The sequence below is a fragment of the Cupressus sempervirens genome, chromosome 1 (genome assembly GCF_028749045.1).
Source record: "Cupressus sempervirens isolate cs-2001-9-10 chromosome 1, ASM2874904v1, whole genome shotgun sequence".
NCBI lineage: Eukaryota > Viridiplantae > Streptophyta > Pinopsida > Cupressales > Cupressaceae > Cupressus > Cupressus sempervirens.
Window position 1 is genome coordinate 25,122,829 of NC_143118.1, and position 72,089 is coordinate 25,194,917.

General features: G+C 34.9%; 1 protein-coding gene across 1 annotated transcript; it reads left to right on the forward strand.

The window, feature by feature from the left end:
- Positions 1 to 1,160: 1,160 nt before the first annotated feature.
- On the forward strand, positions 1,161 to 46,846 carry LOC149575986 (U3 snoRNP-associated protein-like EMB2271). The gene is made up of 8 exons (XM_089816113.1): positions 1,161 to 1,743; positions 9,069 to 9,393; positions 9,481 to 9,705; positions 10,298 to 10,556; positions 11,671 to 11,849; positions 19,620 to 19,685; positions 46,080 to 46,223; positions 46,323 to 46,846. The coding sequence occupies exons 1-7, from the start codon at positions 1,286 to 1,288 to the stop codon at positions 46,155 to 46,157; spliced, it is 1,590 nt and encodes a 529-aa protein (XP_089672239.1). The 5' UTR covers positions 1,161 to 1,285; the 3' UTR covers positions 46,158 to 46,223; positions 46,323 to 46,846.
- The last annotated feature ends 25,243 nt before the right edge of the window (positions 46,847 to 72,089 follow it).

Consider the following 72,089-nt stretch of genomic DNA (forward strand, 5'->3'; position numbering starts at 1 on the left):
TTTTGATTAGTGGACAAGAGCTTCACATACGTCTTGTCCTACACAAGAAGCACACATTGATTCCTCCAAGGAATGTAACAAAACAAGAAACCAATTGATCATCCAAATCATTTCCCCCCCCCTTGGCGATGTCTAGACTAGGGTTGAGAGATATAAGGACCCTTGCATTAGTATGGAGGAGAAGATAATTAGTTTTTATCAACCCTTATAACATTTATAATGAGTTAAAGAGCACGAGGTATAATATTGAACAAAAATGGAGGAATGTTTTCATTAGAGAGCCACCAAGGGCAGGATAGGGCAAAAATCTCCTCTTGTATAGGTTATGGAGACCATGAGATGACCCAAAAGTTATAGGCACCTATCCTCCAAAACTGTCTTAATACTTTTCTTTTCGCTATTATTGTTTATTGAAAACCCCAAAACAATCCTTGCTGTAACATACGAAAGCATGAAAAGTGAAAAACTAATATTTTTCCCCACACTTTATGAAGCCACTCATTTTAAAAAGTTTGAGAAGGCAGATTAGTTAGTTCCTGGGTTGCTAGAAATACAATAGAGCTCTTTAATTTAGATTTTTCTACATCAATAGCCATGACCATTTGTTGGTTAGGTTTAAGCGTTGGTAGGTAGTTCCTTACACCCATTGAAGTCCTTGGTAGAGGTGGATGTGGTTGATCACTACTTGTAGAAGCGTGCTCCATCTAGGATTGAGAGGGTTTCTTGTAATGCTTCCTTGAAAGACGCATGTTCGACCACCAACGATTTTTGGAGACATTGAACACTTTGATTATGGTTGGCCATTGGGAAATAAAGACCCTATAGAAAAAAAAGTTGGATAAGGAAATAAATGCTATTAATAGAAAATGACCTTCTACACACAAGGAAGGCCTACTTGAAGATCATACTCAACTTACAACCAATAGATTTCTTATTTATATGTGAAACTATTTTTAAAACTAGTTATCAAAAATTAAATGAAAACAACTTCAAATTAATCTGAAAAGTATTGTAATATGTCTACCAATATTTATATAGTTATGTAAATTTGTAAAATTTATATAGTTATGTAGATTTGTAAAAGTATATGTTAAATAATTTTAAAAAAAAAATATTCCTTCCATCCAATTTAATTCTTTTCGGTCGCATAGGCAAGATTCAGTCCCCCAAAACCTAAAATTTATTTTCAGAGGTTTAAGCCGATGAAAAAATGCAGTGGCAGTCACAGAGTTTCTGAAGGAAGGTGCCGCCATTGTTAGAGCTGAAAGGATCAAGATTTCCGACAATGTTTAATATGAAGAAAAACCAGCAGCGCCATAAGAGCAATGTATCCAGAGGAGGAGGAAGAGGAGGACGAGGAGGAGGAAGTAACAGAAAAAGAAAAACTCCTGCAATTGGCAATGACCCATTTTTCAACGATAAAACCTTTAAACGACAAAGAGGGAAAGGGGAGGAGATTCACAGCAGCGAAGAAGACGACGACGATTTTGTTGACAGAAATGGGGAGGAAGAAGATGAAGACGTCGCCTTGGAAGATACAGAGACTGCTGATGATAAGCGACTTAAGTTGGCCAAAGCTTATCTGGACAAAATTAGGGAAATAACAAAAGATCAGGATGAGGAAAACGAAGAAGATGAAGATGAAGAAGGGCGGAGGGGTAAACGGGATTCGCTTGTTGCCGAGATTCTTCAGCAGGAGCAGCTCGAAGAGAGCGGCCGTGTGCAGCGTCTTCTTGCTTCGAGGTATTTCCCTTCTTCATTTAAATTTATTTATCGGATTGATAAAATTCTCTTTTTGGCTAAGGTAATAATTGGGAGGATGATTTTGAAGGTATCACGTGCGAGAAAACTTTTTCTTGATAAGAACATCGAGCAATGGAGTTCATGAAATCACTTGATTTTTGTTTTGGTTAAGAGACAGTCCTAAAGGTAGAAATTGAGCACGACAGCGTTTTAAAGAAGCAAGATAGACATTGCAAGGAGCAACAGAACTAGTGTCAGTTTACATGGGCAATATTGTGTAGTTTTCTCTTTAGGGACATTTCCTATTTTTGCCCTAGAACAATAGTTCCTATTTAGGTTGAAAACTGTATTGTATCTTAAATATTAAAAAATGATGAAATTTAATTATCATTCAACTCAATAATTCTGAAAAGAAAACTCATCTGAGTTTTCTGCTGTGTCATTGCTGATTGCAGTTCTCTTCCTTAATATTGACTTGTCTTTCACTCCTTAATAGGTCCTCATATATAATCCAAATTGCTGATCTGCTTATTCGATTTCCATTCCAAAAATGTCTTGAATGCTCCCATCTACAAATGCATTTTGCTCACCCTTGTAGCTTCCAGAGTTGGGGGACTCACACCTTTCCATAATGGGGCACTGCTTTTTAATTAGAGAAATGGCAGAAAAGCTTCTGATCTACAGCCATGGGCTGGTTGTCTGTGCAGTACATAGGCTTTTGGGCGGGGATTTTCTCTCATCTGAGCATTGTTGTTGTGTGAATATGGATATTACGACAATGTTTGTTGCAGTCTTGAACAATGTTGGTGAAGCGAAGGATATGGTTGCATTGTGTACGAAGCTTTTCAAGAAAATTTCCTTGATGAATTAGACCATATGCAGGAGAACATTGATGAAAAGAAGATGATCGCTTTGCTAAAAGTCTACTATGTGATATGTCAATGAGGGAAGGAAGTGAAGAGATATCCCCTTTGCTGGGTGGATGGTTCTAGAATTGTGTAGCGGTGGATGGTGGCAAGATGCAATACTTTTCTGAAGAAATTGATGGACCTACTAAAGGAGTGTGGCCTGGTTGGTTGCAGAAGTAATTCGTTTTGGAAGGTCTTGCTAGGGATGAGGAGAGTGTTCAGGTCAAAGATATCAGTGTTGCCTCCTCTAGTTTGGAGCTACTTGTGAAAGAGGATTTGGCCATTCATTCTAAGTGTGGCCCTGGATGCCTAGTCAAGGTTTGTGCTGCCAAGGAAATGCCTGGATGGGTTGTTGTTTAGTAGGATTTATAGAAGATGTTCGGTTGAGGGGTAGATGAATTACAGATAGAAGTAATAATCAGGACATTTTGAATACAGTCTCTTGCCCAATGATGTGATTTTTTAGATATTATTACAAGGGCGCTGCCCCTAGCCGCTATTTAATGATAAAAAATATTCCAGTCAACCCTATTAAAAATTAAATTGCTTTATAATTTCTTCTAACTCTACTTTCCCTTTTAAAATAAATTTCTTCTGTTTAATTCTTGTAGATATGGTTGGCGGTGGCCTATTATAATGAATTGCCATTATATTTTATTGTATATCCTAGGTTTATTTATTAAGAACATGATCTCTAGCATGGGCATGATATATTGCAAACGTAAAGTTGTATCATATGGTTGGTTGTAGTAGTTGTCTAAATTCCTTCAGAAATATAGAAACTTTTTGTTCCTTTGAATCTGTCAAGATGAGTAATACATACAAGCATGCAATTATATAGTCATAGGCATGAAGAGTTTTCATAGTTCAAATCAAAACTGTATTCATTAAAAGGCAACTTTCAAACCTAAAACAATCCTCAAATATAGTCGCATATGATTCTATAGAGGAAAACATGCAGAAATCATACAAGAACTGTGAAATGAGGTAAAAGGGGGTAGATAAATAGTTACAGAAGTCTGTGATAGAAGTCAGCTGTAGTGCTTGATGTATAGGAGCATTGCTTGTGGAGGTAGACTTGGCCATGCTGTAGATGTCAATGTTTCACATCCAAAACATGTTGAGGCTCTCGTTAATACTAGTGGTGAGCTTTTAGCATGTGGGGAATATCTCAGCTGTGCTGTATAACACTTTTTGGTGATTTATATACGTGGGGAAATGGTAGTCATATGGGTTCTAGAAGAGCTAAATGGACATTTGGAAGGAATATCCTCATCTTCAATTTCTTGGGGACCACGACACACTGTTATAGTAATCTCTATAGGCTAGTTCTTTACATTTGGTGATGTAACATGTGTTTTGGGTTGTGGAGAGGGCCTCAAGAAATGAGCCCCCTTGCTCCATCTGATCTTGAACTTTTGGTAGAGGAATTGCCCACTTTTGGCCACACTTAAAGAACAATCCATGGTTCTTACACGAGACCAAATCAAATAGCTGGAAATGATATTTTACAAGAGTTTCAAGAGATTGCCAATTATCACATTCATAGATGTATCTATGCAAAGGGATTGACTTTCAACATTTTCTTCTCACCATGTTGGCAAAAAATGCTCAGATAAATTAATGAAGATTGAAAAGGGTACAAGTGCCTAGGTTTTGAGGTATGTGACAACTAATTGCAAAAGACGAACCTCGTAAGGGATCCATTGAAGCCCATAAGTAATTTGTGGGATGAGGTAGAGGTATCCATATCATGGATGGAATAATGGAAACCTTTAGTTGTTGATCAATCAAAGTCATTGAAGTGACTTGTAAAAGGAAAATGCATCTAATAATAGTGGATTTTAAGGGGGAGATGAAGATGGTGCATGTGTTGATTACATCTTTATCTTGACCATTATCATAATAGACAACACCAATAATTGTAGAGTAGTTGGCTTTTGGTTGAGGAGCATTATTTGTTGGTTTTCACGAAGGATCGCTGCAAATGTACTAAGCGCTGCCAGATTGGTATTTGTGTTCCAAATGCCAGCAACCTCTAATTTATAATGAGCAAAGGCTATGAAGAGACGGGGATGCACCGGGGACTTGGGCTATGAAACTATAATTATTATGCACTATTATCATAGTAACATGGAGACACGTCCCTCCCCTTTTGCCCCACATCTCAAAGAAGGGGATGCACCAGGTACTTGGGGACTTTGTCCCCCTATCCCAAGCGACACCGTCAATTTCTGCCACCTTCACTGAGGATGGGGGGATGTCCAATGTTTACTATGTGCTGATTTGACTATTTATGTTCAATGTTCGATGTTCCAACTCAATGCAATGTTCAAGTATTGACACTTTTACATCTTTATATCTTCTATTGCAATACATCTTTTCATAACTAGCATTTTAAGTATCGTATGTATAGTATATACAACGCCCCGTCCCCTGCCACCGTCTCCCCGTTGTCCCCAAATTGAGGCCCCTCTGTAAGCCCGTCCTAGGAACTTGCCCCCCAATTCTGCCGTCCCCCCGTCCCCGAAGGCGGTGTAACTATGACTATTATAGATTGCCCTTTTACAAGAAGCAACAAACTCTTATAGTTTATAATTAATATTACAAAGTAGTTTCAAAATATTAATTGTTATTGTCTATTAATAAATATTAATAGCATAGAAGCAAAAAATGACAAAAAATCACGATTATGTGTGATTAATCATTAGTTGGCATGTGCAGTGATTCATTCTCCCAAAAATCAAGGATTTTTGGTCAACGACTTTCAACTTTTTTTGCAATTTATTAGATGATTAATTGGCAAAAAGTGACAATTTGATAAGCAAAATAATTACGGGAAACTAGCAAAAACTCTAATAGCAATTGTGATGGGAAAAACTTGCAAAAATATGACGTGTTTCTCTACGAAATTGATGCGTGGCGTTCAAGATGCAATTGGGAAAGTGGGGTTGAAAGTTTTGCGTAGTCGCGAAGTATTGTAGATTCGGGAAGTGGCATGAGAGATAGGCAATTACAAAGAAATTTTTCCTCTCTGCATTGAATATATTGTATAACTTGATTGATAATATTTCTTTTCTAACATTGATTTTGTTTATGTGAATTTCAAATATTTAAATTGTTGCAATATGAAGCAAAAGAAGATCATAACAAAGCTTCCTTATTTGTTGCAATATATCTAAAAGAGCAGGGTAACATTGTTTTTCACTATCTATTTTAGAGAAAACAAAGAACCCGTCGATAATTATATAAATCACTTTAGGCTTGTCAATTATGACATATAAGTTCTTATGATTTATGAAATTGCTCAATATTTATAACTTAAATTAAATTTATAATTCACGCAGCTCAGTCTTTATGTTCAACATATATAGAATTGTTTTGTTATATACACGTGTATGTATCACTTCACATATGTGTATGTCATGCCAACTTTGTATACAATTGTTTGTTGAGTGTATATAATGAAAGGAACTTGAGAGAGTTCTAAATAATGAATTTTCCTTCTTATCAATTGATGAGATTAAGGGGCTTCCTAATGAATGCTTCATAAGGCACAATACTTGTTAAAGGTTTTGCAAACAGGGTTTCAAGCAAAGTAGCCTTAACCTTGGACGAAACTCCATGGTTAAGCATGTCTAAGCTATAATACTAGGATGAATGACCTCTCGAGAAGTCCTAATGCTTCACCTCTACGAGCTTCACCTAGATGCAACGAGTGGTTAGTGCTCCATTCATTTTCATGAGGGATGGGCTCTTGTGAACCACTACTCACAAAACATGGGTCAACGAGTTTAACTCAAAAATTATTAGCAATATCAAAATTTAACTTATGGAAAATATCTCCAACTTATCATTTGATGAGCTTAAGGGGCTTTATAATGAATGTTTCATAGGGCAGAACACTTGCTGAAGGTTTTGTGAATGGGGTTGCAAACAAAGTGGGCCTAACCTTGGAGGCAACTTTGTGGTTAAGTGCACTTTGAGTTGGAATAGTACTAGGATGGGTGATGTTTTGGAAAGTCCCGATGCTTCACCTCTGCTCATCACCTAGATTCAATGAGTGTTAAGTGTTCCATTCATTCTCATGAGAGATGGATTCTTGAGAACCATTACTCAAGAAACTTGGATCAATGAGTTTGACTCAAAAATTACACTGATGAATTTTGATAGAGATGTCATAGTTTGACTTGTTGTGGAAAATATGGCCTACTTATTATTTGATTTGTATAAGGGGCTTTCCAATAAATGGTTCATAAGGCACAACACATATTGAAGGTTATGTAAATGGGGTTGCAAGCCAAGTGGGATTAACTTTGGAGGAAACTTCGTTGTTAAACACACTTGAGCTAGACCGCTATTAGGATGGGTGACGACTTGGGAAGTCTTGGTGCTTCACTCTTTATCACTTAGATGCAATGAATGCTAATTGTTCCATTCAATCTCATAAGAGATGGGTTCTTGCGAACCACTAATGAAACTTAGGTCAATGAGTTTGACTAAAAAACTACATAGATGAATCCTGATAGTAAATATAACGATTAGATTTTCTGTGGAAAACATCTCCCGCTTATCAATTGATGAGTTTAAGAGGCTTTCTAAAGAATGATTCTTAAGGTACAATCATGGTTAATTGCACTTATGCTTGGAGTAGTACTGGGATGGGTGACCTTTTGGGAAGTCCTAGTGGTTCACGTTTGTGAGCACCACTTGGATGTAATGAGTGCATAGTGTTCCATTCATTCTTATGTGAGATGGAATATTGTAAACTACTACTCATGAAACTTGGGTCAATGAGTTTGACTCAAAAACTACACAGACGAATCTTGATAGCAATATCACAAATGAATTCTACTTAAATGAATATGAAGATTTTCGTAGCTTCATTCTGATTTTGAAAAATAAGAAAGGCCACATCATATTTTGTTGTTCAAATCATAGCTTGATTGAATTCTAAACAAACAATATCACGGTTAAAACTTTGAGTACTCCAAGTTTAAAATATATCAGGAGGTTGTGCAAGTGCTTTGAATCATTATGTATGTCCCTTTTCATCCATTCTATGGAAATGTCCTTTAATTAAAAAGAAGCGCAGTTCTTGACTGCTTTTCTTGAGTTTTTCACATTTTTTTGTCTATATCTGATTTTTGTCGATTTTTTCCAAAATTCCACTCCTCTGGTTTGCGGATTTAAAAATCCCACTCCTCTGGTTTGTGGATTTACTCCCCAAACGATTTATGCTTTTATGGGGCTCTAAACCATGAGATACTCTGCTTTGGTTATCAGTAAGTTTATACATTGCAAGTTGAAGTTATGATTTTATAGTACCTAAATTTTTGTTATAGTACTTCGCATTTTTGCAGTACTATACATTTTTTATTTTAGCTATGGCCTTAGTGGAACTTAAATTTAGGGACATTGCAGAAATTATCTTTTTGGGACAAGTTCTGCACGTTTTTCTTTTGGGTGTGGATCCAACTCTAAATGATGCCATGGATATACAGCTTAAGCTTTTGCACCAGAAATAAGTACAGTTGACTGTATGCCGTCAAATTACAATGATCTTTTAGTTATTTTTATTGGTGTCTGGAGTTCTCAACTGTATATTGGTTTAGTTGTGTATTATTGTTGATGCGACAAATAAGAGCAACTTGATGGCCTGGAGATTCAAACCTCTTGTGTTTAAATTTTTTATTATAAGAACTTTTTTTCTTGAGGTGATTCTTTGTGTTTATTTAGACCAGGGCTTTTATTTTAAAGTTTTTGAGTTTCATTCACCAGAGAATGGTTCAAACACTTAAAATTAGTAGTTATGATAATCTGAAATATTAACAGAAGATTGTTAATCTAAAAATACTTGCTTGTTTACTTGATTGTCAATGAAATATTAACAAAATACAATTTAAAGATAATTTTTTCGTAGATGTTATGATAGCTTGCTGGTGCATTTATCTTTTCTCTACTTCCAGAAAAGGCATTGTATTCAACTGAACTGCCTAGTCGTTTGATTCTGTTACATGTGTGCATACTTCATTCAAGGAACAAGTCTATGCGCATGAATGTTTATAGCTGTTTTAGTTTCTTTTTTTGATGTTTATATCATGAATTTTGAATAGCTATCCAGCCTATTGGTAATATTTTTTTTTTGCTAAAGAAATGTTGATAGTGTGGTTGGTGCTGAGTTTTGTAAAAGAGTTCAATGCATAGCCTCGTATGATGGTTTGAAGTAGTAAGTAATTGAGTGGACAATTATTCCAAATTCCAAATTTCTCTAATAAGTGCCACGGGAAATTATTGATTAGCCCTTCAAAATTTTGAAAAGAATTCATTTAGTAAATGGAAATTCAAGACAATATGTTGTGGTATGTTAGTTTGGTTCCGTATAATAAATGAATGCTAAAGGTCAATTCTCAACAGGGTTGTGAAGCCTTCCAATCAGGTAGAGTGGCGAGTTGTTAAAAGACACAAGCAGTCTGTAACAGCTGTAGCTCTAAGAGAAGATGATTCAAAGGGTTTCTCAGCATCAAAAGATGGTACTATTTTTCATTGGGATGTTGAAACAGGTGCAAGTGAGAAATATGACTGGCCTAGCAAGGAAGCCTCTACAAAAAGTTTAAATAGGAAGCAGCGCAGCAAACATATTCTATCAATGGCTATCAGTTCTGATGGCCGGTACATGGCTACTGGAGGATTAGATCGTTTTGTTCATCTATGGGATACCCGCACACGGGAACATATTCAAGTACAAATTTCATAACCTCTAGTGCTTATCCATTATTAATCTGGGCAGAGCAATCATTCAATTTTTAATCTTCTCTATTTACTGCAGGCCTTTCCAGGTCACAGGGGAGCTGTGTCTTGTTTAGCTTTTCGGCAAGGTACACAGCAACTCATATCTGGATCATTTGATCGCACAATCAAATTGTGGAGTGCAGAAGACAGATTGTACATGGATACTCTGTACGGTCATCAAAGTGAAATCCTAATGGTAGATTGCTTGCGAAAAGAACGAGTTCTTTCTGTTGGACGTGATCACACATTGCGTTTATGGAAGGTATCTTTTAATGTATTGGTGGAAGGATTTAGGCACTTAGAGATATCCTGTTTCATATATAATTTTTTATATAGCAGCTCAAGTTTACATTAAAAAATAATGTCACTTCTTTTGAGGTGTTTGATGATAGTATTCTGAAATTTTTGCTATCAGTATGTGTTGTGTGTCATGAAACAAATACCAAGATCTGCTGTAATTTGCTTTGAAACTTCTTGTCTAGAAAATCTGAATGATCTTATGGTGTAGGTGCTTAGCTCATCATATCATTCTCCCAATCTAGTGTCTATATTATGGAGCATTCCCGTGGTTGTGAAAAGTTCGTTTTATCTTTCACAATATTTTACCCCTTTTTTCTAGCTTCCCTGTATAGTTTTAGTATTTTATTTGTTGACATTATATAAAATGATGGATCATTTATTACTAATGATGTTCAAGGCAGATAAACTAGAAATTCCCATCACCATCCATTCAGTGGCTTCAACTTTTATGATGAAATCTATTTATGGCCTTTTTTCTTTAGAGTGCTTGTGTGATGGTTATGGTTTACTGATTATTTAATAGATTCTCCCCAATGACTAACTTTGGTGTGCAGATTCCTGAGGAGACACAGTTAGTGTTTAGAGGACCTGCAGCATCTTTAGAATGTTGTTGTTTTGTCAACAATGAAGAGTTTATATCAGGTTCTGATGATGGAAGCATAGAACTTTGGAGCATGATGCGGAAAAAACCGGTTTTTATTGCAAAAGGTGCACATGGGCATGCGGGTATTCAACATCTCTCAGAGAATCATGGCGCTGAGGAAAAGCCAGAAGAAATGACATCATCACAAGTTAATGATGGCAATGATATTGGTAAGCAATTTGTAAATGATAATTGGAAATTTGGGTTTAATGTCATGCCACTGTTTGATTAAAATGCCAACATTGAACAAAAATAATTGATCTATTGAGAAAGGTTAAAAAAGACAACATTGAACAAAATGAATTAATTTGCATAGGAAGGTGCAATTAGCAATTATGCTAGGCAAAATAAGTGTCACAACTGCAGCTCTTCAAACTTGAAGTCTCTCTCTCTCTCTCTATACTATTCCGGAATCTCTATGGTAGATATTTTTTTAAAAATCAAGGATGAGTGGACTGTAAAGACAACCCCTGTAACTAGCCAAATTTGTTGCAAGAGAAATAATGTCATTTATTCAAAGAGATATAATTAATTGATAAATCATTGGTGCCTTTATTATACTGTTCAGTTGGAGAGAAATTGGGTTGAGAGAGAGTATTGGGTGTTTGATCATTTTGCTGCATAGATATTTACTGGTCTGAAATATGAGTAAATCTTCTGTATCAAGCGCATCTTATGATATTGTATTTGTATGTATGTGATCTGTGATAAACCAGATTTGAGTGAGTTAGTTAATCTCATTTGAAGAACTTTTATATTCTGTATCTGCATAGTTGAAGTGATTGAACTTCGTATACTACTGACTGATCGATTGTTTGGTATTGATAATCAGAAGTTTAAGAGCCCTGTGTATTTGTTTTAGCTTTCTATAAAAGGGTCTATATTTTGTGGGGCTGGATTTTCCACCCCTGAGTAGGAGGGTTTTCTCAGGATAAGTTATTGTGTCATTTGTTATCACATTCCTGTATTCTGGTTCGAAAACATTAACAACCAGAAGTCGTAAATAACATGTGAAAGTACTAATGACTCCTTTAAACCATCTAAGCTCATTGGTAAATTATTCCTCTGATCAGGCTGACACTAACCTGCAAAGTCAACACCAATTGCATTGTAAAAAAAATCCAAAATGGAGACATTACACGACCTGCAAGTTTGGACCTTGTTACTGCTTTTTGGATGTCTATGTTTTTAACACGCTTTTGTTTTGGTTCATTTGTTTCTCTTTCTTTTCTTCTCTAGTTTATGTGTTTAAAACATTGTGTTGAATTTTTTGCTTGGATGCAGGAAATGGTAACGTAACACATAAAATGGGAAGTAGCTCTTCTGTAGAGTCCTGGGTTGGAGCTCTTGCAGTGTGTAGAGGGAGTGATCTTGCTGCATCAGGGGCTGGTGATGGAATTGTGCGATTGTGGGCTATTGAGAACAGCAGTAAAAGCCTTAAAGTTGTGCATGATATACCTTTGGTAAGAAATGAGATCACCTTTTTCTGTTCTGAAGTCAATGTCAGATGAGAAAAGGCCTAATTAAAATTTAAATAGCACCAGTGAGCATATTTTTAGTGGGAAGTTCATATTGCTGAAGTTAAATGCTAAGGTTATCTAATTCGACTCATTAAAAGATGATTGTCTTGCACTATTGCATATTGCAAATATATGTTACATTAAGGGCTTGCTTTTCTGCCTTTTTAACTTCTGATGTAAAACTTTCCTTGCATTTGAGTGCATATTGTTAAGATTATAGCTACAGTCGGATTGATTTAATCATAAGATACAATGTTGATATAATAAAGATTATATATGTATAGTGCATAGAGGATTATCAAACAACAAAAATGGAAGGTATCTGCCGGCAAAACAAACTTCATCTCAGCTATGGGAATGAAAGAAGATAAGGTATCACAATTAACCTACTACCACGTATACTCGAGTCAATGGAATATAAGGATTGACTCATCAAACAAGACTTACATTGATACCTATTATTGAGCATCCACACTATGGAAGAGAATCAGGTCTACTATCATTTGAAGACTTGTTCTACAGACCATATTTTAAATACACAGTGCAGAAACTAGAATTGAACAAAATTCTCTTCACACAAAAACCTACCATTGCTGAATTGTAAAGGAAGATGAATATTAATAGAAGTTATCTCAGAGATTCATTCGAATGCTCCAGCAATATTCTCTATTGGCAGTGTTGGTACTATAAGCATCAATGATTAGACTCAATTCAGACATCAATATATATTATCCAGTTTTCTATAGCTTAGGATGACACCTCAATCAATTAATAAAAATGATTGATAGAAATAATCAAGAAGGAAGGAATCACATAAGTCAGGTCCAGTCAGAATCAGCGACCAGTATAGAACCTCACAATTATATATCATAAAAAATCTCAGTTTCTCTTTCAGCTATCAGACAGAAATTCAACTCGAGGGTAAATTCATTAGTCGCAGATGACTATGATGGAAAAAGAGGGATTGCAATTTATAAATTGAATAATATCCCATATGATTGGAATATAATCAGACAATGAATATCCAACCAGGGAATACACATGGAAGAATACATAGTCAATGGTACGAATGAAGATTCAGACTTTGTGTCTATTCAGCATATGTCAGAAACTACTGATGATCATTATATACAAATAACATGCTAACAAAGCATAAGTATCGACCCAAGGAATAATATTAAATCAACTATTTTGGGTATTTGCTGAAAGGTGAAGACACAGAAGAATTTTGTGATGCTTATTATTGATATAATCACCGAATTGGAGAAAAGGGAATCGATTCATCACTTAGAACATACGGTCAGTATTTTTGCCACATATAAACAAACAATGATGGGGGTCTCATAGGAAGTCGGTCCATTTCTTACTTAGTTGAGGAGTTTAATGAAAAATCCAAACTGATCCAAATTAACACAAGGCACTATTAAAGACTGCAATTGTATCATCCCAATCTATGATAAGTCAATAACCAAGATCGAACTAGACAGCAATCATATTTGAGGACATTGATTATTGTGAAGAAAATGGTTTGGAAATGTCATCATAACAAAAATATGGTCTCCAGTTGTATAAGAAATTGATAGCATAATTTTAGTGATAAGGAAGTATGAAATGGGAATGTTGATTCAATGAGTAAGAGTGTAAGAGTGTAACGTCTATTGTCAAAATAAGATAATTATATTATCACCCTAAACAAATTGAGAGAAAACTTACCAAAAGGAAGGGGTCATCACAGCGGTAGCTGAGATAGGAAATACGTGATCCAGTTGAACAATGTTTTGTTAATAGGGATGGTAACAATCATGTTCATCTTCAGAAGAGACAAATATCATTAAACACTTCTAGAATATATCTAACATAAAGTCAAATTTGGAAAAATCTGCATATTTGGAACAATGTTCACTATCGCACCATATGATAGAGGGGCTACATCAATATTATGGGGGGGATATGACCATTCACCATAATACTTGTATCATGCATGGAGGCTTATGATGGATTTGGGGATGTTTTCAATAGCAGTTACACATTTTCTAGACCTGTCAATCTGAAATGACTTGAACACCTCATAGTGTTACTAGAACTTTTCATGTGATACAGAGTCTCAATCCATTAATGTACCTTGCAATTTTCTCAACATCATCATCCACATGTCCAGATCTGATGTCCAATCTATAGAATTCCTCGGTATATTCTTTCACAGTCATGTCCCTTTGTTTCAAATTTTGCATCTTTCTCAATAAGCTAACTTGGTAATCAGCAGAAAGGGATTTGTTCTTTACCTTGTTCACCATCTTTGGCCAAGTTCTTATCTTCTCCTTTCCTCTCCTTTGTCTATTAGTTTGCAAGTGCTCCCACCATAATGATGCATGACCTTTCAGCCTAGTGACTGCAATCTTCACCTTTCTGTTATCAGGAGTGTTTTCATACCAAAAGAACTTCTCCATATCAGAGATCCAATCTAGCACAGTATTTGTATCCAATTTCCCATCATAAGGGACAACTTCTACAGCAGGCTTTGAATTTGCCCTAGACAATAATTGCAACAATCTTTCCTCATCTCGATCTTCTTCAGATTCTGGATTATGGTCTGGTGTTGCTGCTTCATCATCACTTACATCTTCAAGATGCGCTCCTCTCCTCTGGGCTGTCTTCACATCATCTAATCTGGGTGCAATTTGTCTTAACTGATCCAATATAGCGTTATCAACATTATTTCCTCTACCACGAACCATCTTTACAAATTAGGTTCCTGCAAGATCGTAACCCTCTGCAAGTTATAGGTCAAATCCACAGATCTGCCACCCTACAACCAGATCCAAATCAGGGTTCTACACGATCCAATCTCCACAAGGATGAACTTCGGGCTCTGATACCAACTGATGCAGGCAAGGGATGAATAACTAGGGCCAAAGGCACACCCAGCTATCAAAACCACCCTACAAGAGTTAACACAACGGAAGCAAACACGAGGAACAGCACCAAGGAGAGGGAGAACAAGGATATATTTATTGATTCATCAAATATTCAGCATACATGCCCAGCTGTAAGGCCTTTTGGGTTACGACCAATTACAAATGTACAACTTCCAGATCTTCAAATCAGCTTTTTAAATCCACATATCTCTTTTCTATTGAACTCTCCCCAAAAGTCTACCTTAACCCTAAACCTAAACACCCTACTTATACTTGCCAAAATGGCTTACGGATAATTCTAGAACATGGAGAAACCACAAGTCGGCCCTCATTAAATATAATGACTATACCAAAATTAAATGTGAGCGAAGTCAGCCCAATTGGAACTAGGCAGAATGAACTAATGTGCAGGATTATAAAGAAACCCAGGATGCTCCTGCATCACAAGTTCTCTACAATTGTATTTTTCCACCTCTCCCACTCTATTTCACTTGTTTAGGTTTGTAACTTTATCCTATTTTTCTTATGCTTTCTTATTTTCATCTTGATGATGGATAATTGAGTGTGATTTGGAACATTGATGCAAAATTATTCGACACAATTTAATCCAGAAACTCTTATAGGTAATGTTAAACTATTTTGATAATTTTGTGGATATATTACTTCAAAATAATTAAATTTATATAAGGCGATTGTAATGTTGATTTTGTTTTTTCAAATTTGTACCCTTGCATAATCTTAGTTTTATTATTACAAACCCAAATTAGAACCTTGTGACTTAGCGTCAGCTCGTTGTTATTCCATACTGGAATTGAAATTTGGATCTTTGAGCCACATATTTTCTAATTCAAACGGGCATTGATCTAGGTTTTGATCTTCTTTGTGTAGTAGCTAAATTGAGAAGTGGTCAGATCCAAGAATAACAAGCATACTTTATGCACAAGTGGGAAAGATTTCCAGTTGCTACTGATCTAGTATCTTTAGTTATATTAAAAAAACTCAAATGAAGATTTATCCAAGTTAAGGGTGCGTCTTTTAGTTTAGTGTTTGGTAAACTTGCTCCATTTACAAATAATATAAAGTCCAGTTATGATTGCTTCACCTTCTTAACAACCGCTAAATTATCTCATTAATAATATATTTTTGTTGAATTCTAATGTCCCCTTTTTGAAATAGGACCTAATAATAAGTAATAATAAAATAAAATTATAAGAGAACAAAAAATAATTTATATATAAAAACTTAATAATATTAAAATATAACAATACAAAATTAAGTCAATAAAGGTTCAAAAGGCATTAAATGAAACGTTGTGACTCCTTCAAACATGACATATATAAATAGAGAAGAGAACTTCATTAGAAAGGGGAGAGAAAGGAGTAAAAAGGGAAAGGTATGAAGAAAGGAAGAATTAATAGAAGAAAAAAAAGGAAATTAAAAGATAAGGATGTGACTCCTTCAAAGGGCAAAAGTTTTGAACGGTTGGGACTCTTTGAAAAGGTACTAATTACGAAGGCTTGTGACTCTTTCAAAGAGGCCAATTATGAAGGGTTGTGACTCTTTTAAAGGGCATAAATGATGAAGGGTTGTTATATTAATTGATAGGCTAATGTTCTCTGCAACTTGTGGTGATCTATGATAGGGACATTACAAGATGCATCTAGTCTTGATTGAATATTCTTGCCTCTTGTGGGTTAAAAACTTAAATGATAAATTAATTACCCTAAGGGATGGATTTGGTTCTGGTTGGGCGTCCTTGCCTCCTGTGGGCCAAATGATGAATTGATTACCCCAAGGGATGGTTTTGGTCCCGATTTTATGTTATTGCCTCATGTGGCCTAAGTGGTGAATTGATTACCCTAAGAGATGGTTCTGGTCTTGGTTGGACTTTCCTACCTATTTTGTGGACCAAGTTAACTTTGGCTACATTATATTCATGTGTTCCCTCCATTTTTTTTATGTGTATGTTTTGTGTTTTAATGTTATGCTTTGTGTTTCGATATATTCACTTGTTTTCTTTGTGAATGCTCCATGTTTTCACGCATTCATGTGTATGCATCATGTTTTCAAGTGTACGATCCATGCTTTGCTTTATGTTTTTAGTTGATCTAGAAGAAGAGAATAACTAAGAGTGAACAAAAAGATATGAATTTGTGGTATGCTATCATGCGAACATTGGCATTTGCAAATTCAATTGACACCATTATGAGATGGGCTTGATCTTTTTTCTAGAAGAAGAGAGAAAAAATTCTCTCAAGCTTTGTCAAGTTTCTACTATTGATCATAATTCACTTTCAAAATAAGGGAGAGAACACATATGATAATAATTGTGCAGTGGAAGGTGGATATGGATGAGATTCCATGATCATTTAATCATTGCTTGAGGATGAGCAAATTTGGGAAGGGCATGTAACGTCCCCTTTTTGAAATAGGATTTAACATAATTAAATCAAAATATAAAAGGATAAAAATAAAATATAAAGTAATAAAATAAATATTAATATATAATATAATTAATTTTAGTTAAGTTGGTGAAGGGTCAAAAGGCATGAAATGAAAAGGTGCAGCTCGATCAAACATGTGATATATAGTGGGAAGAGAACTTCATTTGAAAGGGGGAGAGAGTATAAAATGGAAGGTGTGAAGCAAGGAAGATTAATTGAAGAGGATAAATAGAAATAAGAAGAAAATAAGGAAGTGATTCCTTCAAAGGTCAAAAGTCTTGAAGGGTTGTGACTCTTTGAAAACGTGGTGATTTTGGAGGTTTGTTACTCTTTGAAAGAGGGCCAATTTTCAAGGGTTGTGACTCTTTCCAAAGGCATAATTATTAAGGGTTGTCTCATCCAAAGAGGGGTAAACCTTTGCAAAGGGAGCCACGATGAAGAGGTGTGGTTCAAGCTCACATTGCAAGATATGAAGGGGCAAGTGTTTCATTTGAGGACATTTAGGGAGAGCAATTTGGGGAATATTATATTATTCTCAAAGGCAGCATTGATAAGTGTTGACTCAATTCTAATGAAATGTGGTGACCCTTTTACCAATAAAGTATACAAGAGTTATCATTCCAAGCCAAAATGGAGGAATAACAGTAAAAGAGTGTTATGCAGATTTTGAGAGTAGACTGAGTAGAAGAATAACATTTGATAAAGGAGATTGATTTAAGAGATCAAGCTGATATGAAAAATTGGACTTTCGGTATTCATACAACTTATTTCATCTTATTTAAGTAAGAATTGCGACTCTAACTGCTAAGAATTACAACTCTAACTGCATTTTTGCTCTTGCTTCATTTTGGATTTGTGAATTCAGAGCAAACTATAAGTTGTTCTGAAAAAGGACATCACATGAATAGTATCAATAAATATGATAATTATTTTCTTGAATCCTTTTTTAATTGTGGAAAAATATTCGATTTGATATAATATTAGTTCTGAAAGGGGACATTACATGAATGGTATCAATAAAGATGATAATTTGTTCCCGAACTCTTTTTATTAGTGCATATAGTTGGGCCATATACATTTGATCAAGAAAAATATTCAATTTGAGCAAAGATATAGGTAATACTACTAATTTTACTCATCACTAGTGTCGTTCTTTTCAAGTGATTTCATGTTTGATAATTGAGGATCTCTTGTTGCACTTGTTCCTATTCTTCTCCTTGTATTGCATCCGCTTATCTTTCATTTGGAATTGGGTGGGCTGTTTGCTGATCGATTCCTTGTCCTTTTCTCATTTCTCCCTAGGGGTGAATATTCCCCTACTTTTTTTGCACCTCCAAAAAGATTCAAGGTGATATCAAAGGTAGATTGTCCTTATATATCCAAATATCCCCCTAACAAAGTATGATTTGTATGCAATATTATTTGCAAATCTCCATTTCTACCTAATTATTGCCAGGTTTTGGGGTTTGATTTTGTTTCTTATTTCTCGAGAGACTCGGTTCTTCCAAGGCTAGCAGTTGTTTTGAATTCTTTAGCAATTCTCTTTGATTTGACCACATTTTGAGCAGTTAGGGTAGAACTCTGACAACCCTTGACTTCATCCTTTTGTATTCAGCTCCTTTCTTAGGTCCGGATTCCAATTGAATATGGCATTGTGTGGTAGGTTTAGGAAGGCACAAATGTGCACATATAACCAAAATCATTTTATGATTTTATTTTATCAGCCATTATGAAAGTGTATAGGTAATTGTCTAGTCCTACCAGGAGCAAAGAGCTCCAGTTTTAGAGTTTGGTTATACATTCTAATCCACAATTGTGTATTCAAAACATTGTGGTTAGAAGGGTCAAAGTTTGGCTCCTAATCCTTGATGTAGAATCCAGCTCGATCCATTAGCCAAGGTGTCCCTTATTGATTTTTTTTGAATCTTTGATTCACACTCAACTTGGAAGAAGCCTTTTGCAGATTTTGGACTTTCACCTCTTGCCCTTCCTCTTCTTGCCTCCTGAGACTTTCCTTCAATTGATATATTATTCTGCTTTATTGCTCCATTTTTTTGTGCTCCCAATCTTTTTGTCATTTCTCTGCATTTTTCCGCTCTCTCTCTCTCTCTCTCTCTCTCTCTCTCTCTCTCTCTCTCAGATTGATATTTAATTATATTCTTATTTTAAATTTTTGGGTCTTGAGGCTGGTACACAATCACGATTCCATTAGTATTATGTTTTATGCTATATTTCTTGTTTTGTGCATTTCATATGCTCTGAGGCTATACTTTATTTTGTTTCAAATATTAAGCCTATGTTCATGTTATGTCAGTTATCTGAATAGATGCCTTGTTGTGCTATGTGGAAAACAGACCGGATTTGTTAATTCACTTACGTTTGCACAGTCTGGACGATTTCTTATTGCTGGAGTTGGGCAGGTACGCTTTTTATTTTTATACGCAATCTGAGTTCAGTATGATTCAAAACCATTGTATTTTTTATTTTCAGCTTATATTGAAGGTTTTTATTTGTTGTTTCTATGGTGGGCAACAACAGCTCAAGGTTGAATTCTTGTCTGTTTTTGTTCTAACTTCTAATATTCAACAATCTAGAAGAATGCCAAAATTTCTAACATACATGCATTGACATTGCATTTTTTTGGTAGGAGCATTCTTCTTTAATGATAAACGTGGTCTTGCATTTATGTGGTTGCACCTAATACTTCCTATTCTCCTACTGCTGAAACATTGATTTATAAGGGGTAGTCTATTTGTTTAATTGCTAGATTAAATGTGCATCATGCCTCTATCTCCCTAGCTCAAGGTTTCTTTTCTGATAAAGATTCACGTACCCATATACCTTGTATCTTGATTTACCATTTCATTAAGCTCAAGTATTGGACGACCGTGAATGATAAATAACCTTTTTTGTGAACACAAATTCATAATTGTTTGCACAACTTGTTATTTGGTATTTTTATGAACCTTTCTCAATTGATTAAAATTTTGAATGCAATGTTGGACCATTTTTATACCTTTCTTGAGCAACAGCAACACTAGATATCTTATGGACATGCAGATATCCAAGGTAAATGCAAGTCGACCTACACGTTTAGGTGAACATGTGATGTCTGTCCCTTTTGGGATTTACTTGGATTAAGCCCAAAAATAAAAAATCAACTTCAAGATGAGAATGCATAATGCTCAGTGACATAAACTTGTAATAAAGTTGCCCACTCTAAAGATCCTAATTGGAATTATTTTTGGTTTAGGATCTGCACTTGTCAATAGTCACTAGAAACTTATATTACTACAATAAATATTAATAATCCATAATAGCTTTTTAATTACATAAATCCATATTAATATCTAATTCCACATCAATTTCATTTTGAGCAATTATATTCCAATATTTAATCATATTAGGAATGTATTAGGAATAGCTTGCATACTGCAATCCCAAGGATAATTGTTTTTGTATTCTGAGAGCATGCGCGGAGCTCACATCCATCCATCCCAGGTGGCCTACTTGATAAGACTCTCAAGCCCAAGGGCACTCAATGCCCTTGGTCCATATGTATGACAAGCGTAAGGTCTCCTCCATCCCTCAGTCCACCCTGGAGGTTGCTGTCCTTGTTCTGACTTGGGGGCATGCAACTCGCCTCAACCCATGAGAATGGCTCCAACCATCTTAGAGTGGCATACTTGATGGGGCCTCAAACTTAGGGGCACTTAATGCCTCTGGCCTACAAGCATAACAGTCATCTTGGTGGGCATGCTTGGGTCTCATGAACTTCAAAATATGTTCCTAAAGGAAATTTCTTTATCATTGCCAGCAAAATATCTCTTGATGAATTAATAGATTTATTCTCAAACAGATGTAACAAGTACACACACACACACTCACACACCCCTATGCACGCACGCACACACACAAGTTGCTGCTCTCTATTTGTATTTCCAAATTGATGTCTGTGATGATTGATTGAATGAATTCCTTTGATTTGTTGATTTGAGGTATTGGTGGATGATGATCTAAGATTGTTGATTTAGTAAAGTGATGGTTGATTGCTGGATTGTTTTTATCTTATTCACAAGATGAAGTGATGATTGATGATGATTTGATTGACCTAACTGATTGTTTGTTTGCTTGATTTCTTTAGGGATTGTTGATTGATGGATGAATGGAGGATTTGTTTTGTTGGATTTTGGAGTGATGATTGAACATTGAATGCTTGAAACGATTTCTCATTTATACTTCATTGGTGAAAGAGTCACCTCCTTTCATAAGAATTGGGTCACAACCCTTCTTTGTGCCTTTTGATAATAGTACCAAAAGTATCTAATAGAAAACTGACCTAGCTATTTATCCAAGGTTAGAAGATTGTATTTGGGGCTTGGTAAGTGCACTCAACCCTACACCTGTTAACGATGCAATTCAAAAAGAACTTAATGTAGTCATCATGCTTACGAAGGACAAGAACTGTACAAAGACTCAAAATCTCCTAAGCCTTTTAGTTTTTATAAAGACAAATGAAAAAACCATTGATGCCTTACAAAGAAAGGAAAGAGTCTATGAAAAACAAATTGTGTTTTAAGTGCAAGGAAGAAAGGGAATAGGATATATTTGTAAAAGACAATGCGAAGACCAAAATTTGTATTTTAGCTACCAATAACAATTGATACTAGGCACGTGTGGAAAGGAAAGTCGAGCATGCTGTATGGAAGCATTATCTGGCAAAGTAGTATAGAAAGGAGGGAAAGAAAACCCTAGCAAATGAAGATGGGGTGAAGAAGGGAAGATCATGGGAACTTAGCCACCATCTCACAAGCCTCCAGATCTTGGGTAGTGGGGCATTCTACAACTTGATCAACAAAGACTTAGTTGCAAAATTGAAATTGGAGATTAAGGACTTCAATGGTTTTACAATGGGTCAATTTACCAAGATAATTCCCTGAGTAGAAATTACTCCAGGGAAACACCCTAGCGAAGAGGATTTCCGTGTAACATTAGATGCCAGTGAGAGATTGGGTACTCGGATACGCTCCTTGGGATGCTTCATTTTTGACCTTCCAAATTTGGAGATATTTTTCCAACATAATGGAGTAGTAGTCACTTTGAGAGGGTTCCTTGATAGATCACCAAAAGTAGTCTCATCTCAAATGAAGAAGAGTGGTTTTTTAACCACTAGGGTTGTACCAAAAGGTCGACCTGCGAATACCCGATACAACCACTAGACTTATAGAAGACACATGAGTCAGTTAAACCATGTTGCGAATCCAGTGAGGGATGTTGGCCTATTGCTAATTTAGCCGATAGGCAATTTGTAGGAACTTTGTTCCCAGAAATTAAATTTTTGACGAAAAAGTTGTCAGTTTGGCCGAAAAATTGTAAATCTTTCCCATTAATTATTATCGACCAGTTTTTATCTCACTCCACTTTTAACTCTTGTTTTGATATTTATTAGTTGTTATATCCACTTTTAAATATTGTTTTTCTTTTTCTATATATTTAAAAAAAAAAACTATTACTTGTGATCTCATATTAGTTCATGTTGTGATCTCTATTTATTTAATTTTTGATTCTCAAAATTGATTTTGGTTTTAGCTTTTAAATTATTTTATTTTGTTCTAATGATCGAACATTGAATGCTTGAAACAATTTCTCATTTATACTTCATTGGTGAAAGAGTCACCTCCTTTCATAAGAATTGGGTCACAACCCTTCTTTGTGCCTTTTGATAATAGTACCAAAAGTATCTCATAGAAGACTGACCTAGCTATTTGTCCAAAGTTAAAAGATTGTATTCGGAGCTTGGTAAGTGCACTTAAGCCTACACCTGTTAACTATGCTATTCAAAAAGAACTTAATGTAGTCATCATGCTTACAAAGGACAAGAACCATACAAAGACTCAAAATCTCCTAAACCTTTTAGTTTTTATAAAGACAAATGGAAAAAACATTGATGCCTTACAAAGAAAGGAAAGAGTCTATGAAAAACAAATTGTGTTTTAAGTGCAAGGAAGAAAGGGAAGTAGGATACATTTGTAAAAGACAATGAGAAGATCAAAATTTGTGTTTAGCTACCAATAAGAATCGATACTAGGCAATTGTGTGGAAAGGAAAGTCAAGCATACTATATGGAAGCATTATTTGGCAAAGTAACATAGAAAGGAGGGAAAGAAGACCCTAGCAAATGAAGATGGGGTGAAGAAGGGAAGATCATGGGAACTTAGCCACCATCTCACAAGCCTCCAGATCTTGGATAGTGGGGCATTCTACAACCTGATCAATAAAGATTTAGTTGCAAAATTGAAATTGGAGATAAGGACTTCAATGATTTTACAATGGGTCAACTTACCAAGATAATTCCCTGACTAGAAATTACCCCAGGAAAACACCCCATCAAAGAGGATTTCCGTGTAACATTAGATGCCAATGACAAATTAGGTACTCGGATACACTCCTTGGGATGTTTCATTTTTGACCTTCCAAATTTGGAGATTTGTTTCCAACATAATGGAGTAGTAGTTACCAAAAGTAGTCTCATCTCAAAGGAAGAAGAGTGGTTTGTTAACCACTAGGGTTGTACCAAAAGATCGACCTATGTATACCTGATACAACCACTAGACTTATAAAAGACACATAAGTCAGTCAAACCATGTCGCGAATCCAGTGAGGGATGTTGGCCTATTGCTAATTTAGCTGATAGGCTATTTGTGGGAACTTTGTTCCCAGAAATTAAATTTTTGACTAAAAAGTTGTCAGTTTAGCCGAAAAATTGTAGATATTTCCCGTTAATTATTTACCGACCAGTTTTTATCTCACTCCACTTTTTACTCTTGTTTAGATATCTATTAGTTGTTGTATCCACTTTTAAATATCATTTTTCTTTTTCTATATATTTAAAAAAAAAAATTACTTGTGATCTCACATTAGCTCATGTTGTGATCTCTATGTATTTAACTTTTGATTTTCAAAATTGATTTCGGTTTTAGCTTTTAAATTATTTTGTTTTGTTTTTTATATTAGTTTATTTTTTTCTTTAAATATTATTTTTAAGTTTCTATAATTTATTTAGTCAATAAAATATTTGTTAGAGATGTTGCTATTTTTTCATATTATTTTTTTGTATTCCTTTTATTAATTTTTCATAATAGATTTTTTGAAGGGGTTTTTTTAAATGATTTTTTTTCATATTTGATAAATTGAATTTAAATAAATAATATTTATTAATCTATTTAAAAGATTTTTAATAAATATTATGTTATTTAAATTGAAAATTATTAATAATCTAATTTGTTCACAGAAGATTATATTTTAAATCTCCATTTTTAACTATTGTTTTTCTTTTCCTATTTATTTTAAAAATAATTACTTGTGATCTCCACATTAGCTCATGTTGTGATCTCTATTTATTTAGCTTTTGATTTTTAAAATTGATTTTGATTTTAGTTTTTAAATTATATTTATATTAGTGTAGTTTTTTTAGTTTCTATATTTTATTTAGTCAATAGAATATTTGTTAGAGATGTTAGTTTTTCATATTATTATTTTTTTATTTCTCTTATTAATTTTTCATAATAGATTTTTTGATTTTTTTTAATTTTAATTTTTTTTCATATTTGATTACAAAAAATTTATCGGTTAATTATTATTATTTGTGGTTAAAGATTTTTTATTATTAGTTAAGCTTGAGTAGATTTGAACCCAAAACCTCCCAATTAAGAGGCTCACAATTTACCGTTATGTTGTAGGCTCTTGCCTTCATATTTGATAAATTGAATTTAAATAAATAATAATTATTTATCTATTTAAAAGATTTTAGTAAAATGCTATGTTATTTAAATTAAAAATTATTAATAATCTAATTTGTTCACGTAAGATTGTGTTTTAAAAAATAATTTTATTATTGAGCACCTATCAAATTATCGTTGCAAGCACATGTATGCAATTGCTAGTAATCCCCCTCCCAACATTGCTCATTGCGACCTGCAAGGATTCAAACTTGTGACCAAGTTCTGATATCACTTGTTAACTGCTAGGGGTGCCGTTGCACCAAGTGATCGACTTGTCAATGCCTGATACAAACTACTAGACTTATTGAAGACACATGAGGTTGTTAAACCATGTCGCAAATCCAGTGAGGGACTATTAACATGGTTTGTGCAATGTATGACTATTAACAAGACTTTTTCCCAAGGGAAGATAGTTCACATTGATATCCAACCCATGTAAAAAGAACATAGGAAGGTATTTGGTGATATTCCTCTAGGACTACCCCCAAAGAGAGGATTTGAACCTTTTGCATCCATCCTGGTGCTAGTTGAGAAAGTCAATGGCACTATGAAGATGTGCATAAATAAAAGGGTGTTAAAACAAAAAGACAAGAAAAACTCCCCTACTTTATCCCAAGAATTAACAGATTAATTAATGAATTACACAAATCAAAATATTTTTCTAAGATCGATTTAAGGTCTAGGTACCATCAAATAAAAATGAGAAAAGAAGATATTCCCAAGACGACTTTTAGGTTGGACACTTGAATTTTTGGTCCTACCCTTTGGCTTGACCAATGCCCCTGCAACATTTGAATTGTGCACGAATAATATATTGAGGAAACAACTAAGGAGGTTTCTATTGATCTCCGATAATATCCTTCATTACAATAGGACATGCAAAGAACATATGATTTATACTATGTTCCCCCAAGTTTCCTGTACAGGGACGGTGTTCGATGGCAGGATGGGTTTTCAGGACGGCAAATTTTTATGGTGATTTTGGGGATGGGGGGGATGGCAAACGGGGACGGCTATATATATATATATATATATAGAAAAATTAAAAATATATGTTGAAATTTGCAAATATACACATCATTCATATGAGCATGTCATTTAAACATTATAGAACCATAACATACAACATTTGAATGCCATCTAGGAAATAATATCCGATTTTAGTACCCAATTGTCAAAATGCATAACAATATCAGTGAACGCTAAACAATAAACATTAACAATTGTCAATATCAAAATGTCATAATGATAAACATGATAAATCTGAAAATCAAAATCAAAATATGCCCAAAGCTATAGGCCCAAAGGATAGAGGGCTGCCATAAAGTAATAAGTATCAATGTATCATAATCATGTTTTTTTTTAACTTAAAAAACAAAACATAGAAAAATGAAGCAGCTTGGTGCTCCTATTTTGCCTCTATTGCCTTTTAGGGCATTTGGACGGGTGGGGCCAACCTAGCCGACCAAGTTGGAGGCTTTAAAATATTTTTTTATGTTAAAACTTTTTTAATTTTATGTAAACAAAAAAGGGGGACGGCCAGCCATACCTAGTACGGAAAGGGAATGTTCGGAAAGGGAACGTTTGGACGTTCCCTTTTCGTACTGGGTACAGCTAGCCGTCCCCCATTTTTTCCCTCTAGCGTCCCCAAGTTTTCGAGATGTCCCCTGCATTTTTTCACTTTTTGGGGACGGCTAGGGGACGTCCCCTACTTGTCCCCCTCGTCCCTAGGACGTTCCTGTCCTCAAAATGTCGGGTTTTAGGCCGGGTATGCATCCCCGGGGAACATAGGAATTATATTAAGCGAGTTCTAAGCATTTTGTGACAAGAACCACTATACACGAAGACTTGCAGATTTGAATATGGGCTAGAGGAGATTTTGTACCGTAGTCATCAAATCAATGCACGTGGAGTGAGTGTCGATGAGGATAAAATTAAAGCCATCAATAAATGGTCAACTAAGAACCCTAACACATTTATGGGGATTTGTGGGAATATGCAATTATTATTGATGGTTTGTAAATGGATTTTTTGAACTGGCCACTCCACTCACAGGCTTAACTAAAAAGGGCGCTTTTGTATGGAATAAGCGACTCAATAGGCTTCTAAGAAATTAAAAGAGGTATAGGAGCTTATGCCCTATCTTAGCCATGCTTAATTTTACGTTCTTTCATAGCCATCCTTGATTTTACGTTCTTTCAAATTGGTACTCCATCTATGACAAGAAGAAGTTAGCCATCATGCATACCCTATAACCTAGTCAAGACTATTTGGTTTGTGGGAAGTTCCATGTCAAAATAGATCATAATAGCTTGAGATTCTTTATTAATCAAAGCACCTAAATGAAAAACAATATACAAGCCTATAACTTTTGATCTTGATTATGTTTGTCCCCAGATGCCCTATCATAAGGATCCCACCTTAACTCCATGAAAAACATTGGAGCCAATTAGAGGAATGACATCATTGCGAAATATGTTAAAGACACACAAGATGATAATATTCTAGAAGGAAATATGCTCAATGAAGAATACAAAGTAGTAGAAAAACTTTTCTTGTACAAGAATAGGCTTTCTTGGTACCCAATTCTAAAATGAAGGACACGATTATTAAGGAATATTGTGGCAACTCGTTAGCCGGTCACCATGGATTTGACAAAACTTACAAAAAAGGGGAAAATACTTTTGGAAGGGACTTAAAAAAAGATGTCCTTTGATGTGTACAAAAATGTATGACTATCAAAGAAACAAAACTGAAGAAAGTCATCCAGTCATGTTCCTACAACCTTCATCCAATCCAAATGAAAAATGGGAATTATCTTTATGGAATTCATAATCTGGTTACTCAAGGTTGAAGGAAAGGATTGTATGTATGTAGTGGTGGATTGTCAAGCTCTGCAAATAGTTGAAACTTCTAACCGCATGACCTTGCAAGTTATCAGTGGTAAAGATAGTTCCTGAGCCTATCTTGGTAAGTTCTCTTCCATTTAATAGGTACTAAACTTACACCCAATACAAGCTACCATCCCCAAATAGATGTACAAACAAAGATTGTAAACAAGTGATACAAGGATACTTGAGGAACTATGTCTCTAGACAAGAAAATGAATGGACAAGATGGTTGCACCTTGGTGATCATTGTTATAATACCTCCAACCACATGTCATTGTTCATCCAAGAAAGTTGAGTACCAAGGGCCAAGGACTTTGCACAACAAAATATGGATATCGCGAAGACTCTCAAGGGCATCTAGCATCGTACCTGGAACTAACAAAAGATCTATACCAATTGGAATTGCATTGAGAGAACGCTTGAAGTTGGAGGTTTGGCTTTCTTATGGTTACAACCTAAGTTATCGATTCAGATGCGGATATAGGATGTAGGATTTTTTTGGGTACGGATGTGTTTAAATTCTTTGCATATTAATAAATATGCAAAGAATTTAAGAAATTTATAAATACAAGAACTTAAGAGTTAGAAACATAGAAATAGACAAACATACATCATTTGATAGTATCGTATGATGCTTTACCATTGATCAAGATTCAAGATTATTTATATGTCAATTAAATAGTTCAAACTTCAAATTTAACTTCATAGCCACAATTATTCATGTTCTAGACTCCATGTCCAAACTACAAAATCAAAAACATAGTTCACGATTCAATGTTCACTAATCAGAATCATAAGGATTCTCAAAAAATTCTGGATCCTCCTCATCTCCAACATTTGCAAGCTCCATATCATTTGAACCAAGAATGGTTCCACTTGCACTAGATGCACCCTGTGTCATAGACCTATCATCACCATCATCCACCATCTTAGTAAGATCATGAAGTGTTGCATCCAAGTTTGCACACTGAGGGAGTACATCCCAAATTTTGGCTGCCCCATCCAAGTATTCATCATCCTTATGTGACAAAAGATGCAAGCTGGTATGAATGTAGACCAAGTCCTCAGCTTTCTTTGACCCCAATTGGTTGCGCTTCACTGAATGGATATAAGAGTATGTAGCCCAATTCCTTTCAGCAGCATAAGAATTCACAACTCACATTGTGTTCACAAAATTAATTTTTAAACATACAAACGAAAAGCAAATGACAATATGATAGATGTTAAACACTAGATTGTAGAATACAAGTTGTATTCTAAAAACAAAAATCAAAACTTACTTGTGAGATGATTTTGATTGCAAGATGTTGTAGATGTTGGTATGGCTGATCATACATGTACCACCATGTGATTGCTCCCATTTCATTTTGGTCCTTAATTGGAAATGGAGTAAGTGTTGCTCCGAAAGCAAATAGTTAAACTCTAGCCTCACCTTTTCATGCATCTCATCATCTTCGAAGATTCTTGCAAAAGCTTTGGAGCACCCATTAGCAAACTCTTCATCACCATATGGTGCAATTCTATCTGGCATTGAAAGTATCGCCTCACTATAATACCCGAGAGATAAAGCATATGCAAGGGGGTGCAATGGGGTAGTCATCTTCTCCCAATGATGAAGAATTACTGCTTCTGCTTTAATGCATAAGGCTTGACATTCTGTAGGGTCACTCTCATGTGCTTGTATAGAATGTTTTACCATCTCAATCATGGTGTCCATGCCATTGTACACATCTGCCAAGCAAGGTGTATCTGTATCGGCAAAGCGAAGCATAGTCATGATGGGCTCGGTGATATCTAGTACGTATTGCACACGAGTCCACCAACAATCATCCAAGATCATACCCCTAATCTTTAGGGCTCTTTCTGTATTTGAAGCCTTCCACATACCCCATTGAGGACAAATGACTATTTGGCTCAAAGCGTCTTGCACCTTAAGAAGTCGTCTCATAACAATAGTATGAGATGCAAAACGGGTCTTAACAACCTAAGCAAGTGAACAATATGTCAATTGACAATAAAAGTGTAAATATTAACTAAATTGCAAATCCATGAAATTTAATAATTACAAAAAATTAATTTACCTTCAGCAACTCCAATTTTGAGTACGTTCTAAAAATGGATTGTGATTTTTTTCCAAACATTTGTGTGTCCTCTCCCTTTTTGTATATTTGCTTCACCTAATCTATTTGAGTGCCAATCTCTTGCATGATCAAGTTGAGGGAGTGTATAGTGCATGGTGTCCAAAAAATATGGTTATACCGACCCTCAACCAAAGCACCAACTCCCCTACAATTTTTGGCACTGTTTGTAACAACTTGGACCATATTCTCACTACCCACCATATCTATGGCCTTAATGAAAATATTAGAGATGAATTTTGAATCCTTCACCTCCATCTAACAATCAATTGCCTTTAGAAACATTTCCCGTTTGGGGGACACTGCAATCACATTAATTAATGACCTGTTTCTTGTATCTTCCCAACCATCAACCATAATTGTCACACCCAAAATTTTCCAAGCACTTCTAATGGGTTGAAGTTCTTTCTCTATAGAAACTCTCTCCTTTTGCAAGAGTATGGTACACACGTTTTCATACCCAGGACTTGTGTAATCATTTGGTGCTTCTTTGATGACTCTTTCCATTTCCTTCCAATGTGGTGATCTTACCAGGTTGAACGCAAGGCCATTAGCATAGAGGCAACGTGCAATGGCTTCATTAGCGTGGTCTCTTGCCTTCATTTTAAATGTAGAGTGCAATGGGCCTCTTTTTTGGGCTGATGCACTATTTTCTACTTCTTCCTCCTCTCCCAGTACAAGTACTTGCATGAATGAACGTTTGGAGGATACAATTGGTTCCGGTTCAATGGGTGATTGCATTTTGTTCATTTTTGAGGAAGGAGGTTGATAATAACTTTTTTTTGATCTTTTAACCAAACGATCGACAACTTCTTGTTCTTTTATGAACGAAGCTATCTGTGCATCAAACAACCCCTTCCCCTCTGCACCTTTGCATATTCCAAAAGCTCTACGAACTGGGCCCATAAAATGAAGTTTTACTCGGGAATAAGAGCTATTAAAAGGCTTTCTTTTGTTACTTTGATAATAACTACAACTCCAACTATAGGAGCCACCACTTGAAACCTGTGATATTCTTGTTGCATGTCTTCATAGAGGAGACCCTAAATTAATTTTGAAATTATCCCCTCCTTCCCCTGCCATTGAACTCTGACCTTGCCCTCCCTCCCACTGAACTTTGACTACTAGTGGCCCTAACTACCGGTGGCAACCATTCTTGCACAATACAATGTAGTTTCTTTCTATAATAAGAAATTAAATAAATTTAAATAAATAAAAAAACTATGAATATCAATTATCAAGCATACAAGTAAAAAACAATGATACAAAACCATTCGAATAGATACCTAAACTTGTTTCTAAATTTCTTTAGAAAAAATAAATTGAAACAAACATGGAAGATTTCTTCACAAACTTCCAAAGATTCATCAAAATCTCAAAAAATTTCATTGAGACACTCAAGAATAGGATAAAATGCTTACCTCTTTGTGTTTTAATGAACTTGTGGAAGTCAACTCTCGCCCTACGATGATTCCTCTTTGAAAATATAATTAAGTTGCCTTCAAAAGGCCAAAATGGAAGCCAAATGAGAAGAGCAAACCCAGCTGCAACAAAATGATAGTTGAATGGTTGAAAGGCCTCTATTAGGGCCGTTTTAGGGTTTGGCAAATAAAATGTTATTAAAGTGCTAAAACGTACATGTTTTAATTTTCTTGTAAAAGTGAAAAGTCATTGTTTTTTTGTTTTTCTGGGCTGACGCACGTGGATGTGACTGGAATTTCCCAGATGCCACCCACAGGCATCCAAATGTGGACGGAAGCCTACAATGCCTACATTGGTATCCTAGGTTACAACCACAAATAATTTTCAATCAAGGCTAGTGGAGTGGAAGCTCGATTTTTCGGATAATACAAGATTATTAGAGAGATGTGATAGCTTTGGAATTGGAATTGTCTGGAAATATTAGAATCCACAATATATTTCATGTTTCCATCGAAGGCAAATTTATTTTTGAAACTTGAAATCTTCCTTGCTATGCGGGAGAAAAGATTATAGAATAAGACTTCCGAGCTATGGGGAAGAAAAGATAAAAGAATAAGACTCCCAAATTATTGGTTCAGTGGAGAAAGGCCTGCCTATAGAAGATGCTACATGGGAAAGAGAAGATCATCAATTGTCTGAATTTGAGATTGCTCGAGGATAAGCAATATTGGGAAGGGCAGACTGTCATGGCCCCGCAATAACCTAAAGTAAAAACAAATATTTAAATTGATAATGAAGATATATGTATTCCACCCAAAAAACTGTTACTCTCCTCCAGTGAAGGTGGTGATGGTAGTTCATCGTCTACAGCAGACCATGGATATTGATGATACATTTTTGTCAAGCAGCAGTACGCAATCGATTATGTATTAAGAATATTACTAGTTGTGTTGTGAATAGATGTTAGAGATAGTCATAGTTAAGAGCAACCACCTAATTAAGACAAGCGATCAAGGCCAACAATTAGTTGGAAACAGTCACAGTACATTCGGGAGAAGGTATACCATATGTTGGTTGACAGATTTATCCTTCAAAATGAATGATACAGAAAGACTCAGAATGCCCTAACAGAAGAACAAACTCAACCAACAGTTGGAAAGACTATCATGGAATTGCTAGCTTTCCTCTGAATCGAGAGCTACAGCTCCCTCCTAAAAGATATTCAACGAATTAGTTACTGATTATTTCTTTAACTAGAAGACACGAAGGCAACTGACATTCATTCATCAATACGAAATGAATGTGATTACATGAAAGATTCAGAGAAAAATAAACAAATGATCAACAGATCACATATTCAATCTTCCCTATTACAGAGAAATCAAAAGGGAATTTAATATCTCTATCTGCAAAACATGTATACATAAACCAACAGATTCACATTGCAAACATCTACTTGACAAGATGATACAGGATAATATTAAAAAACATGAAAGAAACAACCAACTGATTTATTTCAATCAGAGAAGTAAATATCTGGACCAAAACATCTAGGATACAAACTTCTCTTTAATTTTCAATACACAACAAAAATGATCCTTGGATCACTTTTAACCCTGCCATTAAAATCTAGCTGCAGAAAACACAAATATAATTCCCCTTTCTCTCTGTTACAATCAGAACTTCGAAAACCATCTTCTCTTCCCTGTAGCCTACAGACTTTCGAGAAAGAAGCAGCCTTTTCTGGCCCATCTTTTTCAATAAACAGATTCCCCTGGAAAACATTATTCAGTTTTGCAACTGAATCTTGAAAAGGTCCCTCTTCATTGGTTTCTCACTTTTCCCTATTTTAAAATATCTGACCCTTATGTTTACCTTTGCTGTAAGGAAATATCATTTTATTTTTACCAATTCCTTTACTATTGACAAAAAAGTCTGCACCCTTGCTTGAGGTATGACCCTCAAGCGACCTTGTGTAACATGGAAACAACCTTCAAATGTGCGACTTGCGCTCTGAGGCTGAATGTTCGGAGAAGGCTGGCTTCCTTACTATTATGCACCTAAACTAAAACTGGGAAGGAAAAGGGACAAGGAGAACTGAAAGAGAATGTAGAAAGGGAAAGGGGGTGATGCTCCGAGATAGAAGTGTGGTCACAGCTCTGCCTATGACTGCACTACACAACAATGAAAATCCGGAATACTCTAGTCTTGACTCTATTCTATGTCAAAGGAACCACATGCAGGTTTGGAACTGATTGAAGTGCTGAAAGGAAAGATATTTCACTATGCAACAATTACTAATAGACTTAACACAACATATGAATCAAGAAAACAGAAAGGAACTATTCACTACAAGGCAAATACATGCACTAGAGAGCAGAATGGTAAGAATAGGTAAGAAAATGACAAGTTTTATTAATGGAAGGCAAAGTTGCAGTTACAATAACAGTGCACAAGGCTGCTGTCATGAACCAGAGAAGAACAGAGAAGAACTCAGAAAAAGTATTTACAACTTGTCTTTATAGAGCAGGCATAACTCGGATCTAAACTATGGAGTTCAAACCCCAACCTAAGTGGAGTTGAATTGCAGAGAGCAATAAATGAATATCAGAGTAAAATCTGATCTTAAAATCAGCTTGCTGTAGTGAAGTGACAAGAAGGGCAAAACAAATGCACCCAGCCGTAAGAAATCAAATCCCATGAGATTTGATCATTACATTCAATAAAGAGGCATGGAGATGCAAAGGTGTTGTGCAAACAAGGCCTAAGAATGTAGTTCAGCATTAAAGAACAATCCTTGTAATGTGTCATGGCCGCAACAAATGAATTCACACCACTGTTAGAAAACGCGTGATGGGATAACATGCACTGTTAACCTGCAGCAAAATTGTAGAGTTAACCCGCGTGGAATAAATCTGATTTGCCCCAAAAAAGATGAATCCTCGATGTAGATCTTCATTCTGAAATAGACGGCCCAAATGCTGCAAGAAATCTCCTCAACAAGTGAATAAAACCCAACTGTAGATCAAGATCTTCATAACAAATGGATGGCTGAGATGCATACATAAATTTTAAAAGATGCGTCCAGATCTAAGGCAGCTATGCAAAAATACAAAAACCATTGGATCAAAAGCAACCCAACATAAGAAGAATTTGCCATGTGGCATGAATCAGTTGGTCAACACATTCCCAATTGCACGGTGGAGGAGGCAGCATGCGATTTCATGAAAGCAAAAGGGTAAGCCTTCCGAAATAGCAAATTTCGTTATTTTGGAAAGAGGAGCAAAGTCATTCTCTAAAATGGCGAAAATGGTTAACCCTGACAGAAAACGTGTGTTAACCCGCAACTTGACAAATGAGACGACCTAGTTCACTAGGTCAAAGAACACACTGAACTAGCTCGATTGATGAAGGAACCGAGTCAATTTGGTTCATGAAGAGACCGAGTTAACACAAAATGTTAACCCCAACCTAATTATGTGTTAACCCACAAAAAGAAAATAGTCCATTGAAGATATCCCTGATCGGTTATTGATGGTGGGTTGAATGGGAGGCAAAAATGGCTAACACTTACGTTAACTCTCCCGTGAACATAATTTTCACCTTTAATGAAAAGATTTAATCTCTTAATAGATATTAAAAATTGCTAATTTGGGTGAATATAGTTTCACTTGAGATCGCAAATATATATCCAGGTTTCCTGTCCAGTGAATTTCACCTTTCAGAACTTTGTGTAAATATTTTCAATTGAGTAGCAATACTCACTTGGCATATTGTTGGGCCTAGAGAGAACTATAATTTTTTAATTCTCAATACAATACTTCATGCAAAATGTTGCCTTTAATCCCCTTTACTTCTGGAAATGGATATAATTTTTAATTTTTTGATGTACCTTTGCCAATCAAGGGTAAATTTAGGAAAGTTGAACCCACTTTGTGTAAAGTTTCTGCTAATTCTTTGTTCTTTCAATCAAACTATTAGTTCAGTCTTGAATTGCTGAGAATGGTCTTCTAAATATTATGAATATTCAAATTGTTGAGGAATTTAACACTTATCTTAAATGTAGATCCAATACTCTACAATCGATCTTGATTGAATTAGAATATCTCTGATTTAGAATTCGTTGGATGTAAAATGCTTAGAGGAGCAGACTGCTGTAATTGTGTGTCCTATAAATTGCATTTACAACCTACTATATATCCTTTCTAAAGGGTATGTCCCTTAGAGGGACATAACCCTTCCTAAATGAGCACTAATCAAACTCCTTCCTAGTCTGCGATTCATGAAGATATAATTAATAGCACTTAACAAACTAATTGTTAGTTTGGTTAAACATTATAATCTTGTTTCCTAAGAAGTCGCTGGCCCTTAGAGTCATATATAAAATGCTAATTTAGAGATATATTATACTGAGAAGAACATTTATGGTCTGTACTATCAAACCTGTAGGTGATCAGGTTAACATTATTAACACTCCCTCTTAAACTGATAATCCTATAGAGAGATATTATATCTAGCAATACCAATACAGAAGAATTAATACTCTCTATCTGTTTGATTCTTCTTAGTATATGGTATCATAGAACACATGATACAAAGTCATATTACTAAACCTGTGGTATGACAAATCACTACTACTAGTGATATTATACAGGATAAATCTGAAGAGTAATCTCTTCGTTTATCCAAATTGTGATTTCATAGAAACTAGTATCACAACAATATCCAGAGTTTAAGATCTATCAAAAAACAGGATAACCTCAGAGAAGAATAAAATTCTCCTTTTATCCAATTTGTGACTCATAAACATAGCAATGTCTACATCACAATATGATCTTGAACTCATCTAGATCTTACAGTAGAACTCTTATGTTTAACACATTATCTAAGAGATAGTCATCTGTCATAATGTTTTGTACAAGTGTCCATTATTTTTCAGAGATCATCACCTCTTAAAATAATGAATACAAATGGTGGAGCCATAACAGTCGATAGCTTGACAAAAATAAAATTATTTTATTAATAATCAAAAGAGTACAAATGGATTACAACTCAACCATACCAAGTCTCCTCTCGAAATGTTCTATCTTTACTCTAGATAGAGGTTTGGTGAGTATGTTTGCTGTCTGATTTGCAGTACAAATGTATTCCAATTTTACAGAATTCTTGTCTATCATATCTCTTACATAATTGTAAGAAATTTCAATATGTTAAACCTGTCATGGAAAACTGGATTCACTAAGAGTTTGATGGAACTCTGATTATCACAATGAATAATCGTAGGATTCATGGCTTGCCCAAGTAAATTAATAATCCTACAAGTAACTTCCTCAGCCAGACTGCTTCATGAGAGGCCATTGCTGTTGCAATGTATTCTGCTTCTATGGAGCTCTGAGCAACTAAAGACTGCTTTTTGCATATCCAAGATATTAGAGTTGATCCTAAATTGAAACAGCATCTTGAAGTGCTTTTCCCTTCTTTAACACTTCCACCCCAATCTGAATCGGTGAATCCATGCAAATCTAAAGCAACTTTCTCATATTTGAGTCCAAAATTAAGGGTGCCTTGTAAGTATCTCATAGTGTGTTTAATCGCAACTAGGTGAATCTCCTTTGGTTCACACATAAACTGATTTAAGGCATTAACTGCATAGCAAATATCTGGTCTTGTATTTACGAAGTACATAAGTGATCCAATCATCTGTATGTAGAGAGTAGAATCTATGGAAGGTGATTCTGCTGCTGCTTCTTTAAGTTTATGTAAATTAGTCTTCATTGCAGAAGACATAGACTTGCAATTCCACATTCTAAATCTGTTCAAAATGTCTGATGTGTACTTCCCTTGATTAAGTATGATACTGTCAGAATACTGTCGTACTTCTAATCCTAGGAAGTAATGGAGAAGCCCCAAGTCTTTCATCTCGAATTCTCTAGTTAGATCTTTCTTGCATTGATCTATAAGATGATCATCACCTTGATTAATAAATCATCAACATACAATATCAGAATTACCATATCATTTTTATCTCTTTTATAATACAAGTTTGAATCGGCTTCATTCTTGGAGAATCCTAAGCCGGTGAGATATTTATCAATTATTTCATACCAGGCCCTGGGAGCTTGTTTAAGCCCATAAAGAGCTTTCTTGAGCTTGCAAACAAAAGCGTTAGGATCATGAGTTTCAAATCCTTCCGGTTGCTCTAGATAGACTTCTTCTTAAATCTTTCCATTTAGGAATGTTGTTTTTACATCCATCTGATGTACCTTCCATCCCTTTGATGCGGCAATTGCTAAGACTGCTCTTACGGAGGTATATTTGGCAATAGGAGCAAAGGTTTCTTCATAATCAATCCCTTCTTTATGAGAAAATCCTCTGGCTACAAATATGACTTTATACTTCTCAATACTACTGTCAACAACATGCTTTATTCTAAATATCCACTTAGAAGAAACAACAAGTTTTCCTTTAGGTCTTGGAACAATTTCCCAAACATCATTTTTTATGATAGATTGGTATTCTTCTGTCATAGCTTCTTTCCAAGCTATCTGTTTAATAGCATCAGAGGGATTGGTTGGCTTTGTTTTGGATAAGTCACTCATGTTAGCTGTATAACCAGAGAATCTTTTAGGTCTTTTGCTTTCTCTGACTGTTTCGGAAGGTGCAACAAAGTCTTGGGCTGCTTCAATTGTTTCAATGGCCCAAAGTGGTCTTTTCTTTGAATTTTCTTTAAGGTTCATATTTTGAATTTCATCTTTGATTTCTTCTAAGTTCTCCCTCTGGGACCCAAAGTCACTATTTCTTTCAAAAATAGATAAAGAAGAAGGTTCATCAGAACTTATGACTCTTTTGAATGCAAGATCTTCGTCAAAGATTACATCTCTGCTAAGTTCAATAGTTTTTTGTCCAGGTATGAAAATCCTATATGCTTTAGAAGTTTCACTATACCCTACAAAAATACCTTTCCTCCCAGAGGGTTCTAACTTGGTTCTATTTTCTTTTGGAATATGGATATATACAGGACGTCCAAAAATTCTAAGAGGACTTATATTGGGTTTTACTTTAGTAAATACTTTTTCAGGGATTTTATCTTAAAGATAGGAGTGAGGGCTTCTGTTTTGCAGTACAAGAGGCTTCTGCCCAAAGATAGTATTCTAGATTTTGGTCAAAAATCATAGCCCTAGCAGCTTCTATAATTGTCCTATTCTTTCTTTCTGCTACCCTGTTTTGCTCTGGGTTATAAGGAACAATGTACTCCCTCTTAATTCCTGATTCGTTACAAAACTTTTAAACAAGTCTGAGGTATATTCTCCTCCGTTATCAGTTCTAAGGGTTTTAATTTTATGTCCTGAAATTTTTTTAGTTAATGCTTTGAATTCTTTAAATCTTTGTAGGATTTTTTCTAATTCCTTGCATTTTAAAAAGTAAATCCATGTTTTCCTAGAGAAGTCATATATGAACAAGATATAATACCAAAATTCTCCAAGAGAAGGAATAGACATAGGTCCATATAAATTGGAATGAATTAATTCTAGTACATTATTTGTTTTTCTAGTACTATCATGAAAGGGACTTCTGGTGCTTTTACCCAGAGCACGCCCTTTGCAAATACTAGGATGGTCTTTATTTAATTTGGGTAATCCAGTAACCATCTTCTCCATAGTTGATAAGGTTTTAAAATTTAGATGCCCTAATCTTCTGTGCCATATTTCATTTGTATCTATCGCTTCATGGACTAGGGCTTGAGTGGATTGACTAGATTCTGTATTTAATTCATACAAATATTCTTTTCTTTGACCAATTAACTTTGCTTTTTTGATAGAAGAGTTATTAGCCCAAGTTAATACTTTGCCATCTATGAATGCAACATTATGTCCATCATCTTCAAGTGCTGTAATTGAGATTAGGTTTCTTTTAATCCCTGGTACATAGAGTACACCTTTAAGAAGAAGAGTATTTCTTGATTTTAGTTTCAAAGTACAATTTCCAATTCCTTCAACGGGGTGTGCTGAGTTATCACCAATGTTAGCTTCACTATTAACCTTCTCTGATAAAAAATCTAGAGTTTCTTTGTATCTCGTTATATGTGTAGAAGATCCACTATCAATTACCCATGCTTTATTTGAAATTTCATTTGATAGAGAGGAATACAAAACACGGTTCTCAGGATCATTAGTATCTTCTTCTTTAGTGACATATGTACAATTTGCCTGTTGTTTGGAATTTTTAAGACAATTAGATCTATAGTGTCCAAATTTTTCGCATTTGAAACTCTTTATTTTAGATAGATCTTTCTTGGGCTTCACATTTTTTTGATTTCCCTTTTTCTTCTTGAAATGCTTCTTCTTGCCCTTATAAGAGTTTGTATTAAGAACGTAAAGTTCTTCATCTTCTACTTTTGGTTTCCCTCTTTTCTTTAGTTTTCTAGATTCCTCTTGAAGACAACTATTCTTGAGTTTGTTAAAGTCCAGAAGCTGATCTCTCGCACTTATTCTTTGTGCGAATGTCTCCCATGAATCTGGCAATCCATGTATAGCCATAAGTATTAATTTTGTGTCACTAATGATGGTTCCTATGCTTGATAGTTCATCTCTAATGCCGGCAACTCTTAGGAAATAAGAATTTATCGATTCTCCTTTCTTTATTTGAATGTGATTTAGTTGCCTTTTTAGTGCAAGAACCCTGGTTGCATTTTTTATTTCATATGCATTTTGTAATACGTTCATCATATCAAAGGCAGTTTGATGTTTTGTAAGCATAGGTACAATATCATTTTTAACTCCATCCAAGATGATTTGAATAGCTTTTCTATTTTCTTTTCGCCATATAGATTTGTGAGGTTCAACTGGGGGTTGTTTGGATGCTCCCTCAACGAATTGTTTAACATTGTTCTCTTCAAGAATCATCAAGATTCAGAATTTCCAGGCTTCAAAGTGTTCTTTTCCATCAAATTTGTCCTCAAGTCTGATTGTGTATGCCACTGAAGATAGGAGAAAGCTACTAAATATATATGAAGTTTGATAACTGAGTTTTGCAGAGCCCTAGAACCGATAACTTGGCTCTGATACCATGTAAAGTTTCTGCTAATTCTTTGTTCTTTGGATCAGACTATTAGTTCAGTCTTGAATTGCTGAGAATGGTCTTCTAAATATTATGAATATTCAGATTGTTGAGGAATTTAACACTTATCCTAAATGCAGATCCAGTACTCTACAATCGATCTTGATTGAATTAGAATATCTCTGATTTAGAATACGCTGGATGTAAAATGCTTGGAGGAGCAGACTGCTGTAACTGTGTGTCATATAAACTGCATTTACAACCTACTATATATCCTTTCTAAAGGATATGTCCCTTAGAGGGACATAACCTTTCCTAAATGAGCACTAATCAAACTCCTTCCTAGTCGGCGATTCATGAAGATATAATTAATAGCACTTAACAAACTAATTGTTAGTTTGGTTAAACATTATAATCTTGTTTCCTAAGAAGTCTCTGGCCCTTAGAGTCCTATATAAAATGCTAATTTAGAGATATATTATATTGAGAAGAACATTTATGGTATGTACTATCAGACCTGTAGGTGATCAGGTTAACATTATTAACACTTCGGTTTGGAGTGTGATCATCTGGTGTGTGTGCACAAGACACATAAAGCCCCATGACTCTGGAAGCAGCTTGCACACTGTACTGGTTGCATTTGTGCAAACTATGCTCCCCTGTGAAAAGATCGGAAATGTGAAAGAAAATGGAAAAAGTTGAGCTTCTCTGCAATGACAGTCATTACAGAACTCTATTGAAGATCAAGACCAGATTGAGTATTGAGATTTCCAGTATTTAGCATGTTTTCAATAACTTTGATAATACTCCCAGAAGGAGCCTTATCCATTGCCTTCTTTGCCTTATTTATATCTTGAAGAACAAACTCAAAACTTGTATCCTGCATCTCCCGCAGAAGTTGCGCCCTAACCTTGAATAACCATTCATGGAGCTTCTCCTTTACCAACTGTGTCGATTCCTATAATGGCATTATGTTTGAGATAGTGTATCTTAACCTGCGCAATTCCTCAGCACAAATTTCAACTTGAAGTTGTAACTGGTCTGGAGTATGTAGAGAAGAGGCAAGGAATTCAGGACATGATAGATATCCAAAGATTTTTCTTGAAATTTAGTGATATTCTGCTGGCTGCAAAGTACCCTATAAACTTGACTCCCTTTTGTACTACATCTTTCTATAAGTTCCTGAGCCTTCTTCAAAGAAGAATATAGTTCTTCAAATACCCTGACAACTGATCCCGTCAAAGCTGTCTTTGAGTCCTTAACATCATCCAGCAGAGGCTTCAAAAGCTTCAATCGTTCAACCAGACATTGGCAATTTGTATGATCTGCCCCAGTCTTTCCATTCAGCGTCACAATTTCATGAATTGCTTGATAAATGTCAGCAAATAAAACATGTAGAGTATCCATAGGCCTTACACTGTCACCTTGTACATAATGACGATCTGCAATGTTTTGAGCAGAAGGAAATCATAGCATTGCCATGTCATAAAGACCACAGTCTCTGAAAAACAGCATCTCCCTGGGCTTCAAAATCAATAAGCATTCTTTTATGACATGTGACATTCTCTTCAAAGGTACTGAAGACACAGTGAATATCTGTCACTGTGTCACGAAGTCCAATCCACCGGTGCAGTATAGCCAACTGGGAAATGTTCCAATAGAGAAGTCACAACAGAATGGTTTGATGATGTGCTTCAGACATTCCAATTGCAGCAACCACCATTTCTTGAGCTCTCTCTAGAGTAACCATGATACAGTCACATGCATAGACAATTCAACCACTATTTTGCCTCATAATCCTCTGTTTTTGCAACTTCGGAGATTGACCGTAAGAGCTGGAGCTCGGCATTGGAGTTGCATGCATTTTTTTTGAACTTAAGAAAGAGCCCGATCCTCTGCTTATCTCAGCTATTCCAAAGCCTTTATAAACTGCCGGGAGAAAATATAACTTTGGGCGTTCTTGTCGGGCTTTTCTTTGAAACTCTCTAGCCACCCAATAATATCTACATCATAAATTAACCAAGGATTATAAGAAAGAAGTGTTTCTCCTACTTCCCAATGTTCTTTGCATAGTTGATCATAGGGCTATTCATAATGGACTCCAACATTTGTCAATTAAATGCCATAAAATTTGTCCATTGCATCATATTTATGGATCTCATTTTTAGTTGTGATTCTAGAATAATTTTGCTAAAACAGTGACCTTGAAACAAATCAAGCATGGGGTAAATATAATGCCCATCACGCTGCCCATTTTGTGAATCGGTAACTTGATCACGAATTCTGCCAACAATGGATCAAAGATGTATTATGAATCCAATATTCAAAACAATGCAAATAGCCCAATCACGCCTGTATAACAGTTATAACCATACAAGAGGTCACGATTTCTGATCATCTATGGGAATGTATGAGTATCCACTCAAAGTAAGCAAGAATGGTTTACAATATCAATTGGCTAATTTTTGTTATTGGACGTTCATTTGATGGGAAGTGGGAATGTGTGCCGATATTCTATTGCTTCTAATGTATAATTAATAATGAAGATTCCAATAAGCTTAATCTACCATTCCATCATGGAGGGGAGTGTACATATAGGGATTGTAAGTAGTATAAGATCCATTTGAGAGTGGTAACCCTGAGTGGGGCAGGGAGGTTGAATGGTGGCTGTCACTTTCTCGCTCTTGGGCTTGATGGATAGGTTCCATGTGCCCTGTACGATCTCCCATGGTGCTTCATAATGAGGATGGGTTCTTTGAAAAAGCCTTGAGGAAATCTCGTGTACATTAGGATTATATAATAATGATTAGAATTTTCTTTGGAACATTGTTGAACTATGTGTTTGTTTAGCTATTGATAACTAACTTGGTGCGGGCTTTAAACCAAGGTATTAATCCAGACCTCGTTTAGGGGTCCTAGTGAAAATTAAGTGAAGTTCTAATAGGGAACATTATGCTCTCCCTCTCCCTCTCTATCTCCCTTTTCCCCTTCTCTCTTTCTATCTCTCTCTCTACATCTATCTATTTGTCTCTCTTTTCCTCTCTCGCTCTATCTGCATCTACTTCTAGACATGTCTTAGTCTCTTTGCCCATTCATCTCTCCTCTCATCTCTTTCTCTCCCTCTCTAGCTTCCTCTTCCTCAACCTCTGTATCTCTCTCTCTCTCTCTCATGGACATCAAAAACGTATGTCAAAAATAGACCAAAATTTTCCCCATTTCACCTTCCACTCCTCTTTGGCGTACCCATCACACACCAATAGCAATTACTGGTTAGTACCAATGCCAGAAAAAAAAAAGGGCAGAGATCACTGGGATCGAACAACCTTAAGACATTTTCACTGCCTAACTCTGATGTGAGATGGCAATACATACCAAATTGTCTCAAAAAACAGGATAATTTTTTTCCATGTTGTGCATTGTGGTGCTAGAAATCAACTCATGCATCTAAGACAAGACATAGAACTGCTTGTACCAAATTAAGTAGTCTATCATTAATTTGCAAACATTTCACCGTCAAACCATTTTTTTTTGTAGAATCTTTTGGAAGTTTTATGCTACACTGACAATTTTACCATAAAATTTGTAATTCTGAAAACACTGCGGTTGAGTTCAATATTTCCTGAGCTTTTTAATACGTGTCTACTAATTACACAGATGCTGAAATCAATACACATTAAGGTTGAGTTTATCCTGTTAAACATTTGTAAGTATTACTGTACAGAAGCTTCATTTTAACCAATGATAGAAATGCTTGCAATTGCCTTGTGCATCTGCACAAAGGTTCAATTAATGTTCTGCATTCAGCTACCGTGTCTGATTTTGAAGATAAGTTTCTATCAGATTATATGCTGGAAAGAATTGTTGCTGGCTTTTAACCAAGGTTGCTGACTGATTTGTGGGTCAATTCAATAGAAATAAAAATAAAATTTAATAACTAAATAAAGAAATACTAACACAGATCAATAAAATATTAAAAGTAACACTACAAGAAATTTGAAACGGCAAAGAGGTCAAAGGATTTCAGATCTAGAAATAAGGCCTAAAAACCACCCTTCCATTGACGGACATATACTCCTCTGTTACGCATTACTATTTTGTGTTTCAGTTTTACTGCACGAAACTTCTTCTTATGCTTAAATTGCTTTAATGTGTGCCATTCTTCCTGGCTGGTTACTGTTCACTAATTCATTGTCCTTAAGTTGTTGCACTGTTTCGAAAGGAGAGTTTAATCATGTCTTACAGACTCAAATAATAAGCTTAAAAAGGCGAACCTTGAGACATGCATTCATTCATGTTGTGACTTATGGCAAAGAGGATACATAATTCTCTGCGAAGTTCTGCATACAATATATAAGTGTTTTTATTAGGGTTCTAGGTTACTTCCAATAGTTTAATGCTTCCCAATCGCTTTATATGATTCTACCTTTATATGCTAATTTAACCGCATTTCTATTGGGACATCTTTCATTGCAACTTGTTTTTTGTAATTAGTGCAAGGGAGTAGTACTCATGGCTGTGCAAAGTTTTGGGATGGAAGATTGTCACAAAGTGTTAAGTGAATGCCGCCTTTGTCAAGGCTCTTTAAGCAATGATGTTGGGGTGATATTAGAGTGGATGCAAAACTCCATTAATGGGTCTTAAATATATCTTTATATATGTATTACTGATACTCTAAGATGTATGTGGGCATGTTTTGGAAGAGGGTAGCCAGCTCATCTCACATGTTAATTTTGTAGTAGAATTTATAGGTAGTCTAAGGCCATCACTCTATTATCAAATTTATATTTTGTTCTCCTTTTTTTCTTAATGTTGAGTATATTTTGTTGTTACAATACTTGGAGGATTCCACTCCAGTATTGCGTTTGGTCTATCATTTTGTACATTTTTTAGATATATCATATCTGTTTATCATTGAATATTTTGCTTAAATAGAAACTGTAAGATCGTAATTCCAATGCAGCATTCACCTGAGTTTTTGGTTCTGCAGCTTTTTGTCTCCATTCCTCTAAAATTGCCTGCACCAGACCCTGCATGGAATTATCCGAACTCTGTACATTTCAAGCTTTGGCATTATCGGTGGTCACAAGCATAATTATGACTGATTTTTTTGATTTATCTATGCTCATCGTACCTACTTAAATGCTTACCTTGTTATAAAAGACTGCATTGCACTATTGTTAATTAGTTCATGGCTTGATTTTTTTGGTGATACTATATCCAATACATTTAACAAGTTAATACATATCCAAACTAAATGTACTGGATATGGTGTTACATGTCTTTGGGAAAGGGAGGGCTCTGGTTTCAATAAATCTTATTTGCTCCTATACTTTTGCTTCCATGCTTGTTGATTTATAGCTACAAACCAATGCTAAATGCACAATTTTTCACATTCATCTGCATATCTTTTCATTTTGAATTCTGTACGGATTCCTTCATATATTACAATTCAAGTTGTTTTATCAATCATTAAAATCAACAGTTAGAGCAAGCACTAATTATCTAATTGGAAATTTCTTAAACAGGAGCCTCGGTTAGGTAGATGGGGTCGCATTCAAGCTGCTCGCAACGGTGTTGCTTTGTACCCTATAGATATTTCATGATGAGCATGAGGAGAAAATTGGAATTATCGTATCATATCTTTGTTGCTTCTCTCAGTGATATGCCTGGTATGTACATTAGTGTATAGGAGAACTTGGTGCATGTTTTGGGAAATCCTTTATAGCAACACATTCTCCTGATTTGTCAATGTTTGCTTTATGTCTAAGGTCGTCTGCCGCATTTTAAGTTTCAAGCACCAAGATCGTTCTGACCCCTAACTGTGGCCGACCAGAATATTTTATTCGGGAATATATCAAATGTATTTTTAGGAAGTTGGCTTGGCATGAGACGTAGTGCAGAGAGAATTTTCTAATTTTGTCCTCTCAATCTATGCATTCTTTTATTTGTTGTAAAGCCAATGTAATTTTGTAGTAGATATGAAAAAAATTGCTTAATGATTTAATCTTTTTAATACACCTCTAGAAGTTGCCTTCTTGAGGTCAATTTTGAGAAACCTGAATCTACATCAGGTGCCATGCAAATTCGCCAGATTTTATCAAATTTTAGGCTATATCTAAATGGGCCTCGCAAAATAATTTTACATAGAAGGTGAATTGTATGGCCTATCAGTGCATGTCTCATTATTTAGTGGAGTTGGATTCTACTGAACATTATGTATTTTGGCATTTCTCATATTTAACTTTTCTGTAATACAGAAAATGTGCTCGATCTTTACTTGTATCATAAAGAATTATGTCATCAAATTGTCAAACAAGGTGACTGACACATGAGGTTGGTAGTACAAAATTACATTAAAACAACATAAAAATGCAATGTGCTGTAACATATAACTCACGAAACCATAATCAGGAGCTGGTGATAAATTGAATGGCTGTATGTTACTGCATGTGTGGCACCTTTTATGCTGAAATCAATCGTCGTATTATTTTTGGCATTTTAACGTTATGGTGTTATATAATGTGTAATGTAGATCAAAGTTAAATATGTAGTTCTTTGTCAGCTGAAGACCACATTGGACTGCACGGATGGCATCCTTTTCAAGTTTAAATCAATTGGTGTCAATTTTCATTGTAACTATATGTTTTATACTTTTTGCAATTTAGATTAATGTTAAATTTGGAGTTCAAGTGCAGTAAAATAAGCAATGGGCACTGTATGGCACACATGCAAGGAGTTACAATTCACCGTGGCTATTAGAGAATACAATGAGTGCCGGTCACGACAATAACCAATAGTATTCCACATTACACAAAGAAGCGAAGTTCCACTCAGTGGTAGAGAACTGCACATATCAGAATATTGCATGTGGGGTGAACTTTATGATTTTACATTTTGAGCTTATTTGCATGCTATTTCCATAGCTATACATTTGAAGATTGACAACATTAGTTGGCTTTTGATTTGCATGCTTTTATGCAAAGTCTTGTTGAGTCTATTGGTGCAAAAACAGTGACAATCACTTAAAATCATTGTTGTTGATTTGTAAGGGCATGACATAATTTGCTTCATCAAATTGTAAATGATGACACGCACACAAAAACTAGGCAAGGTTAGTTTCTCCATTCATCAAACCTTGAGATGAATAGATTTAAAGGCTTGGAGCAAAGATGAAGGATGACAATAATCCAAATTTTTTGCCCTAGGATGATGAAATAATGTTAATATCATATTCTTTGAATGATACAGAAAGTGAAAAATGAATTGATACTTTGCCAATTGTGGATGGTAGAGAACTTGTGCTCTTGTAAGAGGTCAAAAGTTCAAATCTGTAGTGGGGAGGGGTTGTACACCTTATATTAAAAGCATTAATATAAGCACAATAAGAATAGCAATCGACCAAAGAGTACTATCCTAGGGTGATGAAATAATGTTTTTGATTAACTAAAATAGGGTTTGAAGGGTGCTTGAAACCTTGTACAAGCCTAAAGTTTTCAATGAGTGCATAAACAAAAGGTACAATAAATAAATGCAGAACTAGTCACCCCCCAATCTAAGGGTAACCATGGTAACAAAAAGCCAGTCACCAGCCAAAAGAAAAGATCCAGCTAGGAGGCAGGGCCAGATACATCACGATTTGCCCTTTGATTTAGAGCCTCCCTTGCATGATCGAAGATTCATTTTTAAGGAGCAGATGGCCTAGTTTTCTTTCTTTTTACTGCATTCCAACTATCCTCCACCTTAGTTGCTTCAGCAATCCGATCTCCAGAAGAAACAGAACAATGGAACCCAAGAGAATTCGAGAAAACAACAATCTCCCTAGAAGAACCCAAAGCCAATTGGCCCCCCACTGAAACAGGAGGAAAGTCCGGAACAAGGGCGAGGCCAAGAGAGGGAACAGGGTCCTGGCCCCCAATAGGACCACGAGGAACAACAAACTCCTCCACCGAAGAATCATCTGCAAGGGAGACATTCGTAGACAAGGGTAGAACAGAGGAGGTCTCCAAAGAAGGGGCCACAAGAGAGCCATTTGAGACAACAGTCGTGGCAACCACCAAAGAGTCCTAAGGAGAGTCACCATCCCCAACAGAGGGGGCTTTGAGGATAGTGTAATGATCATTCGACACATTCTTCCACCAAGGAGACTTCTTCTGTCTAGGTTTTTCAGAGGAGCAGCAAGGTGACCGGTCTTGTGGCACTTCCTGCATCGAAAAGGGATACCTTCGTAATCAAGACACTGGATCCAAGATCCAATTAGAGAGGCCAAACAAATCTTCGCTGAGAGACCTTTGGAGATGTTGACCTCAACTAGGATCCGAGCATAAGTGGTGCTATACACATTGGAAGAAGCATAAGTGATGAAATAATGTTAATATCATATTCTTTGAATGTTAAAAAAAGCTAAAACAATGATTCAATACTCAACTTTAGATGGTGGGAAACTTGTGTTCTTGTAAGAGAGGTCACGAGTTAAAATGTATAGGAGATAGGGTTTGCACATCTTATATTAGAGGTGCAATAACACGTCTCCTAGATATTTAAGTATGAGGTAGTCTTGTATAATGGATTATAAATGACCTATGTGCTATGCCATTTCAATGTTCAAAATAAAATAAAGTTCATCCTTCATAAACATAGCATACAATTTAAATACCCCAACTCTAGATGGTGAGAAACTTGTGTTCTTGTAAGAGAAGTCACGAATTCAAATGTATGAGAGATAGGGTTTGTACAACTAATATTGGAAGTGCAATCAGATGTCTCCTACATATTGAAGTATGAGGTAGGCTTGTGCAATGGATTATAAATGACCTATGCTCTCTCATTTCAATGTTTAAAATAAAATAAATTTTTTCCTCCATAAATATAGCACACAATTTAAATATTCTCACAAGCCAATCAATTTGTGACTACCAAATAAGTTAATATATATATTAACATAATTGATATTTTACATATAAATTTTAAAAAAGTACAAATAGAATCAAACCTAAATTAAATAATTTATTATTATCATTTAATAATAAAACACCAGACGCACATAAATCAATAAAGTAAAATAAGGATTGTAACATAACCATCAATATTTTTAAATATATTGATGTACATATATACCTGCTTTATGTTTTGTGCCTTACTCTTTTATTTAAGATTTGTACTCTTAGTAATTTCTCTAAAATCACGTTGAATATGGGCAAACTAATATTTCTCTTTTATACGCCTTTCAATTAATAAAGTCATCCACCTAAATAATTTGTATTCATTGGATTATTATTTTCCTCATCTCTATCTACGTCATAATGTCTTCCATTATTTGAACTTATCTATCCTTCTCGAGATATTTAGTTTTGAATAATTCTTCCATTCGAAGGAAGATTGGATTGCCTAATCTTAGAAAGGTACATATTAAGACCGATGTTGACATCCCACCGCCTTTAGTCCTTTAGTGGATCTCTTTACTATGGTTGGAGAATGGAAAGTTATCTTGCATTTATAGATATAAATTCTTATTTGTTTTATCAAGTATAATTAGTATCAAATTTGAATAATTTCTATAATGTAAGTATTAAAAACAATATGTAAAAAGATTGTTTTCTTAGGATGTTTTTATTTTAAAGTTTTTATAGAGCACATCAATATAATTATTCAAGTAATCTAACAATATCTTAAATTTACTATATGATCTGGATTTGTGTTGATATAGTATCTAAAGTCTTATGTGATCATTTCTTTTGAAAAGCTTGGGGAATACTTGATATTTAAAGATAACGCAAGGGACTCAACAATGGTGATGCTAATCGACCAAGGCTTGTATGAGTTTCTTGTTCACTTAATTTTTTGACATTCTCTTTTTGCTATATATCAATGGATCACTAATATCCAGAAGCTTATTTTGAAGGAAATCTTAGAAATTTATCCTTGTGTTAGTGGCTTCTCAATTGTGTATTGTGATCATATTGAGGACTGTAATGCAATTCTCCACAATCTAAAGGCATGGGAACAATATCTTTTGGTCAAACTGTGACCATTTTTTTGATCTTTCTGTAGAATCATTCTATATTCAATTTCGTTGGGTTCAACATCTCCCACTACATTATTGTAGTGATTCTTGTTTTGAGGTGATTGGTGATGCATTAGGTTACATTTGGATATTGACAATTACTCCATATTTCATCCACAACATTTACACATATTTTGGTAGATTTAAACATATAAAAGGATCTACCACAAAATTAAAGCCCAGCGTGGATGACCAAATTAGGTTTCTCATGTACTAGCAAAGAACTACACGTTTGTTGTTGGTGATGTTACACCATTAGGCATGTGGTCATTGATTGCCCTAATCCCAAATCCAATGAAAAGTTTGTTGCAACTCGGTGTTAAGAGGTTGCCCCAAACCACTACACAGTTGACTATCCAATTGAGGTTACACACATTGCATCTAAGTTTGAGCAAGGACAACATTTCTCAGTTGAAAGTGAGTAATGATCTTAAGAGATCTAACATGGATGCTTGCACTTATCTTCATTGTGATTTTGTCATTTGTTGGTTGGTGATTCTTATTGTATGCTCAGACTTATAGGACTTAGAGATGACATACAATTTCTCAGGCAATGTGTTATGCTCATGTGTTGTGTTATTCTTCCAATAAATCTTGTTTATATGTAAGATTAATTATGATTGTTGATAGTAGTTATAATGTTGGATAATGTGTTCCTGACTTTATTTATGCGAACTAGGAAATAGAGCTATATCCTTTGATTACACCAAGGAAAGTGGACCCACTTGGTTCAAGCTCATATTTGATTGAAAAGGTTTTAGCAGAAGGTGAATTAGATACTACTTCATTGAGTTGAAAATGACAATTTAAAATGACTAAAATGGATCTCAAATTGTCTAATACATTAGGCACATTACTTTATGGTCTAGAATCAATATTTATAGGGTCAATTAAAGATTGGCCTTTATTAATTTCTACATCTTTGAGCTCATTCATCTCAAAATTGATATCCTCATGTGAATGAATTGTAACAAGGATTCTAGCTATAAACAAATTTGATTCTCTAACTGTGAAAGAATTGATCATCAACAAATTTCTTATCTTTGTTCCTCTTAGTTCTTGGCTCTTTCTTCCTTGGAACATCTGGTCTAACTTCCCCAATCATTCTATGTATAACATCATCAATTTTGCGGTAACTTCCTTTGCTTCTCGATTGTGAAAATACTTATTCTTCTTTTAGCTTGCTCCAACATGTTACATATCTCATCGATAGTGATTAAATGGAGTATTATAGGTAGTGATGCTTCACTAATCTTCCAATTTTTGTCTAAAGCAATCGATCTCTCCTCCAATATACCATATCAATGCTCGAGTAATTGATCTTCAATTTCAACCAAGGTTCTACTAAAATTTATCAATTGATCAATAACTCATTTATCTAACTTTCTTTTATCCTCTTTATTAGACAATTGATTACACTTTAATAGGAACTAAGATACCATACTTAACTACTTTACCAAGTATTTTAAAAATTGTATTTTTATTCTTGCCCACATCAGTTTATCAATTGATAATACAATTGGCCCAAACACAAATTAGTATACTGAGAGGGGGAGGGGGGTGAATTAATATACTATACTAGTTTCAACTTTTTTGCTTATATCACACTTCACACCAGTCTACAGGTTTGTGCTTGCTACAACTTAACTAGTTAGAATTAAGTAAAAACAATGAACATGAACGTAGCAACACATAACACAATATTTATCTCATGGAAATCCGGCTAGGGTAAAAACTACAGTGTGTAAGTCGATCCTCACAAAGCTTGCACTCTCCTAAAGTGCGCCTGGTCAATCTTATCTGTGTTAAAAGATTACAAAGACATTGTTAAGGGATTTTGATGAGGCCTATAAAAATCTTGCCCTATTAGGAGCAACCCTGTCAAAGGACTTTGGAACACAAGTTAATGTGTCACCCTGTTAGGGAATTTGACGCAAGAACCCTGTTAGGGTCCACTCTCAATGAGATTTTCTGTTATAGAGATTAGTAAACAATAGGGATTGATCTAATAAAATAGCTACTACACTTAGCTTGGAAATAGATCCCTCTTCAGCCATTCTGACACATTTGGAACTATGCTCCATCTTCTCTTGGCTAAACAACTTCATACACGATCACTTGTGGACTTGGCTCTGCTCACTCTCGCACATGATCACACTTGTGTTGTTTTGGCTCACTACATTATCCTCAACACATTCTTAGGTGTAAGATCTTCCCTCACTTTGTCACTTTCTTCACACTTTTAGATTACACTTATCTTGACTCTTTGGCTAATCAATCAACAATCTCGTTGCAGTAGTGCGTCACTCTTGTTAGATGTAGTATGTTTGTATAGGAGTCATGGGTGTCTTGTGTCTTCGATGACTTTCTTTTGTTGGAAAGAATTCAAATTTGAATTCTTTCGACCGTTCCTTGATATGTCAACCCCATCACCATTAAGTGCAATGATGAGTGCAGTTCTACCCACTTGGTGACATCGCAGTCATTAGTATCTTGCTTCATGTTTTTCTTGCTAACTTGGCCAAGCCATCTTTCATAGTCACTAGTTGATTTGACATTCTTTCTGCTTGACATCCTTCAACAGATTCTCTCTTCACTTAGCATAATTCCATCTAAGTGGATCTCTTTTGTCATTGCCTCTACTAGGCTTGTACTTCATCTTTCTCTGATCACCCCTGTGAACTAGAGTCACACCTATAAGATTAATGTGCCTTTTTGGCCATTACTTCCTACTAGTCTTGGTTCCTTCTTGTGCCTTGACATCAATGAAAACATCTTCATAACATCATCATTACTTCCTACCAATCTTGGTTCCTTCTTATGCCTTGACATCAATGAAAACATCTTCATAACATCATCATTACTTCCTACCAGTCTTGGTTCCTTCTTGTTCTTGATCCTTTGTGGGTTTACTTAGACTTAAGGGTAAAAGCACAAACATGTGTCACCCTTTTATAAAGGAAAATGATATCAAAATTTAAACTGTTCAAATTTAATGACAGAAAAGGGACATTTGTGTTTAAAATTTGAAGATGATGTAAACTAATGAAATGTGTAAAATTGGATGAAGTTTATGCCTATAATTTTTTATTTTTTAATTGAGTGAAATTTTTATCATTTTAAAAATTTTTTAAGTCTATTTTTAAATTATTTTAAAATGTTGAAAATATACAGTTTCGTTCGCACCAAACAAATATATGCAAATGATCATATGTTGGTCTAATTTAAACTATGTTATAGTGGACTTGTATACCTAGAGGACAAAAAAAGATTTTAAACTTATATGTTTCAAGTTATAAGTGTTCAAAGTCGAACTTGTCAGAAATTGACAGTTTTTTTTCCCGCCAAACTTTTTCTATCAAATATACACATTTTAAAAAAAAAAATTACATATTCTTGAAGATGACTCTCTCCTGGAGAGGTACACATAAAGTTTTTATTTTTTGAACATGATTTACTATTTTTTTTCTTTTTTTGAACAAACATTTTGTTGAATTTTAAAAGACCTACTCGTAATATTTTATAAATATAACATACTTAAAATAATCAAAATACCACAAAATTTATATGAACATAATCTTGACCCCAAGCTCGTCAAAAGGGTATTTTTAGTTTTTAGAAAAACTTCATTTTGTATGGAGAAATTAGTATTGAAAGTGAAAAGTTTCGAGAAATTGCATCTTTTGTTTGTGTGGCTGCCACTTAGGATGACACATAGACAGTTATGACCAAACCCCTTTCGACCGCAACTCTTTTGGCTGTAACGGTTTCGGCCGTAACCCTTATCGGCCCCAAAAAATCGCTACTGGTTACATTGGTGGTTTCATATAAAATAATTTTCTTTTAATTTCAATTTATAATAACTGCACAATAAATTGCAAAATTTAAAGGAGCATTTTCAAAAATAAATATTTTTTTGAAGCCGTGTTTATCAATTGTTTCGTGGAGTTTAATGACAATTACAAAGGATCGTCAATAAGGTATTTTTTTTCACCTAGTTATTTTTATGTACTCTATATTGAAGTATTGAAATATATTTCTAGTGGAATCTAAATTAAAGGATCGTCAAAGTATTGAATAGGTAATAAAAAGGCTAGATCAAGGAAATACGACAGAATAAGAGATGACAAAATGAAGGGTCATACAAAACGTAATCAAAACCAACCTATCGAAGTTAATGAAGAAGATGAGATTCATGAAGAGGACAAGATTCATGAAGATGAACAAATTGATAGTTTTAATGATAGAAACATATTATTAGGTGTAGGAAATTTGATGGATATGGATGAGGACCTATTTTATAGTCGAATTCCATCTACAAAAATGGCAAAAGAGAACACTATTAAAAAGCATTGTCAAAACATGTGGGATGAATATTTCAAAAACAAAAGTATATTTGGAAAGACACAATTATTTGTCAAGTTATTTAGGAGAAAATATATGAGGCCTGTTTTGGAGTTGTTGGGTGTTGATAACAGGAAAAACCATGCACATAATGTTAATAAAATAATAGTTAAAAATTTGCAAACTGCTTATAACAAAATTGACAACACAACTCAAGGAGGTGATTTGAGTGCTACATATAGAGCGTTGATGACTATTATATCTAGTAGAAAGTTAACACATAGAAAACAAGTACGTGCAATTTTTGATTTACTACATATATCTAGAACTATTCAAAGATACATTAGGAGGAGAAATATGTTAGATGAAAACATTGAGAATATTTGGGTGAATATTTGCAGAGCTCCTCGAAAAGACAGAATTTTTGAAGATATAAAAAAATATAGATTATTGAATTTGGGACCACATCGTCTCGTGTTTCTTCCAATAGACATGATACTCTACAAATTAAAGATCAAGAGACAGGGGTAAAAATTGAACATCCAAAACATTTTATAGATATAACACAAAGTGAATTATTTCAAATATTCAAGCAAAAATTTTCAAATGTGAAAATATGTTAGAGAATGTTTGAGAGCCTACATCCTTCCTTTGTATGCATAAATAAGAAACGTAAAACTTGGTGTTGTCAAAACCATATTGAATTTGGTCTACACTTGTAATCATAAAAAAAGGTTATGGCAGTACTTGATCCAAATTTGGTCATCCTTAGCAGTACATCACAATTTGTGAAGTCTATGTTTCGTGATATACTAGAAGATTTAGATGAGTTCAAAGTACAGTGCATCATAAATCAATGTCCAGATTATGGAGATTTATCTAAATTTCCATCGCAAATTGAGAATATTGATGAATCAACAACAGTTTCATGCATGAGATATGAATATGAGACATACCAAAATAAGACAGGAGTTGAATCCAAAAAAAATGTATTGAAGGAGAGTGGAATGCGGTATGATGAGTTTGCGAACAACTTTCGTCCATTGATATATCTACATATCCAACATTGTCATGGTGCACGATGGCAAGCTAGACAATTTTGTGATTCAAAAAATTGTTTTCCACTTGGTTGTATTCTAGTTGTAGATTTCTCTGAGAACTATACATTTTCACCTCAAACAGAGCTTCAAGGAAAATATTTTCATTTTGAACAAGTTGCAATATTTGTGCAAGTGGTTTATAGACATGCAAAATTTGAGGTGGATGAGATAGAAAGTTCGGAGAAAAATGAACACATTATCATCAAGGAGGTTCATTTCTATATTAGTGATGATAGAGTTCATGATAGGAGCTATGTTGCTCATTTTTTGCAATGATCTCTCAAGATCTTAAAAATTGTCGAATAAATTTTTCAGAGCAATGGATCTGGTCTGGTGGTTGTGTAGGTTAGTGTATGTATGTGTACATTTTTATTTAACTTTAAATTCGAAACTTAAATTGATTTGTACACATATTTCAATTTGATTTCTATATATTTTTATTTTTAATAATCTCATTTCATGAACTCACAAGACAACTTAAATCTGCAAAAGGATTTAATTGGTTAGCCATGCAACTTGCTAGAAGAAATGTTAGTTTTTTGTGGAACTGCTTTGAAAGTGGACATGGAAAAGGGGAGCACGATGGAGCAAGAGCATGTATAAAGTGCGCACTTAAACAACATGAATTTGTAGGTACATATGTACATACATTTAGTGTGTTCTTGATCTACTTATAGAATATATACATGTATAAATTATGTCTAGAGAGACACACGTGCGCGCGCACACACACACACCCACACACACAGATTTAATTTTTTTTAAATTATATATACATGCATGTTACACATGTAGAAGTTATGAAAACCAACTTCATAGATCACGAAAAACACCTCCATGCAAATAACCTGTACTGAAGAGAAGCCAGAAAAGGAAAAAATAGAGTTTGGAAAATCTCAATGGTGTGAGAGCAAAATTGTATTCCAAGTTATGAAAACAAAAAGTACAAAAGTTCAACCTTAATGGTGAACGAAACCCTAAAGGGAAAGAAAACTAGGTTTGCACATTATAATTAATATAAAATATTAATTATATGCACCTAAGAGAAAGCTTAAGTAACTAGAGTAATAAAGAACTTGATTAATTAAATCAACATGATCTATAAATTAATAAGAAAAACAAATAATTACTCTAACACCCTACCTTAAGTAAAGCTCAGGAGGAAGCTAACCTAGCATGCCGTCTTTTATAACAAGGTAAGCATTTAAGTAGGTATGATGAGCATAGATAAATCATAAAAATCAGTCATAGTTATGCTTGTGACCACCGATAATGCCAAAGCTTCAATTGTACAGAGTTCAGATAATTCCATGCAGGGTTTGGTGCAGGCAATTTGAGAGGAATGGAGACAAAAAGCTGCAGAACCAAAAACTTAGGTGAATGCTGCATTGGAATTACGATCTTACAGTTTATATTTAGGCAAAATATTCAATGATAAACAGATATGATATATCTAAAAAATGTACAAAATGATAGACCAAACACAATACTGGAGTGGAATCCTCCAAGTATTGTAACAACAAAATATACCCAACATTAAGAAAAAAAGCAGAACATAATATAAATTTGATAATAGAGTGATGGCCTTAGACTACCTATAAATTCTACTACAAAATTAACATGTGAGATGAGTTGGCTGCCCTCTTCCAAAACATGCCCACATACATCTTAGAGTATCAGTAATACATATATAAAGATATATTTAAGACCCATTAATGGAGTTTTGCATCCACTCTAATATCACCCCAACATCATTGCTTAAAGAGCCTTGACAAAGGCGGCATTCACTTAACACTTTGTGACAATCTTCCATCCCAAATCTTTGCACAACCATGAGTATTACTTAAATTAATTGTATTTTAAGTATTTTAGTAATTAAATTAATTGTTTTTTAAGTGTTTTAGTAATCAAATTAATTATTTTAAAGTGTTTTAGTAATCAAATTAATATTATTTTAAGTGTTTTAGTAGTTGATTATTTAGATTAGTTAATTTTTTTAATATAGTTAGATCATATGTTAGATAAAGAGCTATATAGTATTTTTTAATTAAGTATTTACTTAATTTCATAAATGTAGATTTTACATCAAACATAGAAAACTCAAGTTGAGACCTAGATAACTAAATTAATTACATTTGAGAAAAAATTAACATAGTAGAAACCTATATAGATAAAGTTAACATGCAGTGAAACATTAGGTAGAACTAAACTATAATAACTTAGATAGTTGTTCAAACTTGAAAACTTAAAATTTAACCAATTTCAAATTTAGAAAACTTGGAAACTATAATTCAACATACATGTACATGAAACTTAAAAAACTTGTTCAGACCTCAAGATAGCTAAAAATTAGTTACATTTTAGAAAGCATTAACATAGTAAACCTATGTACTTTAACATGTAGTCAAAAATTAGGTAGAAGAAAGTTGACTTAATTTCAAATTAGTTTTTTATCACACATGCACATGTGCATATTTTTTGTTCACATATATGAGCTAGACACATCAAGTTGATATATATTTATAAAAGTGTGTTAAATAAAACGATGATCTATATTTTTTAGTTACATTCAACTTTATACACGTTTTGAATTAAATTAAATTTTCAATTTTATATTTACTTACATATATCTTAACTCTGCATTTATCGGCATAGATCTTCTTTGCATATCATTATGACATCTAGTACTAGTGGTGCACCTACATCCTCAGAGGAGGCTAGTGTTCAGGGAGGGGGTCATAGTGTTGAGTCAGGTACAACATGTAGACCTACATCATCCTCTAAGGAGAGACAACATTTATTTAGAGACACAGTTGCTAGATTATCTCATGCTGTAGAGTTTCTTGATTCTACACTTTTGGCTTCTACCACTCTCCCTAACAGGGAGAAAATTGTTTCTATGAGAGATGAGTTATGCCATATGATTTAGACGATAGAGGCATACAACCCATATGATGAAATCAGTATTGAGACTTTTTACTCTTCTCTTTCTCATAGTGTCACTGGCACTGTGAAGTATACACAGATTGTTAGAGAGGTCTCCATCGCTATGGTGAAGAGTATGTTTCCCTTTTATACAAATAGGTCTAGGCTTGGAGGTTATTTGGCTTTGAAGTGTATGGATTAGCTTGTTGCACCATTTATATATCCTCGTTGGTTAGTTACTCATCACAGGTGGCTATAGATGGATGAGTTTCCTCTTTATTTATGCAAACAATTGTTTGCAAAATTTTATTTACATCATGATGTAGATTATACAAAATTTTCAAGTCATGTTGGACAGGGCCTCGATATATTATCAGAGAGATTTAGACTTGCAGACACCCCTACACCCGTTAGTAAACGAGCAATGATGGGTCCAAACCTTTTGGTCATGCTAAGAGCTCCACAGATGGTTGTTGTAGGTATGACTATTCTAGATGATACAATCCAACTCAAATCTATTCTAGCATTGCCACAGTTACTACACAGTTACAGGAGATGTCTTCAGATCGATGTGGTAGATATATGTTATGATCTCGTGGTACCATTCTGAGAGCTACACCCTCTAGCACAGGAGTTGATGATGTGTATGTGATAGCAGATATAACATCTCCACTGAAGGTTTCTGCTATATTAGATGTGGATGAATTGTGTTGTATGGCATCCTATTTAGCATCTGATCTTCTTGGTTTATATCACTCTTAGTGACATTGGTGGACACATCAGCCATATTCTCTCACGCATAGCAAGATCACTGGGTTCACAGAGACAGGAGGATATCCTTGCACCTTCTACAACACCTGCTCCTATACGGGGCCCTACAGCACCCACCCCCCACCTACTGCTCAGGATCTTGTACCACCTCCTAAAGCACCCCCCATTAATCAGGCCCCCACAGTACAACGAAGTTTATTTACCACTATGCTTTCAGATGAGGTAGTCAACCTGGACCAAGCTACTTTATCACTTTATGATTCAGATATCAATCAGATTGGCAAAGCATTACATGATGCTATGGTAAATATAAATTTATATATGTTTAAATTTACTTGTTACTATAATTTACACTTATAAGTTTAACGTGTACTTGAGCTTTTATACATGTACTTAAAGACATACATATATTCAAGTGATTCAATCTGACTTGTGTACATACATTTGTTCTATAGGGTCTTAGTGATAGTGCGTTGGATTTTTGAGATCTTCAGACCCCAATAGATCCTGCACAACATGAGTCACAGGTATGTTGCATTTTTTAATATATATTTGATTCATATATATATATATATATATATATATATATATATATATATATATATATATATATATATATATATATATATATATATATATATATATATATATATATATATATATATATATATATGCACGTACATAATTTTATATAATATAACAAATTTTGTTCATTTGACACAGGGTTCAGACCCAAATCATAGTGCGTCTTGGGATCATGGATCAGAGGGGAATGTGGTTAATCTCATTCTAGATGTCTATTTCATTGATTTGTTGGGACATTATATATATACATGTTATTTCAGATACTTTGATTTGGAGACCTTGATGTTGTTTATATGTTATTTGGATACATTTGATGTGCCATTTTAGAGACAATTGATGTGGTATTTTGGATACATTTTACATGGGTCCATTATTTCATAGATGTGCTATTTTGTAGATGTACATGTTATGTTCATGTTGAATGTATTTATGTTTTCAATATTGATATTTTTATTTCATAGATCATGTGTTATTTTGTACATGTGTTACAACATTTAATCAATAAATTGTATACATATTTAAGAACATAAAGCTCACTAGTAAAGAATACATGTGTTACAAGATTTAACCAATAAATTTAATACATATTTAAGAAGATAAAGAGTATTAGTAAAGAATACATGTGTTACAACATTTAATCAATAAATTGTACACATATTTAAGAACATAAAGAGTACTAGTAAAGATTACATGTGTTACAACATTTAATCAATAAATTATATACATATTTAAGAACATAAAGCTCACTAGTAAAGAATACATGTGTTACAACATTTAATCAATAAATTTAATATATATTTAAGAACATAAAGAGTACTAGTAAAGAAAACATGTGTTACAACATTTAATCACTAAATTGTATACATATAAGAACACAAATAATACATACAAACGTAAAGAATGTAATACATGAGCTATAGAATCTAATAAGAGTGTGTTTAATTAGTAAAGGGGTTTTCCTAATTGGATGTCTTAAGGGGAAAGTTCTTAGAATGGGATGTCTTAAGTCGTTGTCTTAAGGGGAAGTCTTATGGGAGGGTCTTAAGGGGAAGTCTTATGGGGAGGTCATAAGGGGAAGTCCTAATGGGATGTCTTAAGGGGTTGTCTTAAGGGGAAGTCTTAAGGGGAGATCCTAAGGGGAAGTCGTAATGGAATGTCTTAAGGAGAGGTCCTAAGGGGAAGTCCTAATGGAATATCTTAAGGGGTTGTCTTAAGGGGAAGTCTTAAGAGGAGGTCCTAAGGGGAAGTCCTAATGAGATGTCTTAAGGGGTTGTCTTAAGGGGAAGTCTTAAGGGGAGGTCCAAAGAGGAAGTCCTAATGGGATGTATACATATATATACATCAAACCATACACAAGATATAAATAACAATACATGTAACTTATAATTTGTACCATATATCCAAGATCCATGATCAAATGTATATAAATTTATAAAACATATATCCAAAATGATGTGTATGTAGTAAATATGTAAGTATGAGAGTTGTATATAGAAAATAAGTACAAATAGCTAAACTAGAGCTCCACAAACATTTTATTGTTAGGATCCTCTCTATTTTTAATTATCTCTAGAATATTATCATGTTCTTCAATAGACAGTTTCCACTTTTGATTTCCATGATGTCCTCTTCTTGGTATTGTGTCAAATTGCAACTTTGTCGCTATAACTTGGTTACTGTATTGTAAAAAAAATTGTCCAAGCATGTATTCAATAAATTCAATACCACTATTGGTTATCCTATTTTGTTGATAATATGTTCCTTCAACAACAATTGATCCAATTGGATATGACTGTCCATCAACATCTATAGTTCCTTCTAGTAACTTGTGTTTTGCTTTTGTGCATCTTAGAAGATAATAGTCTACATTTTCTACATTATCTACTAAGGCTTGGACAGCAAAAATATCTCCTACATTTACATAAAAATAGACATGTTTATAAAGTGAAAACTTTAATATATATATATATATATATATATATATATATATATATATATATATATATATATATATATATATATATATATATATATATATATATATATATATATATATATATATATATATATATATATATAAGTTTTTTTTAATGAGCATACATGTGTGTGTGTGTGTGTGTGTGTGTGTGTGTGTGTGTGTGTGTGTGTGTGTGTGTGTAATACATGCCACAAACCTGCCATAACTGAATTAGAAACACACTCATAATCAACTAAATATACAGGATCATGAATGTCAATGTCAATGTCAGCATCTTCAAAAGGAGGCTTTCTGACTATGTGCTTCAAATCCCAATGTGAAACATATCCATTCGTAATATTTTCAAATAAACTCATTGTATTGTCCTTCATGTAGTCATCACAAAAACATGATTTCTCTCATACTTTAATCACTGGAGGCTTGTGGTGTCCTATAGTCACCACTTGATGTAAACTTCTAATACTAGAAATCATTTGGCAATTGTAATGATTAGATTGATCTATATCTAAACATACAAATACAGATAATTTAATTTAAAACTTGAATTATAAAAATATACATATGTAAATATTATATCAAATAAATAATGTATATATAATATTTTCCTTTCACTTCCCAAAAATAGCACTTATTGTGTTCAATATCTCGAGTAGCAAAATGATCTTTGCACCATTCAACAATTTCATTCACACTCTTTATCCTATTACTTAAATGTGTTGTTAGAGTAATTATTTATTTTGCTTATTAATTAGATCGTATTGATTTAATTAATCAAGTTCTTTATTACTCTAGTTACTTAAGCTTTCTCTTAGATGCATATAATTAATATTTTATATTAATTATAATGCACAAACCTAATTTTCTTTGCCTTTAGGGTTTTGTTCACCTTTAAGGTTGAACTTTTGTACCTTTTATTTTCATAACATGGAATACAATTTTTCTCTCACACCATTGAGATTTTCCAAGCTCTGCTTTTTCCTTTTTTGATTTCTCTTCAGTACAGGTTATTTGCATGCATGTGTTCTTGGCGATTTATGAAGTTGGTTTTGACAACTTTTACATGGTATCAGAGCGTCCTTACTGCTTCCTGGTTTACAGAGTTTGAAGCCATGATTAGGAGTCAAAAATCCTAGCTTTTTCGAGGTTTTTTCCTTCAATCAAGAGGACATTTTTTTGGCTCACTTTGGGCCCAAATAGATGTTGCCATTACAGTCAGAATCCATATAAAATTTTTGTTTTTTGACTACTATAGCGTTAGGTAAATTTTTTTTGCCTCCTGGAAGGTCGTACAAATGCATTTATTGCAAAATTTTTTTTAAATGGTTTAAAAAATGGTCGTACAGGCTACTCCACCCATTGGCCACCCCGCCACTATTGGAGCACAGCCTGCGCTCAGCTCATGCTCAGTCGACACCGAATGCGTAGCCGCAGTGCTAGCCACTCCAGGCCACCTCCGACGATCGCCCTCCAGCCACATCCACTCAACCCCATCGCTATCAACACTAGTGGCACCACCAAGATCCGCCACCGCCACTACAACCTCTGCCAGTGACACCGTTGATAACCCCTGCGCAGGCATGATGTAGGCATGAAATCATTTTCAGACTAGAATACATCAACATCACGACTGATTATGTCATCTTTTCGATGAGCCACATCATTTTTTGGCACCAATTTTTTTACCTTGCTAACATCATCAATCTGACAGTTGATGTCATCATTCTAATGGCTGAAATTTTTTTCAACGATGGTCATGTCTGTAATTTTCCAATGAGCTTGTCTATTGTAGCAACAGTTGCTTTTTTGGCCATAATTTGAGAAAATGGAGGTCTTTTTTCAATTCGAAAGAAGCATCAAAATGCTGGTTCCAAGACAAAGATAATGATGCTAGTTTCATTCCATTTTGAGTCTATTTGAGCTCCCACTTTTTGTGTTGAAGAAGAGGCTTCAATTTCCTCTCACTCTGCATCCGGAATCCAGGTTCTTTTCTCAATTTTTGTGCTTTCAATAGTTGTTGCTTTGGTTTTTGAGGGATATATTTATCCATTGTGGGGGTAACCATTTTCTTTTCTATAATTTACTTCAAAATCGACCCTTCTACTTTCGTCTTTTTCTCTCAATGTCGAACCCCTCTGTGGCCTGGCTAACGCCACACAACTATCACAATTGGAAAGCACACATGACTCAACTTCTTATGTCACGTGGCTTATGGTCATGTCTGGATGAAAATGAACCTATCCTGTAGCACCCTTTTGAGGTTCTTCAGCATAGGAACAAAATGGATGAGGCCATGGGATTGATTGCAGTGAACATCTCTAATAGTCTATTGTTTCACCTGGATGGTTTAACCACTCCTCAGGCTATTTAGACCAAGTTTCACAACTTGCTTGGCATAGTGAATGAGTTTCGGGTACTACAACTTGATGCAGAGTTGACTTCTTTGACACCTACTAGCTTGCCCACCATTGAGGACTTCTTGATGAAGTTTAAAACTCTACATACAGTTTTGCAGGGATGTGGGAAAAACAAAATAGATGATGAGTGTATTTTTTTTATACTCTCAAAGTTGCGAGGACAGTGTCAGTTCTTTTCTTCCACTTTCTACTCCACTATGGATGCCTTGGGTAACAGACATCAGATGCCTTCTTTTGAGACATTTTGTCATCGATTGACATGGGAACAGGCAAAGATCCAATAGATGGATGCCTCTGGCTCTTCCATCCAAGCATTGGTTGCTTAGACTTCTCAGGGGAAACATTCAACAGTTGGTTACCTCATGTGCTCCTTGTGCTACTTCATAGATTGTTGTTGGAAACTCATCACATCTTTCAGTCGTAGGTTCTAGTTATGTTGCATTAGCTGGGGGTTCTCTTTAGGATGTTCTTTTTGTCCTTGACATATTGACAAACGTATTGTCTATTTATTAGATTTTCCACTCTGGCTTTGGTAAGACAGTTGAGTTCTCACCACATGATGTGGTTATTCGGGACTTACTTAATTCTGAGTTGATTGTGGCCACTGGGAGTGTTGACTATGCATCTCACCTCTACAGATTTGATGGATTTGAGTCTTCTCATGACACAAGTTCTTTTCTTATAGCACATGCAGATCCAGTAAGTAGACTTTGGCATGAGCATTTTGGCCATGTCAATTACAGATATCTTCAGCAGATGAGCACACATGCACTTGTTCTTGGGCTTCCCTAGATTTCCTACACAAATGGTGTTTGTTAGGGTTGTGCTCTTGGAAAACAACATAGGGATCCTTTTCCTCATGGACAAGCCACTCGTGCTTTGGCACCATTGGAGTTGATTTATAATGACCTCATGTCATTTCCAACTCCTTTTCAGGTGCTAGATATGTGCTTATTTTCATTGATGACTTCTCCAGATGTACATGGGTGTACTTTTTGAAGTACAACTCTGATGTCTTTGATTCATTTCAAGTATTTAAGACATTTATTAAGAAGTAGTCTAGTCTTTCTATTTGGCAGATATGCACAAATAATGGGGGGAGTATGTGAACCAAGCTTTCAAGGATGTTTGCTCTGAACATGGTCTTCAACATTAGTTTTCAATGCCCTACACCCCTCAACAGAATGGTGTGGCCGAGAGAAAGAACAGAACCCTACGGGAGATGGCTAATTGTATGATTCAGTCTAGGTCCATAGGTTCATGTTTTTAGGTAGAGGTAGTCAATTGTGCCAACTATATTCAGAATTGGATGCCTCACAAGGCAGTTCAACTAATGACTCCTGAGGAGGCTTGGTCTCATGTCGAGAATGATGTATCTTCATTTTGAGTTTTTGGTAGTGAAGCATGGGCATTTATACCAGATGCTCAGAGGAGAGCAATGGAGCAGAAGAGCTGACACCTCATTTTTGTTGGCTACTATGAGGATGTTAAGGTCTACAGGTTGTTTGATCCTGATTCTAGAGAGGTCCTATTTCAATAGTGTTAGTTTGTGGTGACTAATCAAGAAAGTATTGTACATACTTCATAAATTATTTGGTACTATTCGTAGATTCACCACTAAAGTAATGGCTAATATTTGCCAATTTATGGTTGACATGTAGTAACCCTAAAGCGATTTAATACTTGTATGAAAGGGCTTAGGGTTAGGGTTTTTTTATAGTTGTGATGTGAAATTGGTTCTTGCGGTGGTATTGAGCTGTAAGGGATTACGGATTGTAATCAGGTAGTAATCACTGGATCATAAAAATATAAGACTTGTTGTTTGGTGGACATAGCCCATGGATTGGGTGAACCACATTAAATCTTGGTGTCTTGTGTTCTTTTTTCTGTGTAATCTATTATTTTTCTGTTATTAGTTATATTTGCATGAAATTGTTATTTATGTTCATGGTTTAATGCTAACAGACGAGATGTCCAGTTTAATGATTTCATGAACTCCATTGCTCAACGTTCTTGTCAAGAAAAAGTTTTCTCGCACGTGATACCTTCAAATTCATCCTCCCAATTATTACCTTAGCCAAAAAGATAATTTTATCAATCCAATAAATAAATTTAAATGAAGAAGGGAAATACCTCGAAGCAAGAAGACGCTGCACACGGCCGCTCTCTTCGAGCTGCTCCTGCTGAAGAATCTCGGCAACAAGCGAATCCCGTTTACCCATCCGCCCTTCTTCATCTTCATCTTCTTCATTTTCCTCATCCTGATCTTTTGTTATTTCCCTAATTTCGTCCATATAAGCTTTGGCCAACTTAAGTCGCTTATCATCAGCAGTCTCTGTATCTTCCAAGGCGACGTCTTCATCTTCTTCCTCCCCATTTCTGTCAACAAAATCGTCGTCGTCTTCTTCGTTGCTGTGAATCTCCTCCCCCCTCCCTCTTTGTCGTTTAAAGGTTTTATCGTTGAAAAATGGGTCATTGCCAATTGCAGGAGTTTTTCTTTTACTGTTACTTCCTCCTCCTCGTCCTCCTCTTCCTCCTCCTTTGGATACATTGCTCTTATGGCGCTGCTGGTTTTTCTTCATATTAAACATTTTCGAAAATCTTGATCCTTTCAGCTTTAACAATGGCGGCACCTTCCTTCAGAAACTCTCTGGCTGCCACTGCATTTTTTCATCGGCTTAAACCTCTGAAAATAAATTTTAGGTTTTGGAGGACTGAATCTTGCCTATGCGACCGAAAAGAATTAAATTGGATGAAAGGAATTTTTTTTAAAAAAAAATTATTTAACATATACTTTTACAAATCTACATAACTATATAAATTTTACAAATTTACATAACTATATAAATATTGGTAGACATATTACAATAGTTTTCATATTAATTTGAAGTTGTTTTCATTTAATTTTTGATAACTAGTTTTAAAAATAGTTTCACATATAAATAAGAAATCTATTGATTGTACTACAAGTTGAGTATGATCTTCAAGTAGGCCTTCCTTGTGTGTAGAAGGTCATTTTATATTAATAGCATTTATTTCCTTATCCAACCTTTTTTTCTATAGGGTCTTTATTTCCCAATGGCCAACCATAATCAAAGTGTTCAATGTCTCCAAAAATCATTGGTGGTCGAACATTTGGTTTGAAGCCCTATGATCCTCACCCTAAACACGGGACTAAGAATGCTCAAAAACTTTCTATTGAAAAAATCACAAGGGTCCTTGATCCTATGTTTATTAGTAACAGATCCTCCAAAGGTGAAGGTTCCTCACCCCACAATCCTACCTCCGTGGATTAGGCATCTTTGGAAAAACATGTCATTTCACCCTTAGTCCTAGATAAGAATGGTAGCAAGGTTGGAAGTGTCCACAAGGTGACTAAGAACGAATCTAGGAATTTGGGTAGGGTTAAGAATTTAAACAGTGATACTAATATTGTAGTTTCTTGTGATGGCTTGGAAGCCCTTCAAAATATGTATGCTAAAGAGAAGAAGCTCTCTAATTTCTCCCTTGTGATCATCTTGAATCTTCCTCCCCCACCTCCCCTTTGCAAGCATTTCATTTTTGCATTTCCCCTTTATGTCTCTTCCAACCCTGGTACCATTAAGATTCAAGAGGTAGAGCCAAGTGATGCTCCTTAAGAGATGTTTCATGCACTAAAATTAGGTAAAGAAGATATTAATGAGATCATTATTGTTCTCGTCAATGCCACTCAAGATGAACCTAGCATTTTTATTTTTAATGCTCTAAAAAAGAAGGGGAGGGAAAGGATCAAAAGGTTAAGAAACACTTTGGAAACCCCTACTCAATACTTGGACCCCTAAGAGGTTGTGATTAAGAAGAAGAGAGGGGGATTGAAGGACTCCTTTAATAACAATAAAGGGAATAAATACCAAGGAAACAACTCCCAAGCTTCTATAAGAGCTTTTATAACACTCATGGATATTGATTTTTAAGGTTGCCTGTGGACTTGAAATGTACTTCATGGAATGTCATCGGCCTTGATTCCCCTAATAGGAAATATATTATTAAAATATTTCTTATGATGAATAGAGGAAAAGATGTTATCCTTCTCCAAGAAATTCAAGTTGTTGATTTTTATCAAGATGTATCCCTAAAATGCATCTCAAAAGATCTCAAATACTTCATCACATCTCGCCATAAAGGAAAAGTGGGGTTGTCATTTTAGTTGGCCCTAAGTGGAGCAAACATATTACCAATTGGGAATGTCCTCCTTGTCACAGATTAATCTAAATAATTTGGATCATTTTTAGATATAGTCATGAAAAGATTGGCACCTATAATGTATATGCAGAAAATGACCACATAGAAAGAACTGAGTTGTGGAAATGGATGTTCCAACTAAGAAACAATTCATGGATTTTTGGAAATGACATTAATATGATTGAACCCCCTTAAAATGAGGTTAAAGGGTGTCATTTTGACTAGAATGGTGCAAACAGATACTTTTGGTATAAAAAGATCAATAAACACAAGCTCTTTGGCAATTTGGATAGCAATAAGACTAAAAAAAAAGCTATATTGTATACTGAGTCCAATCTTTAACTAGGGGATAAAACAACCTTTTGCAAATTGGATAGATTCTATGTTGATAAAGATAAATTCAAAAGGTTAGAAGTGAATGGCACTAGATCCTATTATTTTAAACTTCTTGGGTCCATTACACAAGGTTGTGACAGAGGACCATCGTGGGTGTAAGACCAATCTTGCATCACCCAAAAATATTTTCTTTCTGTTTATTGAATAAGGGTTGTCTTACTGTAGAGTTGTTGTTTCTAGAGATTTTCTACTTAGTAAATTAGTCATACAAGCTCGAAATGTCCTAATTTCAGAGGTGGATGTTCATCTTGGATATATCAGCCTATCAATTAAGGCTTAGTCCCATATGATAAGTATTTGTGGATTTATTAGGTATTTTTGGTGTGTAATTTTGGTATAAAAACTTCAAGCTCACCGTTGAAGCCCTTGGAGACTCTAGATGAGCTTCGAAATGGGGTCAATTGGACCTTCTGTGTGTAAAGCCTTGCAAATCTTAAGCCAAGGATTATGAAAAGTGGTTATAATAGCCAAGTAGAGAAACGGTTCGAAATTATGGCCTTCTGAAGAAGGGTTGACCAAAATTTCAAAAATAAGTGTCAAAAGTGTATCAGGCCTACTCTATATGGAATTTTAAAGTTAGTTAGTCTCAAGGGTTAGGGTTTGATGTCTAGAAACTTATAATGTTTGCTTATGGATTTGATTGTGTTTGTTTTGTTTAGCACCAACGTTTCGGATCACACTCTGTGACCCATCATCAGGATGAGAGAATGTAAGAATGAAATAGTAAAACGTTTCGGATCACACTCTGTGACCCATCATCAGGATGAGAGAATGCAAGAATGGAATAGTATGATTACTATTCCATTCTTGCATTCTCTCATCCTGATGATGGGTCACAGAGTGTGATCCAAAACATTGATGCTAAACAAAACAAACACAATCAAATCCAGAACTATTCCATTCTTGCATCCTCTCATACTGATGATGGATCACAGAGTGTGATATGAAATGTTGATGCTAAAAAAAGCAAACACAACCAAATCCGGAAGCAAAAATTATATGTTTAATGGATTGTGGAAATCTAATAAGATTGGTCTAGAAACTTCTCGGTTGGTGTAAATATGTCTATTTAAAGAATGTTCGTACATTGTCTAGGACAACTCCGGGTGATAGTTCATAGCTCTATGTTGCAAATTACTGAAAGGAAAGTGCCCATGTGGGTTTGCATATTGTATTTCAAAATTTTGTAACTATGCATTTGCGGTGACAATAAGAAGCATGTTGGTCATTTTTGCCTTCCCGCCAGAATCACCACATTTGAATTCAACGTAGTAACGTTCACAAGTTTTAAATATTCAAATATTCAAAAGGGCGCAATATACTTTAGGCTAACCTTATGATATTTCTTCCTTGCACATTTTAATATTTTTGCGGGCCCGCAAGTCCCCATCGTTAGATCTAAGGAAGATCAACGGTTGGCGCTATCTCGCTATGGGAAGTTGCACATTGTTTTTCCATAGTAACATAGCGCTTTTTGGCTGTGTGTCGGGTGGGTCCTCCCTTTCCTTGTTGTTTCTCCAGCTCTGAGTTTTGATAGATCCACGGTGGGCGCTATGGCACTATCAAAAAATTTGTGTTCCTCGCCGTTAGCGACATAGCGCCCGAACGAAAAATGATACTACAGCGATATCAGAAGCAAGGTGGGTCCCAAGCATGCCCTGTTGGATATTAGTGATGAAATTTAGTGCACACGGTGGGACCTCAGGCAACGTGGAAGGATGACTGTGCTTGGAACAAGGCTTTGATTCATCGCCAGTTGGGCAGTTCGTTGATGTCAGCAGTTACCTGGACCCACGCCCCTTTTGAGTGCAAACCTCAATGACAACAAAGCCCATGTTTTGTTCTCACGAATTTTTGTTTTTTTTTGTTTCTATTATATGTTTATGGTATTAAGAGGAGCACCCTTCATCAAGTGGTATCATAGCAGGAGTTCCTAAGTGTGTAAATAGATCACCGACTGTGAGGCGATTGCACCAAGACCATGGTTTGAGCTGAGCATGTAGATAGATCGCCAATTGTGAGGCAATTTGCACTAGGATTTCTGTGAAAGTGCAAAAATGCCTCCATGAAGAGAGCGTGGTGGAAGAGTCACATGTGTTACACCTAAGGGTTTTAGAATCCTTTAGATACAAATGCAAGCATTGACAAAACATATGCATAGAGGCATAAATCTTATTGTAAGAGATAAAATCAATGATGAAGGCGAAGAAGAAGAAAATGTTGAAGAAGAACCAGTTATGAACCCTCAGGAAGAAAGATTTTCTAAAGCCATCTCCAATATTAGTAAAAGACCCAAGTTTGAGGTTCTCGCATTTTTGAGAAACCTTAACCCAGATGAGTTGATCAATTAGATCAATGAATTGGAGGAATAATTTGAGTATGAAGATATTGAGGATCCTAATAGGGTCAAGTTTTTGAAGGTGAAATTGAAGGGACATGCAAAGATCTGGTGGCAGGATATTTAGTTGGAGAGAAATGGAAAAGGAGAGGAAAAAATCACCAAATGGTAGTTAAATTGAAGTGACAATTCACTCCCATGGCTTATGAGCTTGATCTGCTAAAGAAAATGCAAGGGTTGAAGCAAGCGGAAAGATTTGTTCAAGACTGTACTAAAGAGTTCTATTGAGTTCTCATTAGAACCAACCATCCAAAAATTGACAAGGAGAATTTTTTTGTTATCTTAATGGGTTAAGGCCAAGCATTCAGGAGGAGTTGAGTCCAGTTTGAATAAATAATATTCA

Excerpts from the sequence above, each read along its gene's own strand:
- LOC149575986 (XM_089816113.1), top strand. The coding sequence starts at position 1,286 with ATGTTTAATATGAAGAAAAACCAGCAGCGCCATAAGAGCAATGTATCC. Across the intron at positions 1,744-9,068 it reads CAGCGTCTTCTTGCTTCGAG|GGTTGTGAAGCCTTCCAATC; the intron begins GTATTTCCCTTC and ends AATTCTCAACAG. Across the intron at positions 19,686-46,079 it reads TTATTGCTGGAGTTGGGCAG|GAGCCTCGGTTAGGTAGATG; the intron begins GTACGCTTTTTA and ends TTTCTTAAACAG.